A 70,650-nucleotide genomic window follows, 5' to 3' on the forward strand; every position below is an offset into this window, starting at 1 on the left:
TGACTTTTTATAACCCAAAAAAGCTACATATTCTTTAAATAACCATCTCTTGTTCAGATGAAGAACAGGAATGGCCATTTTGCCAAGTCAAAAGCGTAACATCAATATTACTAACTTGTTTTCTGTGCAAATGTAGAACTAGAATTAAAGCAGAAGTAGACATCACAGCTTCAGAAAGTTTAGGTCTTACCTCATATTTGTTCAAACCATTCCCTAAACTCTTAACCCAGGTACATCAGCTAATTAGTGACGTCTGTCGTGTAAAGTGCGAAAGTAGAAAGAATACATGGCAGGACTGTACCTTTCTGAAGCTGGGACGGCCACCTCTTTATTACAGTAATATCAGATTTTCAGATTGTGTGTTGAAAGCAAAATAAGGCATTGTATTAAACCATTCCAAATAATAAACCATTAAAAACATGGATAAGATCTATTGACACCAAATTTATTTACATGACCATGAACATACACTTTCCATCAAAAGTCTATGTGCTTAAAACATGTTCTGTCCTAACTGTTTGTCTTGTAATGTATCCAAAAAATATACTGATGATAAGTCATGTGAGTCAACTGGGCAATCAATTGTGACAAGTCAGCCAACATACAGTAACCATCACGGATCAGCAGACTTTCATTCCAAGCATAGTTGGTGAATCTCATTACGAGTCCAAGAGGACTCAAAAGAGGACAGAGGGCTCAAATGGTTCTTTAGATGCAAGCAAAAACTTTTGATGGGAGTGTACATTAACAAGTGTACAAGCTTATTTAAATTACAACACGCTGGCACAAAAAAAAGTTTACACACCCTTCATATCAAACACTCTGACAACTGTCTGGTGTTCCTGCGACCCACAGCACTAACTATTTTAGGTCTCCTAGGAACCTCTGGATAAGATCAACTCTCACTACTGGATTGAGAATTTGTGACTGCACAAATCACTCATGGGGAGTTTGATAAGGGTTAGTAGACCTAGGAGAGAAGTTAGGAGCAGTTACTTGTAGGTCACAAAGAGCAAGCCAGAGAAACAAAACCAGGCAGGGTTCCCATCTCCAAGACACACACCTATGATTCCCAACGTTAAAACAAAAAAATATATATTACTGTGATAAAAATGGAATGCCTCACACTCAACATTAACACTGACTCATCGGGGCTCAGTGCTTCTTCATGGAGTCCAGGATGCGGAGGATATGCAGAAAGAGGTTGATGATGTCCAGGTAGAGATTAATGGAGGCCAGCACGTGCTCCTCGGGGGAAAGCTGGTGCATCAGGAGGTGGGTGTCGTAGATGATGAAGGCGCAGAAGAGGAGAGCGCCAGCCCCTGCATAAACCAGCTCCACGGTGTCATTGTTGAAGAAGAGCTGCAGTGGAGTTTGGGGATGGAGGTAGATCAATTACATGGACCATAAACGCAGAGAAAGAGAAAGGCATCCAGCGTCACATTCTAGGTTCACACAGGTTTCATAATGTTCTGTGCGCACAGGGTGGCAAATTGAGGCTCTGACGAAGCACAGAGGAATTACTCTGGGAAAAGAACAATGATTTCACACTCAACAACAAAACTCACCTTCATGAAACCAGCAATGATCAGTATCCACAGACAGGCAAACAATCTGGGGGGAAAAAAATACATTTCATGTTAAACGTTTCAAGATTAATGCCAGTGTCACCTAGTCATCAGGAAGTTTAGGTCAGAGTCTGTCAAATGACTTATAAGAGTAACCATATTCAGAATGTAAATTGAATTCACATTTAAATGTATTGAATCTACAAAGAGATAAGACATGAGAATTCAAACTAGAACAATGCTACCATACCCTGCTCCCATTTTGCTGAAGTCCCTCTTAGACTGGTAAGTGTAGGCAGTTAGCCCGATGAACACAGCCGAGGTGAGGATAAATGCTTGCAGGACGGTGGAGTACTCATAGAAGGTTACTAGAAGTGGACACAAGAGTATGACTTTTAAAAATATACTGCACTTTTGTATACTATTATTTCAAACTGACAAGTAGCACAAACACTAATAACTGATCACGATAAATCAGATTTCTTACCAGCAGTTGCAACAGAGACAGCCTCCAACAAAGTCTGTAATCATTTCAAATAAATATCACAAATACACATAATTGGAAACAACTGAACTATTGATGTATGGAATTGAAGGTATGCTATAGTGATCAAAGCTGATTGCTGTTTAAAGATATCAACCAAAGATATAACTAAAGCTCCCTAGTGCTAGTAGGCTAATAATAACTCTGTACACATGTTATATTTTTAAATCCCCTCCATATGAATCCTTATTTACAGTGGTAAACATCACTTACAAAACCAGCAAGTAAGTAGAGATTGACAGGATGCTGGTGTCGGTAAATGAACAAGGCAAAGATGAGAACCAGAGAGGCCAGCGAGGACACCAAGACAACAGCTGGGCTACGGGGCAGAAGCAGAAATCAGAGAAAAGATTAGCCCGTTTTTATTTTACAGTATTCTGGTGCGTTTCTGCACACTGTTTTCTTCGTGTGTTATGTCCTGATGTTGTAGAATTCTGAGGTATCCGGACTGTATTCTGATGTGTTCCTATTTACTCTTGTGTGTAAAATATGTAATGGGCAGAGGTGCGCTCCATTGTACACAACCTGGTTTTGACCAAGAGCTTAACCCTATGTGGATCCCTGTTCAGGGAGGCCTAGGCCTGTGTCACAAACAACTAGGATTTACCATCAAGGGTCATAATGCCATGCTGGCTGGAGACATCTCTGAGGGCTCAGCCAGAACATGAGCCGAGTGAGATATCGCCTTGTTTTTGGGCCAGGGTCACAGTGTTTTCATTTATGGTCACGCCCGGTTTTGTGCAATGGTTGGTACCTGCCACGTTGTCAGATTTGCGTTTTTATGGTTTTAGTGTAAAAGGCTTTGTCCCAGGATTTTGACTTCGAGACGGATCGAGGAAGCAACTCAAGGAGCATCTTCTGTCAGAACGCTCAGCTAAATAACAATCAGACGGTTAGGCTCTGTGCAGTTTTCCTGTTCGAGCCTGTGTTTTGTTATTCACTGTTTTATCAATAGATTTATTGAGGACACATATGCAGTTATGGGGCATTCCTCTTGGTGTGCTACACAAGGGCCCAAATTGACAGCTAGATACAGATTTACTAGTTAACAGGTCAGAGTGTCACAAGCACATGGTCTGCAGTCATAACAGATGTACAAGACTGGCCTTGCTACATCAGATTTATGGTCGTGCCTGGTTTTGTAGGCTACAATTGAGGACCTCTGCTATATGGCAGCTTTACAGGGCAATTCCACGCAAAACTGTCACATCCATAACACCAACACAATGCCATAGTATTTAGTTGGCGTTATGGATGTGACAGTTTTGCGTGGAATTGCCCTACACCTTCTTGTTTAGTTCACCCAGGCTAACTTCAATACAGACATTGATACGAAAACACAACACAACATTTCCTTAGGTAACCAAAGACTCAAACAGTGTCAATGACACAGTGAGGTTTTAAAATCATAGAAGGATACCTTGCATGAAGAAATATTTTGATGGGTTCACAGAACATGAAGAGAGCGGACATTGCTGTGGTGAGGATGATCTGCAGTGATAAAATGGTATACACCTTCCGCAGAAAGTCTGAAAGTAAAATAAAAAACAAGTTTCATGGTCAAATCCAACTTTGACATAAAAAGATTCCTGACCAATACAATGTATTTTCAACTGAACTTTGAACAAGTATCTTTTGAGACAACTAAACATAATTCCACAACAAGATATGTTTAGGTTAAAATTCTAGCCTATTTCTACAATATAGATATGCTCTATCTTGTTAGTAGTTCAAGGATCTTCGATAGGCTACTAATAATTTGTTATTTGTGTTTATGTGCGTGTCCATTTGACAGAGCAACACAATTCAAACTAAAGGTATCATAGGCTTGATATAGATGTACACAATGCTGAAAGGAGATTCTTTTTTTTTTTTTTTTTTTTTAATCATGCGCTCAGTTTTGTTTTTAGTCTGGGCCTTTACATTTTTTGGTCAGGAAAAACAGGCTTGGCTACATTGCACCTGTGACGTTGTTGTTATTAGTCATGAACATTTCAATTTACCACATTTGTATCATTCTTTTAATCCGTATCATTATGAAACTTGAGCTGTAGGATGGGCTAAACATCGCGAAAACCCCTTATGTGCGTTGTTTTGACGTCGTCTTCTGGCCTTGTCATTAGGCTATCTTTACACCACGTCTGGCTATATCTAACACGATCTCACATTTCCAATAACCTTGACTCATACTCACCCATTCGGATTTGGACGCTTGCCGTGGCAACATTGGTCCCATAATTGAAATCATCCTCGATTGAGGACCTAGGATATTTCTCTGTACTCATTTTTGAAATTGATAGATTCCCTGCGCCGTTGATCTTTGAGCTGGCTATCTTCCTCTACTTCCGCTTTACTCTTACCACGTGATAAATACACGTACTGTAAACGGTCAGCGCGTGTTTTTACATTTGCTGCCGCTAGGGTGCGTCTAGATTTCTAGGCTATGTTTTTTCCTCGAAACATGATAATGGCTTAAGCAATTTCTCAATGCACCCATGCGTTTTAATTTGGACATTTCACTGCATCAAGAACACCTGTATGATCCACAACAGCTGTCAATACGTTATTTTCTCTCTTTAAATTGGAGGGGGCTAAGAAGGTTGAGATCACATAGAGCTGGATTAAGTGTGATCTAGATAGCAAATGCAAATTTGGGCCATAAAAGGCGAGCCATTTGCACACGTAGGCGTATACATTTGGCACATGACTAACACATGACTATGATGTGTATGTGTCCTGAGGTTGTAATATTTTTAGTTTTTTTGTTTTACAGAAAAATATAACGTATGCACAGCATAACAGAATTATGGTTGCAGAATTTTCTGTAAAAAGAAAAGAACAGACAAGGGATATACATTAGCCTACTTGAAAACAAGACGGCATTTGTCATGGCAAATTACTGGTCGGAGCAACCTTGCAAACAAAATAAACAACCGGTAGGTGGCGGCCTTCTACTGTAACAAACACCCGACCAATCAGTAGAGACGGTCACTGCTGAGACTAGTGTGATGGACAATAAACTCAACACTTTCATGAGATGTGAAAACACAACACAGCCTGAAGTATAACAATTACTTTTTATTTGTAATACCATATATAATGCAATTGCATATCTTTGGCAAAAATAAACTTTATAAACATTTTATGAACAAAGGTTAGCATACAAAAACCAAAGGGTCAGGTAGGTCAATCAGACATGGCAGACAGGCAAAATTATAGTGGTTTGGCAGCTCTTAGTTAGTAGAACATTACATAATAATAATTAATAACAAAATAATAATAACAATATGCTTGGATCTTCTTTTGTGATGAGATTAAATACCCGTGTCTTCTTTGAGAAAGGCTACAAAGGTGCTACAACTGCACAATACCTGCATAACCCACAGATGTGTGATACTTGCCTTCATTCTGGTGACAACATAAGCAGACGTGCAAGAGACAGAAGCAGACGTGCAAGAGAACTTAGTAATAATCTTTCATCATCATGTCTGCCAACCACTTCTCGGACTGGTCTCAGTCTGGTCAGACTGGTCTTTCTGTGTCAGCTGCCACTACACCATTGTGATCACAGGCGTATGCAGTTTTTAATATAGCCTTCCTCAAAGGATTTCAGGCAAATTCAATAACTTATCACTATTTTCCTGTGTGACTGAGTGAGGGGGGTGGTGAACGCTGCTCCGCGTCGACGCAGGCTGGGTGGAGGACCGGTGTGCCGTGCAGACAGAGCTGGCTCTATATTGCTTAAAACCCATCCGGCTGGTCTGGAGCTCAGCACACACACATGACGGGGTTCGGGGGTTGGGGGGGTGAGAGGACTCGGCACGGCCGCGAGGCCCACAGTCCAGAAGCTGCTACCAGAAGATCGAGACCGTTCCATTCACAGTTCCATTATGGCACCTCCCTTGTTCCTCGCCCGGCACATTCCACGTTCCTCGCACGACACAGAGCCCGATGCTGACCCGTCCTCATTATCAGTCTCTCCCAATAGCAGCTCTGGACACATGCTCCACAGGGCTTCATCACTAGTCACAGCAAAAAGTCATACCTGGCAGTATATGGGGGGCAGCATTCTGAGGGGGCTGCTGCGCTCTACTTCAAGGACTGGCATTGGCTTTCCTGTGTAATCCAGAAGGGGTTGCCTGCTCCCTGGACCAACAGAGAACCCAGAGGTTTTCACCAGCCACTGATCCAGGAGGCTCGAAGCAGAATCTGGCACGTCTGACAGCATCTACACTTCATGGCTATACCACAAGCTTTTTCTTAACCAAAACAGCTATCTCGAGGGGGAGAAGGGTTACAGAAAGCACAGGTCCTTTGTTGGTTGGTTGGTTGATGCCACACTTTCTGTTTCACATTGTTTCTAGATTCCTCCCATACATCAGAACAAAGTGTCCTGCTTCTGCTGGATCCAGCAGTGTCATTTCACGCACACAAACCGGTGATCAGGCCGCAACCTGGAGGTCCAGCACTCTTCTGACTGTAAGAGGTATTACTAAAGAATGGAGAGAGGAGACGGCAGCACCAAATGCAACGAATGCAGACAACATACATTCATTCTCACAAAGTAGACACACACACACACACACAAGCGCTCACGCACGCACACACACACGCATACGCGCATACACACACGCACACACACAAACACAAACACACGCACACACAAACACACACACACACGTGCACGCACGCGCACGCACACGCACGCACACGCACAGACACACACCCTGTGGCCTCAGTCTGTTGGTCACAGCAGACTGCTGACTGACGTTATGGAAGCAGAGATGGCTGGTGAGCACGGAGGGGACTGCCCATTTGAGTCAGTCTCTGGGTCTGATGGCAGACGTGTCGGACCTGGTCTTCACACTCGGCTCTCCTTTCAGTCCTCCTGGGTTGTGCTCCATTCAGGCCTTGTCTGAGCTGAATGCTTGATTGATTCTGCTGAACAATGACACAGGAAGAAGAGTGCCTCCCCTCAACAGTTACTTCCTCTCTCTTTCAGCACTCTCTAGGAGTCCTGCCAATCCCGGGGCGCCCAGCCAATCAGGAAGTCACATGTTCATGACATCACCAAGACAAAGGTACAAAAATAAAAGAACTACAGGTATGTCTGAATCAATGAATTATTGCATCTGAACCAGTCTTAATAATTAAAAGTCAATGGCACTTTCACTGTTCTTCATGATCATATGTCACGATTAAGAAGGACCACAAAACTCCTGAAAGATTGATTGAAATCCATGCGCTCGTGTTGGTTTTCTCAAGATGGAAGCATGCAACTGTCCTTTGAGGGATTTTTTTTTCTCTCACAAATCCAGTTAAGAAAATGTCACGTGATATTAACTCTCGACTCGCTTTTTTTCCCCCTCCCATTTCGCTTTGTGACAAAACAAACCAAAGTCATCATATGGCTTCCAACTCCTGTGAGAGTCCGTATTGCCATGTGTGGTGAATGAGATGGCAGATTAAAGGCAGGGAAGGCTTCACTGGAACCTAAGGGGAAGGGGTGGAGACTTAGGGGTCGAGTCACAGAGAGAGGGAAGCTGCAAGGAGCAGGGCAAAGGTCAAAGGCCGGCTGGGGTGGGGTGGGGGGGTTGTCACTTCCGGCTGATTTTCCGGCTCTTGCGGCTGCGCTGTTGCGCGGGGCCCTGGGGGCCAGGCCGCACGCCGGCCAGGTGTAGCAGGGAGCCGGCCGCCTCCTTCAGCTCCTCGTCCAGCTCGGCGGGCCGTGGACGCACACGCTTGATGCCCGCACCGGGGCCCAGGGTCGGGGCCCGCCGAGCGGCCGCGTCGTCCAGGGAGACGGGGGGCGGGGGACTGCTGCTGTAGTTGTGGTCCTGCTGGGGGTCCCGGCTCACAAGAACCACCTCCCCCCGCCGAGACAGGTCAATGGGACCCTCCTGGTCATCTGTGATAAAGGAGAGGGAGGACAGGAGGAGGGACAGCAAGAGGGACAGCGAAGAGAGAGAGAGAGAAAGAAAGAAAGAAAGAAAGAAAGAAAGAAAGAAAGAAAGAAAGAAAGAAAGAAAGAAAGAAAGAAAGAAAGAAAGAAAGAAAGAAAGAAAGAGAGAGAGAGAGAGAAATATGTAGACAAATGGGACATTTCTATTATTAAGGGATATGATGGCGATCATTACTCAAACACACATTAGGGTACAAAGCTAGACCTAATGGCAAAGAGTGAGAATACAGGAAGCTAAAATATGGTGGGAAAATATCCAACAAAGATGGCCACAAAGGCAAGAGAAAATAAGAGACAGACATATAGGTGGGAGATGATAATGATGATGGCTCTTACATGGATCCGAGTGCTGCTCAGAGGCAGACTTTAACAGCATCATGGCCGTGGCTGCATCAAAATCAGACTCTGCAACAGGAGAGAAAGGTTTGACAGCCACTGATGTTGGCAACAGACTGCTTCCTGTGTGTGTGTGTGTGTGTGTGTGTGTGTGTGTGTGTGTGTGTGAACATGTGTGTATGTGTGTGTATATGTGTGTGTGTGTGTGTGTGTGTGTGTGTGTGTGTGTGTGTGTGTGTGTGTGTGTATATATATATATGTGTGTGTGTGTGTGTGTGTGTGTGTGTGTGTGTGTGTGTGTGTGTGTGTGTGTGTGCCACACAAGAGATTCACTCTGTCTCTGCCTCACTCTCACCAGTTGTCAAGGTTACAGAGACCCAGAGTAGAGACAGCTCAACTCAGTAAGATGTTTAAAGGCGATGGAGGCTCGGGTGTGTGATATATCTGACTGAGTGTGAACAGCTAGTGGTGGTGTGTTGAAGAGCGAGAGTGAACGATCTGGTACAGCTATCAGTGTACAACAAAAAGGGTCAAAACAATTATAGAGGTTTCTGTGGAACTCAATAATTGTGCAAGTGTGAGTGTGCATGTGTGTGTGTGTGCGTGCGTGTATGTGTGTGTGCGTTTGTGTGTGTGTGTGTGCGCGTGTGTAATAACATATTTGAGTGTGTGTGCCAGGAAATGCCAGTGGCATGGGATGCGTATGGCTGAGTGACATGTGACATATAGAATGTGGCTGATGGTGTTGGAGCGGAGATGACTGGCAGCTCTGTGGGGGATGGCATGTGTCCACGCTGGGGGGGGCAGGGGTGAGGGGGTCGTCGGAATTTTACCTCTCAGAGCGCTGCCCTGTTCCAGCAGCAGCAGGTGGCGCGGTGGAGAGGAGGCACTGTGGACAGAGAGCACGCATAGCTTACAGGACTGCACGCCGCACCAGAGTCAACATTCCAACAGTCAACAAGATCTGCAGATCCGTTTGAACAGCCATGCTATGAGGGCAGGGTCTGCACCTACAGATAGCACCAGCAGACGGCGTCTTTCTGGGCTAAATTTCCTCAATGGATTAGCTAAAGCATGTTCAGTCATCACCGGTAATTGTTGGAGATGTGTGTACAGGGCTTTTAAGATCTTTGTTCACATCCTGTTTTGTGTGTTAGTTTTTGTGTCTGCATGTGTGTGAGTGTGTGTGTGTGTGTGTGTGTGTGTGTGTGTGTCTCACCTGGGTGGGGAGGCTGGGGGGGTGTAGAAGGCGTGTGTATTTGGAAAGTGCTGCTTCCTAAGGGCCTGTGCCAGGGTTGGCCGGAACTCAGGGTCCACACACCACAGAGAGCCTTTCCCATTGGTCTAGAGAGGGAGGGGAGGAAACGCCACTATGAGCCAGATTATATGACATCAACTAAGAGACGGCTGAGCGAGTGCTGTGATTGGACCCTGTCTGGTGGAATGCAGGCAATGTGATTAAGGGCCATCGGTGTACTGGAGGGTTTACGTGTTGACCAGCTTTTAGACCGTAGAAAAACCACCCAGAAAACTGCAGAGCAATGATGTGAGGTCTACCTGATCCAGAATTATGATGGACTACCATAACAAACCATGCACAGAGATGAATGGAGTGGTGGCCCATTTGTCCTGTGTCCCATGGTCATATTGACTCGCACTTTGCTCCTTTCTCTTCCACTTGAGAGCGAGAGATCCATGCTGTTCACGTATGTGTGTGTGTACATATGTGTGTGTGTGTGTGTGTGTGTGTGTGTGTGTGTGAGGCGTGGTCATGCGGGGGGGATATGACCTTGACTCACTTCAGCAGCCACACTCATAAACAGGAAAGAGGAAACATCACCATGGCAACAGACACCAGGCTGCGCCATACGAAAGCCGCAGATTCTCTCTCTCTCTCTTTCTCTGTCTCACACTCACACACACACACACACACACACACACACACAGCCTCTGACATGTCAACATGCATCTCTCCAATGTGCCTTGCCACCTACGATGCTGCCCACATTACCAAGAACAAACCAGGGATAGCTCAACACAGTACCCCATATAGATATAGGATATCTGTTTCACCCTTAACATCAAAAACCCACGCAAACACCTCCCCTAAAATGTGTAGCAATAAGCCCTGCTGGTTACCATTGAGTAATTCACACTTCACAACCTTATAGTGCACAGAAGGAATACATTTCATTAGTCGTTCATTAGCCTACCCAAAAATAATTTCATAATCCATGTTAGACCAATCATTCTAAAAGACAGCCACCAAAAATTATACACTCTACAACCTCCCCTAAACCAGTTTCATTGAAATGTTCTCAGTAAATCATAAAAACCTATAAATACTATACATGTATATGTGTAGTATTTTAATTATTTCTTTTTTCTCTTTCTAATCGTGGCTTCATCGTGTACAGCTATACTGACCATCATGTCCAGTGATATAGGCTGCTCAGTTTGCCTGCTGTGTCCCTGCCAGCCTGAAGGGAGGGGGCATCCATCCTCCAACCCTGATATGAGAGATTTATTGACCAGCACATGTGCTGCTCAGCATCTTTCTGAATGAATATGGCTGGGGAGGGGCTGAAGCATCTCAAAGAGACGGCACAGAGAATGTGTAGATTTCACACAAAGAAAACCCCTCATTCTAGATCCTTCTAACCTGAAACAAAGCACGTGGAAGTCTTTGTTCTGAAACTGTGCTGAATGAGCAGCGCACTGTTGAGCAACGAGTTTGAGCCGTGGGACTTGAAAAAAATCAGTTGAAAGGACATGCATTACCATGAACGATTAATGTGGGTGAGTAGTGTGTGGCATGTTGAGAGTGTGTGTGTGTGTGTGTGTGTGTGTGTGTGTGTACACAGGTTGACGTGTGAGAGCTGCTTGTTCTTCCACTCTCCCTCGCTCACCTTGCCCAGGCTGCGCTCCACCTTGCGGAAGCACTTGTTGAGGGACAGGTTGTGGCGCACCGAGTTCTTCCAGCCGGTGGGCGCGCTGGCGAAGTAGGGGAAGTGCTGCAGGATCCAGCTGTAGATCTCCTTCACCGGGAGCGACTTGCTGGGCGAGTGCTCGATGGCCATGAAGATGAGCAGCGAGAAGGAGAAGGGCGGCTTGGACTTGAGGGGGTCTCTCTCCGTGGCCGGGCCCCCCGAGGTGGACGAGACGGACGACGCGGACGAGGAGGAGAGGGCGCGTTCGTCCGCCGAGCCCTCGATGTCCTCGGGGCCGCCCAGGCTGAAGTTCTGCAGGAGGTTCTCGTGCAGCCAGTTGAGGTTGGTCAGCTCCTCGTCTTCGGTGGCCTCGCCTTCCGCCACCGCGCCGCTGCCTGCCGCTCCGCCGCGGCCCAGCCGGTCCAGGCTGGTGGCCAGTGGGCTGGAGGCGCTCTCGGCCTCGGGGAGCGTGCCGGCGCCGCACGCCCCGCCCTGCAACCCTGGTGACCCTGCTTTCTTATCCGGAGACATGCCGACAACCGGGCCCATCAACCCCGGAGGGTCTGAGGAGAGACAAGACAGGAACAGAGAACGGAAAGAAAAATGAAAAAAAAAAAAAAAAAAAAATTTTAGTGATAAACAAACAGCAGATTTTCACTTATCCCTTATGGGACTTCCCACAGCAGCCAAACCTCACAATGTCACATGCAAGTAATCATTTCCAACAACCTGGCCTACACAACCACCATACTAATACTTAACAACAACAACAAAGAGAGTTTTTCACAGGGGTTGTCAAGTGGGTACCTTCCATTATCAGTTTACACTATACTAGCGCAAAATGTAGCCTACATTTTCCACCACAGTTAAACTACTGCCATCGTACACCTTTATGGAAAAGGGAAACTAAATGTGCTTTCAGTCAGCAGGTAAAAGGCTACCTTTATAAGCACTACTAGACAGGTCTTGAATGTGTTTCCCTCTAACCATTCATTTAGCTAATGACAGCCCACTGGCAGGCAACAGCCTCCCTCCACATTAGCTCTCGGCCTCCTCCCCACACCTCTCTCCTCTGAGGGCTCACAAGATGAAGGGCCTTTCTGAAGCTCTCAGCAGTTAGTGAAGGGCCTCTTGGGTGTCCAGTCAAGTGCCTGAGACGGCTCTAATCTTGCTCTCTGTGTGGAGCCAGCTCGCACCACGGCCGGTCGGATGCCAGAGGAGTAGACAGCCTGTAAGCAGCATGCAGGCTACTCACATTCAGCACACTGTGAACATACAATCACCATCCACACACTACCCACACACAGTGACCTGATATGAAGTCATATACGACTACTATTGCCACCTTGACATGAAGCTTTCATAAATACCCATACAAATAGACGTGGGAGTAAGGATCACCAGTGTGCTTAGGTTCAATCCGCTACACTCAATATCAAAGACTGGTGAGAGATGGCCAAACAATGTTGCCAAGGGCCATTAAGTGCCTTCAACTCCCCTGATAGACAGCCCTGGACTGTGTGTCTAAGGGCAGAGAGAGGTCTGTCTCTGGGCTGAGTGAGGTAGAGAGAGGTCTGTCTCTGGGCTGAGTGAGGTATAGAGAGAGGTCTGTCTCTGTGTTGAGATGATGAGGTCTCACTGAAACCACCACGGAAGCCCAGCGGCCCCCTCTAATGGAGCAGTGGCAGCAGAATCCTGCTGAATATCAATAAATAAATAATCTCTATAGAGTGCAGCAGGGCTGTCACTCCAACTAGCCATATATGGGCTAAAATCTGCCACTGCCCTGGCAACCATACAATAAATAAATAATCACCTTAAGTGCTCCTCTGAATCTCTTCCTCTCTCTCTTCCTCTCCCCTGACCATCCCTCTCTTCAGGTTTCTCAGGAAAGTGCAGCGACAGAGGAGAGCATCTTCCTCTTTCAGACTTCCTGTTCTCATGGGGATTGCATTGAAATCCAATCCCTCAGTATTCAATTTTTACACAGCAAGAACACAGAAGCAAAACACCACACTACTGTGGTACAAAATATAAATGGCATCTTTCTTTGGAACGTCAAAAAAACCTCACTGGATGAAATAGTTTGTTTCTGGAACATCTTAAAGTAATAAAGCTGTACAGTATGTGATTTCAATCCTAAGAACTACTGAAAATGGTTGTACAGCCAGAAACATGTTTGTACAGCCAGAGTAAAGAAAAGCGTGGCCTCTTCCACGAGGCGATAAACCTGCTGGTGCTTTTACAGTCCCCCAAAGACACCAAAACAAAAAGACTCCTAACAATGGCAAGGGCCTCATTAACCTCCATTAGCAAGCCAAAGCAGAGCGCCTCTACTGCCCGATCATTAGCATGCTGCTATCTCTCTGTTCACACATACCCCTCCACACGCACGCACACACACACACACACACACACACACACACACACACACACACACACACACACACACACACACACAGTGCTTACAGCCTTTAGCCACTTCAAACACACAAACAAAAGCCCATTAAACTATTGTCTGCGGGTGGGGCACCTTTACAGTACAAACACAAACCCACACGCAGTCAATACCTAAAATGGTCTTTTTGTATTAAACATGACTGTGCAAGTATCCACCCATTTTTGGGTCAATGTGTAATAATACAATCATTTATTCTGACCTTGATATGATGATTAGCTCAATATAAAAGACCTGTGTACTGGTTTGTGTGTATCAATGTTTTGGTATTTACATTGAGTCTACTAAGCACATACCGGTATGTGCAACTTAACATCATTTGTACAGAATCCCCAGATGCCTGCCGTTTAACAATGTGAGGGGGAATTTATAGCAAGGAGCATTTTCTAAAAATAGATTCTCTTTCCACAACATATCCCCCTCATCACCAGTGAGCAGAATTTTCCTCCTTTTGCTCGAGTTTTCCCTGCATGGGAACAGCCTGCGTCTTTAACACGGCCAGGGTGCCAGACCCAGCCTGCGAGACATGAGGTGGTGAAGACCCCTGACATTAACTACAAATGAAGCATGCCAAAGCTTTTCAGATATGCTGCTTCTGATAGCAAATTACACATGAATGTTCTCAATATACTTTTTCCAACCTACATTGGAAGCAAACTTATCAGGAAGCACACTTATGTTACTATATCCAGCAATAAAAAAAAAAGGTAATATATTTGGCATATAGGTTATGTTACAATTCAAGGACAAAGAGCACACTGTCTCCTTCAAACAGTCCTGTTTCCTATTACGGAACAGCACTTTGCAAGTGTTTCTGCTGAAAGTCTGATCTGAAAATCAAATTATTTTAAATGTCCCAATATTGCAAAAGACAGAGATAATATGACAAGATGACAATAACAAGATTTTTAGAGATGTAGGCCAAGCCTATAATCCTTCAAAAAATAAAAAAAAACATATCTTCAGAGTGACTCTATGAACCTGAACAATATCCTTGTAATTTGCTATATGCGTGTCCAACCTGCTAAAGGAGACTTGCTGTATATGACAATACCTCTACACATTTGATCTGATTGATGTCTCACTGAAGACCATCTATTCCTTTCTCATTTTTCTGTAACTCTTGTGCTAAGGCTGCTCTGACCAGACAACAAATCCATAGATTTCCTCATCCAGCTTCCTCACCCAGTCTTTTTTTAATCCTGGAATGTTGTCTATCTCCTTCTGTGCAATTTCCCTCAGTAGACTGTCTAGAGTCTATTCAATTAGGTTGGGACACCAAACTCCAACCGTCAAGGCAGGGTAAAAAGGAGAGACGGAATTACTATTGAACACTTTTTTAATTTTCCACCATCATCATTTTTATAATCACGTACCACCACCATTGTACATCACTGACCTGTTGTGGTCAGTCTGGCTAACACTTCATGGTAACAAAGAATCTCTTGTTGGTTCCCTTGTGTGTGGGTATGTGGTCACGTTTAAACACCCAAGCTTCTTAAATCTGCTCATGAAAAGCTTGTGAGAGCTGGGATCTCAAAGCCTACAACCACAGAATCTACTGCCATTTCAAACCACTACTCAGTACAAAACGTACACACATTTAACCAAAAGAACCAATACAAATTCTGGGACAAAACTAATTCTCTGATTTACTGCTTGATATGTAGCACACAGGTTCCCCAACTACATGGCTTCCTGGTAGCGTAGCAGTGAGGAGCATGGATGCTAGTCACTCCCATGTATTTCCTGCCATTGTTGTGCTTTCCGCCTCGAGTTGTCCCCAACTGGTTTCAGAAAAACACTGATTTTACCCTCCTGCTTGTGAGTTGCCAGTATTGGGAACAGCAGTCAGATTAATGTAGTGCAATGTCACTGGAGGAGAGAACAACCAACTGTTTCACAGTGAGAATGGAAAGAGATAACCGAGAGGAGAACAAAACAGAGGCATCGTGGCCAAAAGAGGGAGGACTGGGGACTGAAATCCAGGCCATTTGCTGCTCAAATTCACAGTTGCCACTGTCATTACATTACCAGTCTCTCGTGTCCCCACGTCACTATGGCAACCCCCTATGTTGCAGCCTCCTGGGGCCACTAGCTATGCCACTGGGGGCCCCCAAACAGGAGGCCCGACAGCAGAAAAGGCATATGCAGCTGGAGCTATTGTGAGAGGTTTTGGGGTGCGGGGGTGGGGCCATGTAGAACATAAAAGAGTCGAAATGTAGAACATTTGCCAAATTAATGTGAGACTGTATTGACTCCTGTGCCAATTTCAATTAATCAAATTCTATGCAACACTCCAGTCCGACCTGGGACATCAAAATTCAGAGGGCAGTGAAGAGGTTGTCAATGGCAGATTAATATCAGGATATCAGGGTCCCAAGAAGCCCAATAATTTGTTTATTACAAGAAGTGCTGCACGACACTTTGTCAGTCTTTCAGTAGCAACTATCTTCATATGCACGTGTGCGCGCGGTACACACACACAGACACACAGACACATAGACACACGATCATATCTGCCACAGTGAGGGTTGTAATGAGACTAATTAATTTCCCTGCCAAGTGTCAGGAGAGCACTGAGCAGGGGATTGTTCGCCCTGTCCTACAGAAGACCTCAAGAGAGGCTGGAAATAAATACACACAGCTGGCTCAGGGTTAAACTATGCTAAACTGGCACTCAATAAGAGTAGCTCAGACATAGTGAAAGATCAAAATAACTAGGCTAAAATCTTTTATGGTTCCAATACTGCATTATAAACACTTTTTAAGGCAGGTGTCATAGTTGTCAGTAATTCATACAAAACAAGCTGGTAACTTCAATTACGAAGTGGTGATTATGGATTTGAATTACAATTTGGAAAATACCCCTTATTCAGAGTAGCCTATAAGGAACAAAAAGTGAGGGCAAATTAGAGCTCTGACCACGAAGTGACATGTCGGCCGTGCCCTCGTCGTGAGTGGTAAACAGTCAGAGGCATGAAACCAGAACTAAATGACATGATCATGTGACAGTCAGAGCAGAACGACGGAAACAAGTCACCTACTCGTCCCTTTCCATCGGCCATCGCTCATCTACGCGGTGCCTTTGACCACGTGTCAATGTCACTCACACAAATAAGCTGCCAGCTCTGCCGGAAATACACATGAAGGCTCACTTCTAACTCTCCATTTTGACCACCCTATACTGTTAAGAATGAATCGCTTTACTGAAAAAAAAAACTGTGATTGAAACAGTGGTGGCAGAATATGAAATCAATGGGGAAAAGAAAACAAAACAGCAGCCCCCACCCTCCGTTCTCTTGTTACATAGTTGCCCTAGATTCTCGCCAGTCTCCATTCGAAACAAAATGGATATCTTTCTAACCTTCACTTTTAACCTTTACGGATACATTGTTGAAAAGCGCTGTCGAGTTTACAGTGAGACTCTGACCGACCATGGGAAAAAGAAGTTCCTCAAACTAAATCGACATATAGGCTGACAAATCAAGTAGAAGTCTACCTATTTTTGTTGAATAACGCAACCTGAAGTTCATGTTATCTTATGTCAATAAACATTGTACATAAGTAGTCAGGAGGAATACATTTTCATAAATGTGTATTGACGAGCAACATTAGCCTATACATTGAGGCTAACAAACTGGCTAATGCCTTGCTAACCGAGGTCTCTCTCTCTAAACAACCACTGTCAAAGCTAGTTGCTTCACTTGTAAAAAGAACCCGCGTATTTTGTCCAATCTTATTCAAAACAATATAGGCTGCGTAATAAATTAGAACGTCAAGCTGTGAGCTCGCGGCTAACACGGAGACCACCACTTTGCGTCTCGTGTCAGGCAGAAAACACAACGTGTGCTTCCACAAGCACATCGAAGTTCAGTCACATGGTGGAAAATGCGATTAAATATGTAATGGCAAATAATAACCTATTATTTAATGTCTAAAGAAACGAAACATTATACAGCTTTAAGGGTATACACTTGTCAACATAAGTCCTTAGGTAATATACCAGCGCATGTTTTGTTGATCTTAAAATAGTTTCAAGGCTTTCAAAATGCAAATCCAACATGGCTAGTAGTGTTAAAAATATCAGAATAAAATTGGATAGTTTCTTACTTACATTCATGCATTCCAAGACTCTGTCCGCGAGGAGAGATGATAAAGAATCTGTGTGTTCATGCAATTGCTTTTCGTTTGCAGCCGACTGTGTCAAAAGCTTTGCAGCTGCTTCCTCCATCCACGCAGCGCAGAGATCACGCTGCACGGTAACGCTACGATACCCCCCTGCCGTCGCCAAGGTAACAAGGCCACTTCAGCCAATCACACCCCCTCCTCTCCGATATCCCCTGACAACTGCCGCAGCGCAGTAGCACTTTTTTAGCAGAGCTAAGCAGTTGCGCCGTGCGCGCAGTTCTGTGCAGTCTTTACTGGCGTCAGAGGCGTTGATGCAGCTTGGAGTATTACATTCTGTTAAAACTCATATTCTCTCATAATTTTAGATTCTCTAAATTTAGCTGTAGTAGCCTAAGTGACGTCAAAGTCGTTTGTATCCAAATAAGTTTGGCGGACAGAATTTTCAAGGAAGTGATGGGTTAAGCAGCATCAAAACCAGGTCAAACATAGTGCGTCATTTTGAGGAGGGAGTCCTGGAGGCAGACTCTGAAATGGAATTGCATGACGTGACGTAGGTCTGCTACACAATGAAGCAAGCGCCCTCACTTACATAAGTGTGTTGTGTTCCATAGCATCGCAGGGATTCCACAGATTAAGCTGGCTTTATATAGCTGGCCTGGCCATTATGGTCTGTTACTGATACTGATGTTTTTAATTTAGTATTTTAATGTATTCTTGACGCAATCAAATATGGGGTCAACTTCTTAGTCAATTGGAATGGCAATGATAGGTAGTAGTAGTGCAGTCATAATGTCTGAAATGCCTAATGCCTAAAATACATCACTACCAAATTCAGCCCAATTACATAACATCAAAATTTGACAACAGCCAGACAGAGGGGGTTAAAGACAGCAGTGGGGGTGAAGGGGAATTCAACAAACATATGCCAGTGTTGAGAAGATACCTAAACACACATGTATGCTGGTTTAGAATCAAACACACCGAAATCAAAGAAAAGGGAACAACATGTTTAATATGCTATATATTGTACAGAAGGTGCTTAAGTGTAAAAACATGCCTTAATATGGTTAATCAATCACAGGGTGGATGATTTTGTAGTGGTGAAACATTAGAATAAATCCCACTTCAGTTCTCTCCTCATTTTGTCAGGTAACCAACATGACCTCCCATCTCAGATCTAGTTGGAAGTGCCTCTGGCAGCTCCATGGAGAGTTTTGACCCAATCACTGTCCTTTGGGCAAAATATGGCCTGGCCGTAACTCAGGGACCATAGGAGAGGTCCACTGTGGTCTGAACTACTGGTATTCAACAGTACTTTGCCGCAGCTTCAGAGCAAAACCCTTCAGCTTCAAAATGTCCCAGAGAATATGATCAGTTAAGGGACATTTATGTTGTTCTAACATCTCTCCCATCATTCAGTTGGTTTAAAGGATCTTCTCATATTTTCAGTATTTGAATGGGAGAGGCCAAAGGGTGTGAGGTTTAATGTCCGAACCATCGTGCTAACTCGTGCTCTGTGGCTGAGATAAGCACCTCAAGGCCATGGAGTGTGTGCAAACAAGGCCTCAGGCCATGCTGTTGGGCTGTACAGCCTCCACTTCTGTGTAACCACCTCTCCACTTTAAGTGTGTATGTGTGTGAATTAAAGATACTTAACCTTATGTATGGTTGTTTCAGGGATTGTTTCACCATGCCACAGGACATCCTATGTCACCTTAGGTCTCACTGACTGATGCCTTTGGGTAGATGCCCTTAGATGAGGTCGTCTCGGATTCTTTGTCACATAATATGGGTTTCAGCATCAGCACAAGCAGCATCAGGCATTTAACTTAGTCACCGAAGAAACACACTCAGAACAAATATTTTGTGTTTTGGATTGTAAATATTGTGCACTTTAGAACACTGATTTAAGTTGTTGATCACAGAAAGACCTCACTGGGCCAAATGACCTGTGAAACTACAAATAATACATTCAGAATGTGTGTAATTGTCCAGTTATCTGCCATTCCTGCTGGCATGCCCATAGAGATAGCTGTGTCTAAAGGCCACTTGTTGGGCTTGTTTGCCTAGCGGACTCCCGTATTTACTAGTTTTTCTGTAAAGCCCCGGTTTTATGAACAATGTCAATACCAGCACAGTGGTGTTATCGCTATAGCAATAAAGAGCTGGCGAAGTGGCAGTTAAAATCTCCAGGAAACACACGTAATTGGCTCAGCCTAAGGCTCATTTCTCCTGTTTACCGACAGAACATATAGTGCTTATTCGCTACTTCATACAACTCTGCAGAACCAGATAGATTCAGAATCGATCAGAACAACAAATACAGGAGCATTGGCCAAGATCCACAAAACAGCTGGCAAAGGGTAGCAGGGTAAACCATCCAATAGAGGTGCTGCAAGTAAATAAATCCTCCAATTTGAAAAGATGCGTAGTAACTGTTAATAATTACCAGTCCAGTGCATATAGACCCTTTCAACAATAAAAACAAAAACAATGCTTGAACGTTCTATTTGGGCCCCAATCTACTTCCTCTGCATTAAGATAACATATGGAATGTTAAAAAGGAAGTCTTGTGGGGCCAACTATGATGCTGATAATGGAACTCTCTTGAAAGGGTCTATACATATATATACCAATAAAGCACAACCAACACCGATCTAATAAAGTTTATTTCCTTAAAATGACCAGTTTTTCTAGGAAATTAAACCCCTTTCAATTAATTCTAGCATCTACATAATGGTTATTGAATACTTCACAATATATTAAGTCTAGATGTTATGGTACATGCATACAGTCCAGGCTGCATGAGGATCCACAGTCACAACAGTACACACAGATGAGCGGGGGGGGGATCCTTGTCTTAGATCACTAAACTCAATCTCCAGCATAGCATCTTTGTGGACACCCTCGAAACACATCCCATTCAACACAAAACACACGGAAACAGAACGGAAATCGGACAGGTCTTCAGACCTAGTGAAACGCAGATGTGTCATGTAAGGATTTGCAGTATGATGTGGACGCACTATTGTGAAAATGTTGATAATTGAACATAAAATAACATAAATGTCAGCTAATGCGACAAGTAGCAACTCTGTCAGCTACAAGGTCCTTTCCTTTCCCACCACATTTTGACAGAGAAAATTTCTCATCTCATTTGGCTTTTTCCATCTCTGAGGTAAATCATGTTGGATTCAACATTCCAAAGTTCCAAGTCCTCCAAAGAAAGACACTACATTGAATAACTGCCCATTTTAATTTGACATGACCACAATGTGAGAGGAAGTTGGGAAAAACATACAAGAGTAACATGGGTAGCGTAAATAAAAATCATCCACACACGCACACACACTTTCACTGTCCATTTCAAACACACTGCCAGGTCTTCTACATCACAAACCAAACACAGCCTACCGTTTCCAAACACTACAAAGCTGGAGGACATACTTTAGTGTTCAGTTTCCAATTTTTTTTTTCTTTTTGCAGTAATCCTCTTTCACAGAAAGAACTTAACTGCTGGGACAAGAGTATGATGACAGCAAGCCTATGGTGTGCCAACAACGACAACAAAAAAAAAATATTAATAACAATATGAATAATTATAATATATAATAAAATAAAAGACATTCAAATACAGTAAGATTTTTTTTTTGCTGGAAAATACAAAACTACATGAGAAAGCATTAAATCATATTTGTTGATCAGAATACCATATTAAAAAGGCAGAAGTGCTAATCACGTTGTTTATTTTTTATTATTACATTTTTTTCTTTAAACATACATAAACACCAGCGCCTCTGTTGCCTAAGAAACAGATGCTACGGTGGCCATGTCCCCATGGCTTCGCATCCGGTCCAGGTAGCCCCCTGTTCTACCAGGGGGGGGGGAAGATCTGGCATCTTTAGCCTCTGCCATGGGCTCTGTACAAAACTGCAGCTCTGCCTCCTCCAGTCGATTCTTCACACACTGGAGAGGTCAGGAGGGTGTGGTGGTGGGGTGGGGAGCAGTGACAGTCTCTTCTTATGCCCCAACCCCAATGGACACCTGGAATCACATCCTCCTCCTCCTCCACTATCCCCCTCCAGGCCTGAGTCCACGTCCTGCTGTCCCTCCCCTTAGCGGCTCTTCCCCACCTTTAGTTTGTTCCAAAGGCCACTTTATGGAGCTGAGCTGAAAGGTCAGGCAAATCTCTGGACGTCCAATGCGCCTTGCAGTGAGCACTGGTGTGGTCTCTTCCACCAGCGCTGGGACATCGAGGGCACAGCTTCCCCCGTATTCTGGCTCCTTCCTACAGCTCTCGTTAGGGTCCCCCAGCCCCACCCCCCGCCCCCCCACCCTCCCGTGTGACAGTCATTACAGAGTCCTTCTGGGTGCAGGGCAGCAGAAGCTCATGTCCAGAGGGCAGCCGGGTGTCGGCCAGGCCGAGGAGGGACCAACAGGGGAATGGGGGGGGGGGGACAGGGCTCAGTTGTGCTGTAACGTGTTTGACTCAATAGGGGGCGCGGAGTCGTACAGAGTGTCTGTGTCGTGCGTGGGCTCTCCCGCCAGCGTGCACGGATTGGACAGCGTTCCCGCACCGCAGTCACAGAAAAACCTGGAACGTTTTTGGATTACAGACAGAATTAGGCTGGGTCTACAGGGATTAGGCAGGAAGATAAGACAGTACGCACTGCAAACTGACACGGGAGCTGCTGTGGAGCTGCGCACTCCCATATTGTCCTGCTTTTGTCACTTCAACTGACAAACTATGGAAATAGCCGGCAAAATCTAGAACATCTTGCTCCACCTACCAGCTGCACAGAGTAACAGCTACACCCTGCCACTGCAGTACACTACATTGCTTCCATTGGTATGGGGGGGGACAGATGGAGACTCACCTATCGTGCCGTATAAACTCTACGTCGTGTCCTTGGTGACACTTCTTAATGCAGTTCACACAGATAGCATTTCTGTCCGTCGTATTACAAGTGTGACACCTGAGAGGAAATGAAAAAGGCACAAAAGCATACAATCCTGTTTAACACTGCCGTCTTCCAAACACATGATTGCGTTTCGATCCAGATGACTGCTTCAGTGCTCACCTGTAGAAGTCGTGCATGGGGTAGCTGGTGTAACTGGAGATCTTGTACAGGCACTGGCCTCGGCTCACTGCCTTCTCTATAGCATCCTGATTGTTCATTATTTTATTATCTGCAGGGAGGACAAGATGTGGATGCATGACTCCTTTGGGTGGGAAAATGGGCACTTTTAAAAAATCCTGTTTGAACGTGTGCAAGTGGATATGAACTTTTACAGTAAAAGTAAAAATGTCTAAAAACGCATGGGTACAGGTGTTCTGACCGATGTAATGTGTGCAATGTGCTTTAAATTGGTAAGTTCTCAAACCTTAGGACAAAAGGTTAGCTTCTGAACAAAAGAGCACTCAGCACTACAAAGTAATTAGAAAAGATCTCTTGCTGTCAGCCCTGCTTGCCTGACCACTGGCGTTCCACCTAGTAGACCATTTCACTTGTGTTGAATACTTTAACTTTACTAGAGCAGCCTAACTCTATCATGACATTAATTCACAAGTTTAATCATGCATGAAGCAAAGCTGAAAATGAAATCTGAGTTTGAATTTTCACATTTACAAGTGACAACCCCAGGATGAAAACACAAGTCAGGTGAGATGTTCTGCTCATACCTTTCATGGTGACATTGACACCGGATGCAAGAAACAGACCGCCAAAGCGGTTGTTGAAGATCTGATTACCCTCCAAGGTGGCGGTAGCATGGTTTGTTATTTCGATGCCTTGCAAGGAAGCAAAAAGCCAAATTGCACAAATTAGATGGCATGATTTTAAAAGTGAGTGCACACTAAAACTAAACCCTGGTCTAAACCACTTTACAAGTAAACAAGCAAGACGCGCGGTCAGTGTGATAAATGCTGCTCAGTTGAGCTAATGCTGGTGCTCTCCACCGTCACCCTGGAAACACGCCAGCAGGAAGACCACTGACCTGCAGCAAAGCCGTCGAAGATGCGGTTCTTGCGCAGGACAGGGTGGCTGTTGGTGCTGATCAGAACGCCAGCCTGTGCGTTCCGGAAGATGTCATTCTCCTCCAGCAAGCCTGTCAACGCCAGAGGATGAGCTCATTAGAGAAAGCATACATTCAAACAATGCATCCGGCCATTCAAACAACACGCATGCACAAAAGCAGTCTCTTTCACACACACTCACTCACAGATACACACACACACACACACACACAGAGTACATTTATACACACCAAACACAGCTGCACACAACTCTGCATGCGCATCTTACCCCTTCCACCATTGAAAATGCAGATCCCGCCGTCTCGGCCATCATGGATCTTGTTTCTGCGCAGTGTAGGATTGCTATCCGTCTTGATCCAGACCCCAGCCATAGCGTTGTCAAAGATCTCATTGTCCTCGATGAATCCCAGGCCTACAGAGGAGCACAATGAGGACTGTTGTTTGAGAGGCATTGTCCTCAAATGTCAAATGGAGATCAGCACAAATATTGTTACAGCAACATTGAATAAAAAAAGGAAACAGAACAGCGCACACAGGATGTAAGTTTTAATACTAGCAGGTTAAAAAACACTGTACTGGATATACTGTAGATGAACAACTTAAGTTCAAATTGCTGTGGCTTCCAAGCCGGTATCAGGGGAGCTAGCATGACTTTTGGAAACCAGCAACATGGTAGGTCCAAACTGCATGATGTCCATCATGATTCATTCACATTGATATTTGCAGATTGATTAGTCAACATATTGCACACACTGACATTAGGTACATGTAATGGCTATCATCTAGCACTCATGTAAAACCAGTGATTATATATGGTGGTCTGGGTGTAAAATCTGTTCACTTACCAGAATTGTAGACAAGGATGCCACCGTTCTGCCCACCCCAGATCTTGTTGCGCCTAATTTTAGGGTTACTGCCAGTCCTGCACACAAAGAGGTTCACTCCATTAGCCACCTCTATTTCACACAGAACACAGAGTGGGTTTGGCCACAGGGTTTCAGAAAGTACCTGATCTGCACTCCAGAGTACATGTGGTTATAGATGTCATTATCCTCCAGCACTCCATGGCCATTGTCATAGAAGTACACACCGACCTAAAGAAAAATATCAACTCATTACCAAATGACAAGAATAAAGGGCTGTTCACACCAACAACGCTGACTATAACGATAACGGCAAACATGTATCGTTCTTGCTAATATAAATGACGATGTCCACACATAAGCTATAAAGATAACGACATGAACGATATCGGGGATCACTTTCAGAGCGAATTTGATAACGATAAAAAGCTGGCAGCCAATCAGAATCCATCAAATTTTAGTAATCGCATTCATCGATGAGGAGATACTTTCTTTACCGTTGGTCAGTGTGGATGCTTTTATTGTTATAGTTAGCTTTATAGTTATCGTTCCTGCTGTGAACGGCTCTTAATGCATTCCAGCATGCTTCACCTCAAGGCTCATGAAACACGTATGTAGGGATGTAACGATTACCGGTATAATGGTAAACCGCGATAAAAATGTTGACGATAATAATTACCGTTTTCATTTCAAACATCATGATTATCACTGTTGATTACCGCGGTGTGGAAACCGTGTGTTTAATCCTTCCCAGCTTCATCCGAGCCTGCTTTTGACATACAGTAGGCCTGGTACAATGGAACAAAACTGGTACCCTACTGATTCTGTTGTCTAATTAATGGGTTTAACTACGATTCGGATTAGGCTACACCTGATTTTAAAAGGCGGAACTTTTTCACCGCAAAATGTGCAATGTATCATGTAGCCACTCTGCGTCTTTTTATGTTCGCGTTCACATTAAATCCATTCCACTCACGTTATCAGGTGAAAACAGTAGCCTAAAGTTTTATTTTGAACGCTTACTTTGGTCTCACTCATTGCATCCAAATAACAGAAATAGCAAACCAAGTTATGGTAGGGTAAGTTAAGCTATAAGTACATAGCCAATTAAACATGAAGAAAAAAGTGAACGGGCCACTTCTTGAAACTATTTCAGCTTGTGTAGGCCTATCAGTGCTTTCTGAACATATTGAACACACTTTTAGAAATACCGTGATAATACCGAAAACCGTGATCATTTTGGTCACTATAACCGTGAGGTTAAATTTTCATACCGTTACATCCCTACACGTATGTGAATAAAACAACCAAGAGGACAAAAACAACCAACGCGAAGTTACACCATCATGAGTAAATGACAAAGTGAGAAGCAGATGCTTGCAACGTCGATCCCTAACAGTCCTACATTTTGAAATCCAATCACTGGGACACAAGGTTGTGTGTGGACAGAGAATGGGAGGTGTGGACAGAGAGATGGGAGGGGTTTACCTGTTTGCCGCTGTGTATCCTATTCCTGCGGAGGACTGGCGTGCTCCCCGTGGTCACCCACACTCCGGCAAGCGTGTTACTGTACACCTCGTTCTCCTCAATCACGCCCTGGCCCTTCTCATGCTAAAACCACACACACGCACATGCAGGTTTAGCTCCTCTGACCATTACACTTTTCTATTGTGTACATGTCCATGTTGTGATATGTTTACTACACTTCAGTGTGTAGATGGGTTTAACTATAGACACACTCACCACGTATATGCCTCCATGTTGGCCGTCGTGGATTTTGTTGTGCCTGACGATGGGGCAGCTATTGGTTCGGATCTGGATGCCTGCTAGTGCATTGCCATAGATGTCATTCATCTCGATGAGGCCTCTCCCATCACCAAATATGTACACGCCTCCTTGGTTCCCGTTGTAGATGGAATTCCCCCTGCATCGAGAATGACACGACTTCTTTGAGATGCATCAAAAGCAGTTTCAGCATCAAAGCGCCATTGGCCTTGCAAAAGAATATCAATTAATGGCCCCATGGACCTTACAGCCAAAACAGGAAGAAAATCAAGGACAAATTAAAAGGCAGGAAGGATAACTGGTCAGCCGAAGGCATCTAGAAGTGTGTGCCCTGACCTGATGGTGGGGTCGCTGTTGGACGTTATCCAAACGCCAGCAAAGTTGTTGGCATAGATCTTGTTCTCGATGAACTGGCCCCGGCCCTTCTCGTGCACGTAAATGCCGCCCGTCTGGCCGTGGTGGATCTCACAGCGCACCACGGTGGGATTAGCGTAGGCCTTCACTTCAAAGCCAGCAATACGATTCCTGTGGATGTTGCAGCTCTCAAAGTAGCCCTGCAGAGGGAGACAAAGACACACAACTCCAATCTGGGTCTGAGCTACTGGTCTTCCTCATCCTGTAACTAGGTAACTCAGTGAGGAGTAGGAAGAGAGGGCAGATAACCCTGTTCTGCCTGCTATGGCCACTCCACTCCATCATCCACATATCACTCACAGGAAAATAAGTAACCTTTCAGTATACAAGTAGCATAAAGCTCAAAGCTTTTTAAAACACATGGAGCCGTGCTCTTACAGAAAACAATGAAAAGATTAGGACCATTGTAAGACTTTAGGTTTTAGGTGTTTAACAATTGATCCCTCGGAGATGCAACAACAGATAAGACATAATGTTACATCCACATGGAGGACTTAGAACTCAACTCACCATGCCATGGTCAAATGTGAAGACGCCTACATCCCGACCATGATGAATGTGATTCCGCCTGATGATTGGGTTCCCATGGTTTTTCACCCAGATACCAGCAAGGGCATTGTTGGAGATCTCATTGTCTTCATATATGCCCTACAAGAATAGGACACAAAATGGAGAAAGACAAACTCATAACACTGAACGCCACTTACAAGTTTTTGCTGGATTACTGACAAATAACAATGTCCAAATATTTGTTTTGAGAGTAGGCATCCACCAATCAAAAATGTAATAACTAAATAATACATTAAGTTATGATTAAGGTATTTAATGTCATAAATTTGGTCTCCAAAAATATTTTGACTTTTTTTCCTCACTGCACACAACCTACTTGGAACACAATCTTGACCACTACGCAGAGGTTTATCTAAGCCATAAATCGCTACTCTCTGGTGTCTAGGAGCAGATTACACTCAGATTACAAGAGAAGTTGGAAGTGCTGAGATGCCACAGCACTAAAGGAGGCTGGCAGCATTCACTGAGAAGCCTGAGGGGATTAGGTCAGCCCATTAGGAGAGCTGGCTCGAGAACCATCAACTCCAAAAAGACACCACCAAATGTCACGGTCATTATTTCTGGGGAATGTTACAACAGTCTGATGTTGGAATTAACAGTACCAAGACAGCACACAGAGACCATCACAGAGTGTCATATCAAAATGTCTGGCAAATGTCGAATGCCAACAGCCTAGACACAAGGATCTTCAATGCAACTTCACTATTCTACTGTTAAGGTAACAGAGGTTCATATGGTACATTCTGGGGTGAAAGGTCAAGGAGGAGTTGTTCCTTGAGGAAGTGTTCATGTGTGTTAGACCTGGACAGCAATGAGTACTCACCTGTGCATGGTCTGTGATGTATAGGCCTACGTTCTCACAGTCACTGATGTTGCAATGTTTAATGGTGGGGCATGCCCCCTGGCCACTGACACATACCGCTGAGCCAACTGGGGGGGTTGAAGAGAGAGAGGAAGAGACAGGAAGAGAGAGAGGAAGAGAGAGAGAGAGGAAGAGAGAGACAAAAACATTTGTCAATGTGCATAATGTTCCCCACCATAGTCACCCATCGTTGGTGTACAATTGTTACAAGAGAGACATAAATGAGGGCAGCATGAGGTCATCTAAACATTTTGTTAGCCTACCTGTACAGGTGCTGCGAATGATACAGTGGTCAATGTTGGGACTGCAGTTGACCGTGATCTCCAGGCAGTGGTGGGCGTTATGGTGCTGGGCTGACTTATCGTCTGGATTAAACTATAAATGAGAAGAGGACAGGAATCAAATCCGGCATTCACTTTATATGCTGATGGGGTCATTTCAAACGGATTCCTATACGGGGGAGAACACTGATATATTGGTAGGAAAGGCATATACAGTTTTTGCTGCATTCAGCTCACACACTACGTACCTTGATGGTCATGTAGCCAACATAAGCATCTTCTGACCCCTCCATGAACACAAAGGTGGAATCCCTGGTGTTCTCGATCACTACTTTATCAGCTACTTTACCTGGAGCTAAAGAGAAACAAACACACATTTAAAAATCTAACAGCTTATCCTACCTGCATGTGAGCGTCTGACTGTGGCATAGCATTGAGCGCTCTCTGAATACATTAAACATGCAGTTCTATTGGGTCATATTTCTCGTTCAAAATATCAGAACGAGAGTGATAGAAAGAAAATAGAAACGGGGCATCCGACAAAAGTTCTGCTCAAAGCGTCACGGCATATCGCACTGCACTGTGTGCCACGCAGCATCCAGTTCAGGCATTCCAACTGAAAACAAAGCAATCAAGTGGTCACTGGTCACTAACGCTCGCTTGCATCTGATGCAGTTCGGACACGCTACAGTAGCACAGGGTACAGTGTTGTTTGAAATATTTTCTTTTGGTTAAAAAAGGCAGAAATGTCATGAACCTCACGTCACTGGGTATTCAAACTATGCAGCTCAGTGTGTCTTGGCCTCGTATGCGGGCCGGCTGCAGGCAAGCTGGCATTTCCCCAGCATTGTTAAGAAAGGTGTAACCCAGAGGAAGTGTTTGTTATTCTAAGTATTATGACAGTATTAACACACTGGACACCACGGAAATAGAGATTTGTATAGAGATTTGTATTCACTCATTGTATTAACTGGCACTTTTACATTTACAAACAGATCTACATACAGCAATTGCTCTGCTGTCAATGTCATGCCATTACAATAACAAAACAGTATGTACAGACCAGCAAAGGCAGAGAGATTTATTTCACCAATGACATTTCCCTTTTGACTTTTAAATACCTTTGACTTTTAAAAAGGAACGGCCCTGGACTCGATAAGCGAACAGAGGGAATAATCCAGCACACTGACTGATAAACGTAATAGCCTAAATGCGCACCTGCTCCGATCATGGTTATGGGGGACTCTATGTAGATCCACTCATCTGTGTAGATGCCCGAGTGCACGAAGATGAGGCCGTCAAAGTGCGCCTCCTGGACTCCACCCAGCGCATCCTCAATGGTGTCATAATACTGCAAGCAAAGGGGATCCGGTTAGTCTTAGTCCAGCGCTTTGCTATGATACACATCACCTACATATCATTTTATATTCTTTATTCAGGACTCAATTGAGCTTGTTCATTGCATCTCTAAAATGGAATTGTCCATGCAAAATTGAAAATATCTCAGTGTCATCCAATGGGAGTTTGAACAGTTATAAGTTATCTGATCTGGATGGCAAAGTGCATAAATCATGCCATAGCTCTCTTAACCATATCAGACCATTTGTGAATGCAGGCAAGCAAAGCTGTACAATTTAGGAATATAAAATATGAGGCTGCTTACCAACATATTTTCTCTCCCTTTGTACCTGGCGGGATTGCTGTAGAAGTGCTCCGCAAAGCCCGGCTTCACATGTGCACCCTTGTACTGAAAGCAAAACAAAACACAAGCAGAATGTTCACCATGAAGTTGGCATCTGCACCATCAGCAGAGCCAGAGAAACAAGCTTCGTATTTACATCAGGATCCCTCCGCAGAGCTTGGAGTCTGCGAGGTTTTTTTCCCCCCGTTAGTAATCACAAACATATGAGTGAGGCAGGGCAGGGGAGAGTCTCTACACTGAGTCAGGCGAGCGTACCAGCTGCTGAAAGCTCTCCTTCCAGGGGTTGGGCTGCTCGTATTCTTCAGGGTTGATTTGGTAAAACTTCCCTGGCTCCGGATGCATCATGGGACGCGTGTACTCAAACACCTCCATGTAAAGCCTCTTCCTACAAGACATGAAGGAGCAGAGCAGACTTTAGCACTGAAGCGGTCTGCCTATCACCCAGTCTCTCATCTCAGCAATGGGACCTCACACCAGTCCAGTTGGTCAAGGTTTCCCTTGAGGACTGAGAGAAGAGGACTCACCAAAGGATGGGGTCATTGGCAAGCTCGCTGAACCGTTTGCACACACATGCCGCCTGGCACAGGTCCTGTTCCAGCAGGTAGGAGAATATCTTCAGGACCACCTCATCTGGCAGCTTCTCCTGGAGGTACTGTTCTGCTGGGGCCGCTAGAAAAGAATAGCAGTGGTCATGCTCCAGGTGGCAAATGTATATCCACACCTCAAAAAGCACAGCATGTACATCAGACCTGAGCCTACATATATACACCAACGATGACTGTAGTTGTGTACATTTTCTGGTAGGTGCAGTATCTAGTGAATATCCAAGTGTCTGAGTGGCTCAAAGTAGCCAACATTATTATGGAAACAGACCTGGTGCGACTGACTCACCAGGTAGGTCCTGGGACTTCCCAGACACACGAGCTCGCTTCGCTCTGTGGCCGAACGTTTCTGTCGTGGATGTGGAGGCACCCTAGACAGACACATAAGAGGGTTAAAGGGCCTGTGGTGGGCTTCATGCTGGAGAAAGAGAATAACAGGCCGCAGCAGCATCTTCCTACCTCCATACTGCTCTTCGTGGGACACGCTGATCTCTTGGGCAATAAGGACTTTCTGCGGAGTTGATACGGACTGTTCTGAGCTCCTGGACCGGATTCTTCTGCGACCATATCTGCAGGCACGTCCTCATCTGCACAGAGAAAGAGACCAAATGCTTTATTAGCCCGTGTATTCGTAGCCTTAACGAGAAATGCTGCCTTGGACAGAGACAGTGAGTTAATCCAAAATTCTGCATCAAAAAAGGAGTAAATCATTTTGAATGAATACAATTTCAGGTCTGCCTTTTAGCTGAATGGACAAAACAATGTTTATGGACTAATCCCTGGGTCACACCCAAAAATAAATAACTCCCACTTCAAGCAGGTGGGGGTCTTGGATAAACAGGCACAAATGGATTAGCAGCTACAGTGATGGGTACAGTAAAAATAGCTCAAGCCATCGGGCTGAGGGCACACATTCATACACACTGACCGGCTGTCTAAAGACACCCACAGAACATTAATAGTCCCGGTCCTCCCAAAGACGTGTAGCTTGGGCAGATTTCCCTTAAGCCCCATGTTGATCAAATACTAGTTTGACAAGATTAACACGGATGAGATCAGTTAGAACTTTCTGATAGTTTGCTCACTGTTTTCCTCACACGTATCCAGCCAAGTCTACAAAGATTTTTTTGTATATATGGTCACCTGAAGGCTCTTTGTTTTATATGCATATGGAAAAGAAATTGTGAAAATGTTTATGAATGTTCAAACGCATGTATTTTGAACGTAACTGCACTGTTACCATTACATAAAGAGGCAAAGAGGCTTAGAAAGCACTATACTTGCTCAGGAGCTGTTGAACTAGTAATCCTACCTCTCTGAGTGGATACTGTTTGAAGACCCTCAGATTATTATGCTCAGCTAGCATCCTCTGTAGCCTTGGCACATGGACTGCTCAACAGAAGCAGGCCCTACCACCTGACCACCACCTCCCTACCTACCTGTGATTACCTGTTGTACTGATCACCTGTAGGCTACTGTCTGTCCTTCTCTACTGCATATTGGCACCTGGAGACAACAGTTAGAGGTGACACGTGAGACATTCCACACTGCCGCTGCATTTTCAACTACATAAAAAAATTCATCACAAAACATCCATCTTGGTTCTGTCTGATGCACCACTCAAAGGTGATGTAATCATGTAATGTTATGGGCATTGAACTCCCTTGGTCAAAATGCCTGAATGTTGAGGAGTTAATGTGTTCTGGCATTGATATTTTGTTCTTTTCATCAATCTAGGTGCCATTCCACATAGTTATGTAAAAATGAGCAAAGAGGATTTGAGTCTGTGTCAGCTTTTAGAAGAGTTTATATATCACTTGGATTTTATTCAGATAGGCTATACAAGGCCCTTCAAATAAGGCATCAGACCCACAAGAGCAGTAGTTCTCCCCAAACCTTTCCCTCAACAAAGATTATGTTTATGCAGGAGAGAAAACAGCACCCCAAACACTCTCAAACAGTTTAACATGAAGTGGTGTGAAATGACAAGGCACTGGTGCCCACACTGCTTCTAACAAAAACAAAGGAGGTCTACAGACAACACTAGTTAGTTACAGTGATTCATGGATTATATCTATAATGTAAAATCTCACGTGATTATAAATGTGAAGAGGATATTTGTGGCCACTTTGCCTAATTATTAGATTCTCCTTTGTTTGAGGCCAAGAGCCCAATGACAAAAATAATCTAAACTTGTAAACTGAGGAACCTGCACACTGTTAGCTGACCGAAATATGTGTAGATTTGATGTTAGCAACAGAAAAGTGGTTGATCAGAAGGTGCCTCCATGAGCAATGTTGACATTTAATGTTAACGTTAATCATTATTGGATCGATGAGTAATGTTAAAAAGGGTAAGCATTCTTAATGTACCTAGCTATGATACAGATTTGCAATTGCAACCATGACATTTGCAACTGATACATTATTTTATCTGCTGGCGACTGCTGTGCCCAACGATCCCTAACAATTGAGATGTGAAGACAAAGGTTTCTGATTGATCAACGCAAATGCACATCCGCAACAGAGGAAAACCTTGGCTTAACGTTAGCGTAGAATAGATTCATATTAGAACAAGGAAACCATAAAGCAAAGGCAGCTGAGTAAAAACTAGCATTTGCGTAGTGTTTCTGCTGCCTACATACTTAGGCAGTGCAAAACCGTTTCCAAGCCCCACTATTCCATGTTGGGTAAGCCGGGCATTCCCTGCTTATGGTAGCAAAGTATGTTCCTACCGTGGTTTAGGCAGATGGATACACAACTGCGTAGCCAGATCTGTTAGCAGCTAGTCCTACAGTAGCTGGCCCGTTAGCAATTGTGTGTAGACCCAAAGGCTAGCAAGCTAGCTGTTTTAGATATCTTACAAACTTACAGACTGGCCTTACATGCCTCTAAACTGCAAGGAACTACAAGGTTGTGACAAACGTGTTAATAACAACAGCTACAAGAAAATCACATTCTAGACTAACCACTGTCTAATCAAAAGGCTGAGGCAAGCAAACGTTGATTAAATAGTAGCTTGCGTTAACACCATCATATCTAATGTTACGTTCAGGCTAGGTAGTTAGCAAGCTAAACTACACCCCAAAAATGGCAGTCCCGTTAGCTAACGTTAGATAGCTATTAGCTTCTACGCAACGCAAACTAGTAGTCTGTGTACACAACAAAAAGGCACAACAGCTCTATAACAACAAATGTATAGCAACCCACGACCATGTTATTAATTGTGTACGTTACACATTTCATCTGAATGTTAGTAAACTGCCTCAGCTGTACATAAACTGACTCCACCGAACATTAGCATAGCTGTGATTGTGGTCAGTCAAGCCAAACAAAGCGCGGCCTGGCAAGAAGGCTACGAAACGAGATCTTTGGGGTTCCCTACCTCCTTTACAGGGGAAAGAAAAAAAATTAGAAAATTACCCGATATTATTGTATAACGAAGTAGTAGTATGTATATATGCATCTGTTTGTAATGACACGTCGTACCTCTTTCACCGTTGTTCCGTTCCGGCTGCACCGGGCGCGGCCTCGATACTCGCCTGGGTCTTCTGTTGGTTGCCCTGACGGAGTTCATTTGGTGAGTTGGTAATTTAAAAAATAGAATGTTTTGCTCCAACGTTCGTTCCTGCTTTTTGGACCCCTAGATCCAAATCCGTTGTCTTTTTTTGAGAATCATAAAGACTATTGCGATAGTGATCAGATCTTTTTCGGGGTGTTATTTGTGTTTTTCGGACAGCTCCCCCCTTTGCTCCTCTGGACGGGCTCCGTCTCTCTCTTTAGCAGGAGGAGCCATTAACTCACACGGGGACAGAAAGGAGAAAAAAATCACAAGGGAGCCGTATCCACCAATGGAATAGTATGATCCTGTCTCCCCTTACAGCTCCAAGTTGGAATGCTTTCTTCAAGTACTGAAGGCTGACGTACATTTGAGTAGACTACCCTTTCCTTTAGTGCTGTTGACTCGAAAAAGTTTAAGACTAATGTAACATTCAGCTAATAAAAGCAACACTGCTTAACCGCAGATCATAATTTAACAGGTAAAACGGACGAAGCAATTGAGTGGTACAATCTGAGGGGCAATTTATTCTTCATAGTTGGATAACATTAACACTGCCCTCCAGGGAGTAGCCTAGTGGGTGGGCATGCTACTTTTGTGGCACTCAGGGAAGACAAGCTGTGTTGGTGGTCCTTGTAGTTGTACAAGACTATTATGTGCAATTTACGATCATGACTTTGCAAGTATCTTATCCTTTTACGGATAGCCTACCATTTTATTTCCTCACCAAAATGAGCATTTATTCAAGTTGTGTTATGGTGCCCTCTCACAGATGTTTTTACTGCTCCTCCCACCAATCTTATGCATATGATCTGATTGGCTGAAGGCAGCAGGGGGAAACTTCTGAAGTTTATTTTCAGGCTGCAGCGTTCTGCGAAATACAGGGAAGCCTGCCCTATGATTCTCTTCATTCTTCAAAATGAAACCGTATGTCTTTCCATCATAAAATCGGGAATACACAGAAAACAAATTATTAACGAGGTAGGCTATTGGTCTATTATGGTCTAAAAATCACAGGAATGTTGTAAAAGGTTGTGACCCAGAAATTATAGGACCTTCAATGATCACAACCTGGGTGCAAAAGCTAGACAATTTTATCATTTTTTGATATTTATTTAACTTAATACACTGTAGGCCTAAATGAATTGCACAAACCCTTCAGCAGGTGAGTTTTGAACAGTTTAACAGAATATTCTGTTAGCAATAATGTAAGGTTCTAAAATTCCATGTTGAATTCAATGAACCCAGATATTCCATAGAACAGAACGTTCAACTTCCAACATTCTACTGACTTAAGGGCACGCAATCATACTAGAATGGTTGAATTATAGTGTTGAAATCTGTACAATATCTCCGCGATAGTTTATGCTAGAAACACCTATCAAAAGAGTGGAAAATAAGCTTTCCGATGATACCTTGATTTTGCATGTAATCAGAATTTAATGCTAAATATCGTCTACCAATTCCGAAGATGAGGTAAAAATATTATAATTCTAAACGTTCTTGTAATCAGCCACATTCTTTCCTACTTATTTGACATTAATTGTCAAAAAAACAAACAATGAAAATATGTTTTATCAGATGAACTCAGTCTATTTGAACTAGTTTCACTTACCACATAGCAATTATGGCCCATCACACATAAACATTTCACTCAGTGACAGTAGCCTATCCAATTTCTAGTTTCACTAGCCTAACTGAAAAAAGGGGTCACTGTTGAGATCTGTTAGCCTAATTGGTGTTTGTAGTTATGGTTTTAGTATATATTTAGTTTTCATATTTATTTTAACTTAATACACTGTCTATTAATTGCACAAGTCATTTTCTGTTTTACAAAGTAACAAGTTCACACAAGCAATTTTCTGTTTAAGAGATGGCTCTTCCATTTTGTCAAGGACGCAGTATGTGGGGGAGATATGAGGGATTAGTACAGTCTCTCTCGTTCATAAAGTAGCATAAATTGGAATATAGGTGCATGAGGAGTACGCCTACATTAGAACATGCAAGCGTGCATGAGCGCACACCACCTATTCTAAAACATAGGCTACAGCACACATAAATACACTACATCAATTAGGCTATATTATTTCCAACCATGGCCTATCCGCAGATAGTAATATAGTATTTCAATGCATGGCCAACACATATGAAAGGTGGCAGTTTGGGCTTCAAAGATCAAACTGTCAAAGCAGACAAACAAATCCTCCTATGTAGGCCTATCAAAACTTGTGGTGTTGTTAGCTAACTGTTTCCTGTTACAGTTTTTCTCAGTCGCTTTGGTGCATTTCTGAAATCATCATTATCGAATTACAATTAAGTATAAGTAAGTATATATACTCTTTTGATCCCATGAGGGAAATTTGGTTCATGTTCATGGTCAGACATGCTAGAGAAGGCCAGGGATCCCAAGGTAGCTTGCGGCGGAATTGTTGTACAGGCAGGAAGTGGAAAGCCCAGCCCGCAGTGGAGCAGGCCGAGTCCCAGCTTCGGCACAGGATGCTGGTGGGCCATGTGGCGTCAGGAAGGGCTCAGCAACCCACCAACGTGCCCCAACCTGATCAGCAACAGGGGGAGATCCAGACACCAGTTGGTCCAGCAGGAGATGAGGGAAAGTATGAGGAGGAGGAATGGGCCACCAGAGCAGTAGGGATGAGACCGCAAGGAGCTTGGACGCATTGGAACCAGGCAATGGACTGTACACTATCTTGGTCCAACTTATGGTGAGCCGAACCTCAGCACATCAAGTTCCTCGTCCAGTCAATTTATGGGTAAAGTTGAGACGCCGCTTGCTTCTTGTGTTCTGGGGCTGGGACCCTGGAGCACATTCTCAGCTGGTGCCCAAAAGCCCTGAGAGATGCCCGCTATCAGTGGTGTCGCAACCAGGTGCTGGAGAGAAGCCCAGACCACAGCAAAGGGCTTCGTCAGGTCTCCTAGCAACTGCCCATGACTGGCAGCTGAGGGTTGACCTGGAGAAGCAGCTCAGGTTCCCAGAGGCCATCACAATGACCACACTGAGGCCAGACATGATCCTCCTGTCAATGTCCACAACACAAATGGTAATTACGGAGCTTACTTTCCCCTGGGATGACTGGATGGAGGAGGTGACGGAGAGGAAGCGAGGCAGGTACACTGATCTAGCAGACGAGTGCCGCAGACAAGGGTGGAGGACATGGTGCCTGCCCATTGAAGTTGGCTGCAGAGGATTTGCGGGGCGAACCCTCAGCAGGGCATACCATCTCCTAGACATCACAGGTGCCTACAAGTGGCAAGGCATACCATCTCCTAGACATCATAGGTGCCTACAAGTGGCAGGGCATACCATCTCCTAGACATCATAGGTGCCTACAAGTGGCAAGGCATACCATCTCCTAGACATCATAGGTGCCTACAAGTGGCAGGGCATACCATCTCCTGGCATCATAGGTGCCTACAAGTGGAAGGCCAGTCGCAGCACTGAGGCAGCAGAAAAGTCCTCAAGATGGCTGTGGCTAAAGAGGAGTGAACTGTGGAGGGGTGCTGCTTAGACACAAGATGGCTGTGGCTAAAGAGGAGTGAACTGTGGAGAGGTGCTGCTCAGACACAAGTCGGGGTCTGATCAGCCCCGGCTGGGTCGCCCGGATGAGGGTGTATGATGTTTAGAGACCTGAAACACCCGATGAATCCTGGAAACATTACTGAAGATGTCCGAGTGCATCGCAATATGTATTTAGGAGATAGACATCATTACAGTTTAAAGAAAACAAACTTTTACAGCATCGTGAAAAAGAATACTAATTGCAGTCGTAAGAATGTGTACATTTATTTACAGCAAAGGTAGGCCCACATACATACATACATACAAGTGGGAATTATTGTCAGGAATCCCTGATCAATGTAATTGGTTAGGCTGGACTAATAATTTCAAACTTAAAGCTGTGTCTACGCCCGTCAGCATGCTAGTATTGGAAAGGTTTCCCAATCCTGAGTGTCCAGACTTTATTCACAAAGTGAATGTTTACAAATAATGCAAACATAATTTGCATATGTAAACATATGATTTCTGAAAACTTGCCATACAAAAAATATTTGTCTTTACACGGGTAAACAACTGGACAAGTTTCATGGCGATATCTATTAGTTACAATTTTACCCTATTCACCTGTGGTGATTGCCTTTTGATCAGTTCAATTCAATTTTGTGCTTTATGTGGAAATTTGCAAATTCTTTGTTGGGCTCTTAGGCTAAAATCATTCAGTAGGTCCTAAAGAAGCTTCATGTAAAATATGATGCTTTTATCCACAAGACTAATAGACCAAGTTAAGTTTGATGTATATAAAACACAGCAATAGTAGTAGAACGTTCTATAAAATTATCAACAACAGTTTAAGTATTTTGTACAACTCTTTGTTTTAGTACTTGCATAACCAAAGCATCATTTGAAAGCTCATGATTCAAAACGGTCATGAACCAGCCTTGTAGAGGAGGCAGGGCCATTTTGTCAGCAGCCACGGCAAGAATCAAAGGAGGTCTCTTAAGTTTGATAGCATCCTTGGATCACCATCCACATCCACCATTACACATTGCCTCCATGCCAACAAACTGGAGGGTTACCAAAAAGGGGTCTTCCCTATTTTATTTGTATTGATTTATTTTTTTAATCACAAGCAAAAGTGTTTGGAGCAAAGAACTTAGGAAGAAAAGAAGAATCCTAACTCCACCGTAATCCTCTCTGCTCGGGGTTTGCTAGACGCTACGGGAACTTTAACTAGGACAGGGTGGTATCGTCACACAAAACAAAATGCATCTCTGACTCCAAATGTTCAAAGTGAGTTTGGCATAGAAATAAAGAGAAGGCTCCCATGCATACCATACATTAAATGTGGCAGTGGAGTTGAGACTGTGGGGCTGTTCCTCCATCAAAGGCCTTGGAAGTGTAGTTCTTCATGTGACATGGATTCTCAGCAGTACCAGCTGATTTTAAATCAAAACCAAGCTGACCAACCTCTGCCAAGAAGTTTGGTCATGGTTTGATCTTCCAACAGGACAATCCAAACTACAGGAAAATCCACTCAAAAATGGTGAAATGAACACAAAAATCAAGCTTTTGGCATGGCCATCCTGACCAAAATCCCAAATGGAAACCTGTGGGTTCAGTTCAGGGTGACTACAAAACCCAGGACTCTGCAGGAGTAGGAGAGTGACACTGCGAAACTCATGTCATGAAATATCACACAAACCAATCTTAGATTGTGCAGAAAATATTTTTACTCGGCGAAAAAAAGTACATACACAAACATGGAAAAGACAATTAATAAGACATTTCTAAAACAGCTCACTAATGTTTTATCTAATGTAGATTATAGGTTGAATGTAACTGCTGTACAGGTGGGAGCAAACATGTGACGGCAGGAGCACCTGACCCTTAGGTGGTGACCAGCTTGCTGCCAGAAGCCCGATTCACGATCTCGTTGACAAAGCTGTTATTGTGAGCTGTGAGCTCAGCCTTGAGTTCAGAGAGTCGTTGCTTGACAGCCTCCTCAGTCAAGCCCTTCAGGGGCAAGGCCTTTACCTGCGCCAGGAAACCCTCGATCAGACGCTCCCCCTCCTGAAAATAGGATGGCTAGTGGTCATTCATAACATCTAAAATGGTTTTCAAACAAACCTGTTTTTAACTGATCGCTTTTTTTTTTAAACTAGATGTACTGCATAGTGGAAAATAATTACAACACCCACATGGTACTGTGCTTTGCAATATGTTGATGTTTACCTTATTATCCCAGTGTGTGCGTGCTTGTGTGTGTGTGCATGCATATAGAGGTTGTGCAGAGGTTGTGGGCATACGTGTATATGTATGCACGTTTGTTTGTGTCTGTACACACGTGTGTGCAATGCTTCACTAATATAAGGCAAGTCTGCAACAGACATAGTATAATTTGGTGACCAAATATTGGCCAAATATTTGTCTATATCCACATTGTACAATTCTACACAATTCTACCATATTGTGCATGTGTGTGTCTACACAAACTTGTGTACATTGCCAAAAAAGGCTACAACATGAAAAACATTTCGGGCCATTCAAAAGGAACGGTCCTCTGCACCACTAGTGTCTGCAGTTCTCACCTGCTTCTGAAGGCAGCGTCTCTTGGCCTCAGGTCCCTCAGTGTCACCTTCCCGTTCAGTCTCCCGAGGGGCGAGGTCCTGGAATTCCTCCAGCTCCAGGGCTTTCTCCCGCGCGCTGGCGATCACATGTGGAGGGAAGTTGGCCAGTTCCGCCACATGGATCCCAAAGCTCTGATCGCACACGCCTAACAAAAATCAGCAAGAGACGGTCAAGGAGAGCTTTTGATCTGGCAAAGGTCTGATTCTCAGTTTCGTTAAATGCTGTCTGATATCAAGACGACTACCCCTCACCCTTCTTGACCCTGTAGAGCATGGTGAGTGTGTCGTGGGAGGTCAGGGCAGTGACATGCAGGTTGTGGACGGTAGGCAGCTGTTGGGCCAGTGCGGTCAGCTCGTGGAAGTGCGTAGCAAACAGGCAGAAGGAGCGCAGCTCAGTGGCGATGAACTCAGAGATGGCCCAGGCCAGGCCAAATCCATCATAGGTGGAAGTGCCCCGGCCCAGCTCATCAATGATGATGAGGGAGTCTTCTGTGGCTGAGCTGAGGGAACAAACAATGGCAAAAATGTTGTGATGCATTGTGCGTCATGCATAACATCTATAACTAAACTGTTTAAACTAAGGTACTAGGTGACATCAATGTATACACCCAAAAATACAAACGTACACACCTTTGGTATGGATTTAGGGTGTGTTCAGACTAGTGTTATTTTTGCAGCATTTACAATATAATCCTATGGAGTAAACCGTGTTTTCAAAAAAGTCCTTTTTTAAAAAAAAAAGGCTGTTCCCTGCAGCTCAGGGTGTCTTTTTAAAATTAAGAAAAGTCCAACTTCTCAGAAAAAAAAACAGCATCACACAATTTTTGACAGCTGACCAGTTACAAGCGGAGTAATGAGACGTTTGTATCCAGCACAACGGTAGATGGAAGCAGTGAAGAAACTTATACATGGATTTCTATGCAACATCATGAAAACATGCGTGCGCAACTAAGAGGCAGAAAACACCATAGAACAGCATAGAGCAGTGCTCTCCATGAAAAGAATAAAATTAGTTTTTCTGCTGAAAACTGCACCAATTCGATATCACGATAGTTAGAGAATGTTCAATATGTTCAATATCCCTAACGGAATGCATGTCTTCGCCAAAAATGACAAAATACGATGTTATATTAATAATGCAAATGAACGGCAAACTCTGAAATATAGCCTGAAATGAGATGTTATCATCATTTGAGACAAAAGGGATATACAAAAAAATTCCGATTGTAGCTTACAGCAGCTGACTATTTAGGTTAAGTTTATAACGTTGTGGACGGCGTCTTCTGCCCCACGGCTGCGCGCGCATCTAGTTTTGTTGGTAAATGGGAAACCTGTGTATGATGATCGACTTTGGGTACAATGAGCTATGACATGAGAGTTGACCTGAATCTCCATATTCATTTATGGAGCTAAACTGGATGCGTCCCAAATTTTCTGGTCAGCGTGTCTATTTCAGTCGTTTGAAAAACTAGCATGTTAGCCATCATTCTTATTAACGTGATTAGCACACGTTGTTATGGCAGTAGAAACTCCCTCAACTGCTTTTTGCTGCGAAGGCTTTGCAGTGATAAACAAACATGTTGCATTTGTGCAATTTCAGCAATACACAGTATGAAAAACAGCACCCTAAGTAGTACAGTGAATGGAGTCAGAAAAATCAAGTATCTCACTAAGTGCACTAAACAAACACAAGTGTTATTACTACTGATTAGTATGAGGCAGAGAGGCTGAGGAACAGGTGAATAATTGCCTACCGGAGTATGGCTGCCGTTTCCAGCATTTCAGCCATGAAGGTGGACACACCCTTGATCTGACTGTCTCCAGCACCCACACGTGCCAACACGCTGTCCACTACGCTCACCTCCGCCTCCTCGCACGGCACAAAGCAGCCGATCTGCGCCATCAGCACAATCACTCCCACCTGGCGGATGTAGGTAGACTTGCCCCCCATGTTAGGACCTGTCAGTCAACAATAAAAATCACAACTTTAAAAAACTTTATCCACTTTCTTACAGTGGATAAAGTGGATACTTTGTTAAGTCATTGACAACCGATGCATCCATGTTGTACTTCATCTACAGTATCTTTATGCCTTTAATAGTGCCACCAGCTACAATATCAAAAGCAATGTTCAGTATTTAATACAGAATAGAAATGTTTTTACTAGTCTCCAAAGTATTTGGATCAGATGAATGTGAAAACTGATCTGGAAGAATGTTTGTTGTTATTGTAAAGAGTAATAAGTGAGATTATCTTATACTGGAATCAAGTGGAGCTGGGAACCCTGAAACTATAGATCGAGATCAGATCGACTTATTTGCACATCTATGTTGTTCCTGAAGTGACTGGCTGTACCTGTGATGATGTGGAAGGTCTCCTGGGCGCGAGTAAAGGACACATCATTGGGGATGAAAGCCACATCATCCTGTGCCTCCACACAGGGATGGCGGGAGCCCTTGAGGAACAGGCGGCCTGAGCCCTTGTCCAGTATGCGTGGCCGCACGTATGGCACCGGGGCAGCGTTGGACACCAGCGCAAAACTCACCACTGCGTCCAGCTGGGCAGTCACCTCGTTCAGTGTGTGCAGCGGGTCCATGTAGCCTGCGGGACAGTTATCAGATTCAGAATCCTTGACTTAGTTCACCAGAACAATCTAAAAACACCAAAACACAGAGGCAGCCCTGGCATGGTCACTACCAGTGTAAATGAATGGCACCCGTGTTGTTCGTCATGTGTAGGGACTTGCCTGAGGCAATGCTGAGGATCTCCTTCACGATGGCATTCTGGGCCTCTTCATACTCCTCTCTGCTCTTCGTGTACTCTTCATTTAGTGAGCTCAGTTTGCTGCAGAGCAAACACATCACACCTCAGTTTGCATCGGTCACTTGCTTGGTCATTTGTGGTAATCAGATGGCACAGCAGGGACAAATATTTCAGACTCAAGCTCAAATCCTTTTGCTCACAGAACATGATTCGGTCCCACTCACTTCCTATTACTGATCAAATGTATGGTGTATGCAACAGAGTTTCCACTAGAAAAAAAATGAGGTTTCGTTTTCCGGACATTTTGATGATATACCGGTCAAATATCCTATTATCCCTAATTAGTCAAATTGAGGAAAACTGGAGACAGGCCATGTAGCTTAAAGAATGACATAATCAGGCTGTATAGAATGCAACATGTTCATTAGCCTAACTTAAACATGCCTAACAAGATCTAGCCAGTATCTTTTCATGGACAGCAAGAGTCCGCTTCGTTCGTTGTTTTAAAAAGGCTACGTTGTTTGTTGCTGCTACCCACGTTATCTCCAGTGGTGACTGTTTAACTTACACAGATGCGCACACACAAGAATGAGCGCTCACACCACTACCCCCTAATGCTATGTCTCTTTATTTGATAACACCACTACCCCCTAATGCTATGCCTCTTTATTTGATAACAATAAATTAAGAAATGTTTCCTATTCTGGGAAATGTTTAGTTTCTTTTTCTTTCGGCCGCGGTTCAATGATACCGTTTAATTGTGCCAGAAAATATCCGCGGACCAGTAATCGCCTCGTCAAGGAGGCCCTAACCCTGCAGATCATAGACAGAGAACGCATAGGCCTACTGTATGCTTTGGGTAAAGAACACTTTGCATGTCCAGTGTACACGGAGAATGACAGTGTCTTGGAGCGGCCGCACCCCCCGCAACTCCACTTCCAATGTCACTGATTCCGACAGATACGCCCGACACTTCTGTCTATCTGGTGGTGGTGGAATTGATTGTTTAATAGATTACTTTTCAAACGGTAGAGTCTGTTCATTTAAAAACATAGCCAGAGGACGTATAATATAGGCTTACATATTAAGGCTTATTCTCAAATTCAGATTGCGTTAGGGGACGGGATTATTAGCAAATTTCAATCTGACAATTTTGTCGGACATTTCATTTTTTTTCTGGCCAATGTCCGGTAATTACCGGACAACGGAAACCCTGGTATGCAAGTGTTTATACAGGTACTGACCAGAGACAGTGGACCTACAGTAATGTATCCTCCTCTTCATTTCCCAGTATAGCATATGCATGTGCACACAGTTAGTTTGATTTATACAGTTTCTGTGTTTTGCCCCATGTAAAATTGTCAGTTGAGTGTGGACAAGTGCTTATGAGAGGTGAATTAGAAGAATTATTTGAGGCTACATCATGGAAAACTCTCCTTCTCAAGACACAAACATAAAACATTTACAAGCATGTATTACATTTTCATGACCGCACATACATCATGTTCTTTGTACTTTTTCAATATCTACAGTATGGGTTATGGCTAATATATGAGGGGGGGCATCGGACCTGTTAGTGAAGCGCACGCCATTCTTCTGTACGTCCAGTGTGGTGAACTTCTTGTTGTTCCTCAGACTCTTTTCTTCCTTACAGGTCACTCTGAAAAAGTAGCCAATCTGGGCATTGGACTCCAACTTCATAGTCTTTCCTCCATCCAGGCCTGTAACAGAAATTACAATGGCTACAAAGGGAGAAGACCCCACAGGTTGAGACGGGCTTTAGGGGGTTAGTTAAAATGTTTGTTTCTTATTGGCTGGTCTCAATCATGCAATTAATTTCAAAATCTATGTCAGTAAGCGTTTTCATTATTCTGTCTGATGCATGAGAGAGTAAGTAAAGGTCAGTGACACATACCCAGTTCCCTGGCAGCACTGGTCAGCGCTGACTGCATGCCCTTCTCCAGCCTGTCCATGTTCTCCCTGAGCTCGCTCAGTGTCGGGTCAAATGAGGGCTTCACCAGGAACTCATGGTGCTCAATCTGCACAGGGCGTCAATGAGATGGTGAGGACTTTCTGTCCAACAATCTAGCTAGCAAGCCGTCCCTCCACAGTTGCATTAACAAGCGCAGGTTCAGGAAGAGCGAGTCACCACAAATGCTGACAAGTTACAAACTGAAGCCTATTGTGCCGATCCCAGTAGAACTGTAACTAAGTAAATCAGATCAAGCTGAACACTTTCATGGCCTAATAACTCCAGTATGCAATTCCACTGCTAACCTGATTCATGTCCAGCGTGGTTTCAATCATCTCCTGGAACTTGGAGAAATCGGAGATGAGGTCATTGAGTGGAGTGATAAAAACAGCATTCAACAGCACCTCGTGTTTCCCTAAAAGCATGAGCAGAGAGATGGAAGGGATAAGAGGCCAAAGACATTCATCTCCATTTTCTCACTCACATATTCTCCCTTCTCCCTCATGCACCCAGGGAGAGAGATAAAGAGGAGACTACGCTGTCATTGCGTTTTAATGGGCAAGCTGTCTAAAAGGGCGTGGGTCCTGCTCACCACTGTAGCGTTGCAGGGCCAGGACCAGCGCAGGGAGCTGACCCACGGCCTGGTAGGCGCGGTAGCAGTCCTGCAGGGTGGCACTGTGCCTCTGGAACTTCTTGGCCAGGCGGTTGAGGTCAGGGAAGCGCCGGAGCAAGTCCTCCTGACAGCTCTGCCTCAGTTCAGAGTCCTCCACAAAGCTTTCCACAAGATTCAGCCTGACACACACACACACAAGTTAACAGACTTGCATATATAAAGTCTCCAGTTCAATGCAGGATGGATATCAGACTTCAATACACAGAATATCTTCTGCTTTGAACAGATCAAGGCAAACAAAGCGTGGCTCTGCTCACCTCTCCTCGATCTTATTCTTGTCAATCAGAGGCTGCTTGATCCATTGGTTAACAAGGCGTTGGCCCTGTGGGGTCCTGCACCTGTTCAGAAGGCCTGACAGGGAGTGGGAGCCCACAGTCGTGTCCGACCCCTAAAGCATTTTAAACACAGTAGTAGACGTTAAAGAGACACATCCCATCATGTCCTCGGGGAGAGCGAGTCACTAGATAAATCAGCACAGCGATGTAGCCCATGTCAAAGTCTTATTCTTACAGGGAAAAGGTTGAGCGCGTTCACAGCAGCGTTGTCCAGACGCATGTACTGGTTTAGGTCAAAAGTCGTGATCTGGAAGGAGTTGAAGTTTGCTTCGTCAGACAGAAGCTCTAGGAACTTGATGACTGCTGCCAGGGAGGACATGGCAATCTGCAGAGCACACACACACACACACACCTGATTTCAGGGAGGAACTCGGCTGCATGTATGACAGAGTGTGCAACAGTGTTGTGTTGTGTGCCGTCATTAATAATGTTGAGCTCACACCTGTTTCTCCATCTCAGGCAGGGCAGCACTGGAGACAGTCTCACCCTTGCGAGCTCTCAACAGTCTGTCCAAATCCTGGACAATGTCCTTTGTGGTAAACTCGGACTTCTTTCTATCCGACAATAGGATTCCTCCTCGCTGGACAACCTTTATAAAACCAAAGGGGGTGCAGATACAATCAAGCAGCCATGTACAAACGAACATCAGAATTATACCCCACTGCTCTCCAACTCCAACACATAAACATTACTGAGCATTTTACACAAGCACACCTGATTCAATATTGAGTCTCATTCGTAAACAAATGAAAAAGCTATCCCATTAAATCAGACATTAGGCATAGCTTTGTCCAGAGTAGATATCCCATGATGGGAGTGATGTGTTGACTATGAATCTGCCATCATAGTAGTGTACTGATACTGACCTGTCGGAGCTTGCCTGTGTCTCCCCCTGCGTCCCCGATTGGCAACACACACTCCTTTGGTCCCATCTGCACCAGCAAGGCCTCCAAGTTGGAGAACTGGTCGTTGTCGGGAAACTCACAAACACCAACTTTCCTGAGGGTGGAGTCGACATAACCCACGCCGACCACACGATGCCCATCAGGCCCAGAGCCCACACGCACCCCGACCACTCCTGCCACACCTTCCCCTGGAGCCCCACCACCACCAAACAGGATCTCTTCAAACTGGGACAGATTTCCAGGTGATGCCTGTTCAAGCGATGTCATGATCAAACATAATGCACTTGACGAGCACAATGAAATAATGACTGTCCAAATGACTTACTACCAATCAAGAACATTCATTGTGGGGATGATTACATCTAGACAGCATGTTTTAACAAGCAGCTGCGCAGTAAAAGCAAAGTCCTTCTCTGTTGATATGATAATAAGAACAGAAATCATGGCGCGGTGCAAGTAAGACCTATTCCGAGTCACGAATGACTTACCTTGTATTCCACTTGCCAATCATGCTCTTTGGTACTCTTGCCGCCAGCCTTGTTCTTGTACACTTCGACGCGGTACTGGCGAACGAGGAGCAGATCTCTCACAAAAGACTCGAAGTTCATTTTACTGAGGACCACGCTCTCAAGTTTCTTGCTCCCTGCACAGACAACACAAGTTGCGTTAAAACAGACCATGCAGGGCCTGTTTGCAGCTAAAGCTAAGCAGGTCAAGATAGCTGGCCATGTCGAATGCTGTCGGTAAATGAAATGTTCATTTGCCAGACCACATCCAGAACGAAGGCACATAAGGTATTCATCAGATGTATTTTTCAGATTTGCAACGAGCTAAGTAGGTAATTAACTAACCAACAGAGTACAACCAACAGAGAACACTTTGAATTAAGGCAAGATTAGCAGTCTCCAGTTAGCAAGTTACAGACGTTACCTGATCCGAGATTTTTGACGACTTGATTAGTCTTGAAAACCTCTTTTGCTGCATAGATGGCATCTTTTCCATGCACAGTGTAGTAATCGTTGCGATCAAAAACCCTAAATGTAGTGTCTGGTTTTTCCGGCATAGAGAAAAAAAAGTTTAAGAAACCAGATTCGGACGCACTGTCCATAGACAGGTTCTGCTTTGGTTGCACCGCCATGCTGGAATCTCCCGCCAGACTGTGCACGCAGTGGCCAATTGAGAAACGAGGTCCCGCCTTCTGAGTCACAGGGGTTTTCTGTTTCCTCTTGTGAACAGAACTTTGTCAATTTTACGGATAACAACATGGGAAATTATTCGTGTTGCTTATATTCATTGCTCAAGCAATGCAATTATTAAATTAATTATTCAAACCTAAATTTGTCTGCGTCACTGTCACCTCTGCAGGGCACTTGGATGCAAAAACATCCAAAACGCTAATGTAGTTTGTAGTTGATGTCAACACTCGCCTTTACCTGGAGATGGCAGCACTGCTCCTCTCTGAGTCGCACAGCCTACAACGTCTTTGCCTTCGCATCAGTTAAAATAGTTTGTTTGTGTTGATAACTCATCGACTCATCTTACTTTGGCACTTCATTTCCTGGAGACTTAGTTGGCTCATAATGCATCCACTGGGGCTGTGGAGACCCATTCATTTTTACAAGTTGCTGGTGTAGGGCATTGGTGTAAATTACTTTATTATATTTCCATCATCCTCCCTTTACCCCCCTACACAGGGCACAAATATCCATCACCATGGAAAGACCATGTTCATATTTCTCAATTCATTCCATTGATGCTGGACTCAGAGGTAAATTGTAAGGGGAGAAGCCTCCTGTGGCACAGTAACTCACATTTCAGAGCTGAACAGAAGCTAATGATCTGGAGATATTGAATTTGTGTGTTAAGGCCTAAAGTAGGCCTAGCTAATTCCCACGTACAACATTGCTATCATCAGTAGTGGTCATGCAGAACATGAAAAAATAACATGAGAACATAAAAATGGATTGCTTTCTTGCTCATATAATAATGATATCTCTCATGTTTTTGGTTGTGACTTTTCACCATGGCTTTTTGCTCTTAGCTGTTTCATTACAGCTATACTGAAGCAGGTAAAGTCTCAACATGATAGTGACATTGTTCCACCTTGTTGCCACTAGGTATGTGTATCAGGGGTCCCTTTTGCTATCCAGCTCCTCCAGAGCTCGATCCGTTGGCCAAATATAGACAGGAAATACTTCCTGCTCTCCAAACAAATGGCGTCATTTCACTCTGTGGGGACTTCACTCCTTATGGAATTCACAGATCAGCAGAGTGTGTCGTTGTAAACAAACCTATCTGTCTGTGGAGTAGATGATGCCTCATCATGGAAAATACAGCTATATGAGTGTGGTAATATTCTGCTAAATGAATACATGTAAATATAAATTACATTTTAACTTCATATGGATATTATAAAAACCAAAGAAACTAATTAGAGAAGGAATATTCATATGTGAATGTAATTCAGACTAGTATGGGATCAGAAGTAGGCAGATTTTTCAACTGGCTGTGATGCTGCTGTTTGACCACTGGATGGCAGGCATGGACTTGTGCCGCAACTTGGTAATGGAACTGTCTTTGCAAGGTCTCCCTGCTCACAGGAAAACTTACATTCAACAGACTCAGGCTGAAATGCTTTACCTTATCATTAGAGAGTACTTTTACAGAGAAGGAGATATTTAAGTCAGTATAAACACTCTGGCAGTAACAGCAGTCTGAGACCACACTGTCTCATTTTTGAATGAAATCAGATCAGTGGCAGAATAAACCTCCTTTGCTTCAAGGCGTTTCAGCCTCTGTGTTGCTCCTCCCACTGCTCTCTCTCTCTCTCTTTCTGTCTCTCACTCTAATTTATCACTTCAGCCCACCTCACTTTTTTTTCTCCATGGTTCTCTTGTTCGCACCATCCTGGTACTCACTGCCTATTCCTCCCTTCCTTGTCATTTCCTCTTATTCTTAATCTTCTTTGTAGTATTATTGCTTATAGACAGTGGATAATGAATGTAGCGTTAGGGCTCTGTGTGGCTGTTAGAGTGAACGCTTAAGTGTGGGTTTGGAGAGATGTGAGTGGGCAGCTGCTGATGGTTATATTTAGGCTCACTCTTAGCATTTCCCATACTCACAATGTGTTCATATTTGTCTGTGTGTGTGTGTGTGTGTACTCACATGTTCACATGAATGTTTGCATGTTTGTGTACCAAGGGCCTGTTTGTCTCATTATCTTTTTATGGGTGTCTTATCTATCTATGACAGACGTGCCTATTTGTGTTCTTTGCTGTAGTCACTTTCTGCATGTAGATTGGTGTGAGGTAGGTGGGTGTCGACAGCTTGTTGCAAGGGGCTGGATTATGCCTTGTGCAGCGCTGTTCACAGAAATCCTTTGCAAACAAAACGTCACACACCTGCCACACTCAGCACACTGGTTCAACTGGTCCAATCACTGACCAACTCATTATTTTGCTGATCAAACACACACACACACATGTATACACTCTTAGACACACAAGATGTATATATGCAATGCATATATATTGACTATGTTGACTTTGTTGACTATTTCCACTGGCATACTTCTATACTGTAGAAATACCACCAACACATTTCTACAGCTGCAGCCTTAACTGAAGATGGGGTTATTAGCCCATGAAACTCTAAAGCAGCCTGCCTATGTGAAAATCAGGAGCATATCGTGAGCAACGGAGTATATCAACATATCATGAACATCACATGATGTTCAAGTTGCACCAACAAAGTGCAGCTTCTGTTGTCATGATAAAGAAATCTGAAGTCAAGAGGGTACAAAGTCCATGAATGCATCCCATTTTCAAACTGAAACTAATTCTGTGTGCCACACTCACAGAGATTTCATTAAAACCACAAAATATGACCTCAGAGAATGTTATCTCAGCACTCTGTGAACAAAGCATTATCTCAGAAACAGATGAACTTTGGCAGACGAGAGACACAGGCCAACTGCTATAAAACAAGAACATGACAAAGAGAAGGATTTCCATTAACCAGAAATGGTTGTGTTCTAGCCCTCGTCTAAGTGAGTAAATATATTTTACATAAGTCTACATCACATGTACACTAGGTCAGGAAAAGGATACAGACTGCCCAACAGATTACGATGTTAAATTCGCTCTACTGTCAACTTAACGTTTCTATTAGTGCCCAAAGATTATGATGTTTGCTTCACTCTGAAATCTTTACGTCTCTACTTATACTTAGATTACGATGTTAAATGTTTGATTCTCATGAAGAACATTGTGTTATTTGTTGGAATAATTTAGAATACTTGGAACTTGGAATTCTATACTTGGATTAAAATACAGTGATGTGGAAGAGGAGCCATAATGATTTAACTTACAGACCAGGACTAAAAGACCTCTTTACTTGGCTTTTTACTTGGTTTTATGTGAACTGGTTCACATAAAACACCCAGGCCTATAACCTTGAGCAGTTTCTTGTTTTTCTTGTTTAGGGGAGATACATTTCAGATTACAGATCACCTTGTTTAGGGGAGATACTTTTCTGATTACATCACCTCTCATTCTTTCAGTTATTTCACCTGTTATTCATGAGGGTTCAGTGAATGAACATGAAATGTGAATTCCTGAATCCGTAATATGGCTGAGTTAAGGTGGCTAGACATTAACATACCCTAAATTCTCTGCTTGCTGGTGAGTAGGCCTACTTGTCTTCATGACATGAGCCTCCACACAGCATAACCAGCACTTTCTCTCAAGAAGATACATTAACCTTTGGCATGTGACCTTCATTTACAGTGGTCATAAAAGCAGGCTTTTTTCTTAGACAGGTCAACATCAACATACTACAAAATTCCTTAACCCAGCTTTATCACTGGTCTTAAAGGACAGTGCGGCCTGCAAATTCATTTAATCAATGTGTGTGTGGATTGCTGCACAGCTGGTGATATCTGATGGATATCAAGGATGTCAGATAAAAGATTCACCATGCAGGGTAAAACTCAATTACTGCCTAAAATATACACAGTATCATACACACAGATGTATACAGCAACCCCCTGCCCCCAACCTACCCCATAATATGCTTAACATTCAAGGACCCTCCAAAGTGACCAGTTTGTCTGGGACACCAAGTGAGTTTTCTTCACCACTCCATGAGCAAACACAGTCCCCTGGTTGTGGTGGCTGTTATGCATCACAAAGCCCTGCAGACCATTAAGAATGAATGGGTCTGTATCCCTGCTAAACACATTGTTGTTGTGTCAGCACACACCTGTATCACCAGGGCAATTCATAAGGCAAACACTAAACAGGGTTCCAGGAGGGCACGTGAAATACAAAACACCTTTGCTGTAAGTTTCTTCTGCTAGACAGTAACTATAGGGCAAGAAACACCAAGAACTTGTTTGGAATTAAGCTGGATTGTTTGGAAAACTCCTTTAATATATTATATTTCAAAGGGGCTTTGAGTATGCAGGATAAGCAACCAGATGATTGGTCTTGTGGCGAAGCTCAGCATGCTATGCTTGATTGTGGGTAAATAATGCAAGATGCTAGTGATGTAGTACTCGAGTCCGGTCTCGGACTCGAGACCAATTTCTGCTTTTTCGGTCTCGTCTCGGACTCGTTCCTTCAAAGACTCGGTCTTGACTCTGTCTCGGACCACAGTGGGAGGAGAAGGACTCGTAATTTCAGACCGAGTCCTCGAGACCAACGCACTTTTTATGTTCATATAAAAAAACAGACAACACATAACAACAATAATAACTAGACTGCATTTCCGGCGGGAACTGCGAAAGTGTGCTTGCCCTGGTCCGGTCAGCAACGTGAGCGGACAGTGGCATACGCTATGCTGAACCTGGCTTGATCCAGGCATTGTAACAGTGCCTTTCAATGTTGGAGCAGTGGCAATATCTCAAAAGCTCTAGGAGAGGGCTATTCAACTATTGGCTTGCGGGCTGAATGCGATTTGTTGGATTTTACCTTTGGCCTGCCTTCGAATTTAGCTTCTATGACTGAGATCAAATCAATAAAATAAAATGACAGCAGTGATTGAAATGACAGCAGTGAAATGATGCCTCTTGCGCCTCTCAAACTGGGCTATCAGGTAACCTACAGTACAACAGAAATTATGAAATATGACCAAGGCATTAAAAAGCTGCTTGTTTGTCAGGATACTTTTTCACTGATTTATTTAAAAAAAAATATGAGCTATGAGTGTGAATGTTATATATTCCATCCCACAAATTATGTTTTACTGGTTTATTTCACAAATAATCGATATAGATTTGCTCTATAAAGACCTTATGTCTGTTTGGGATTGTTTTGTGAGCCTATTGATGTAGCCTATCTCAGAATAAAGGAATACTTCATATTACTCTAAACCACCGTCTGTAAATCAACTGTATACTACTGTCTACATTGCACTATATTTCTTAACCTGTCTCTGTATGTTTCATCACCTTTCTATACTTTGCCTCACATTGCAACACAGCTCAGATCTTTGGTTGCTATGAAAGCCAGTCGTTCTAAATGGATGGTTGCTATGGCCAAAGGCCAGTTCTATCTCTGCCGTTGTCAAGCGGGCATATCGTAGAATTCTGATTAACCTTATCTTAAAACATCTCTATTTTACTTAGCCCACTTCCATACAGTGGGTCCCATTAAGAAGTGGCCACTTCATTCCGCGCTTACCGTGATACACACAGCAGCATTAAATTAATCTGTCACCATGCGCCTATGCCTCGTTTGCAAAGAAAACATTTTAATTTGATTCACATGAAACGTTACATTTCATGTACATGTTGACCATGAGTAGGCTAGTTTTGGTTGTTGGTGGTGTTATTGCATCCCTTAGTTATGCCTACAATGCAAGTTCCCTCGCGATTGGAAGCTCCTGTAGACAATAGTAGACGCATTTCAAAACATCGCGTTAGGAGTCCTTGCCACTTCTTTTAAGCTGTCACAGACGTAGGTGCTACTTTTAGGGCTAAAGTGCTTCGTGAATTACTGTTAGTAAAAAAAAAAGCAGTCCTAAAGTTACACGCGTGGCGAGTTCACAGTGCAAGTATCTCATATCAAATGACCATGGCATTACACTAAACAACATAAATCCCAATTAGCAACATAGCACTACATCTCCTCCTCCCTATAGCTAGCCACACAAGAAATTAGTGATACTAAATCTCTGCTTAGCATGCTTCTCCGCTTAGCATTCTAATAACAGAAGGGGCACATTTATGTTGACCACTACAACATGACTCATTATGTCTGTAACGTTAACTGTATAAAACACTTACTTTCATAAAAGACGCATACCATCCAGCACATGGAAACCGATATTTTAGGTTCTTGGCCACAAACTCAAAACGTGTCTCTCTGAAGCCCTGTTCTAGAATGCTCTGAAGGCTGTGTTGCTAAGGCAACATCAAATAAACGAAATGATAGTCTTTCAGTATTAAATGTGTACGTGTGATTCCGAATGGATGTGTGTGGTTTGCAATTAGAATAAATAAGAAATAACATTTCCAATAATTTCCCATAATAAATTACATAATATTTGCACCTTCCTTACTTGTGAATCTCACACCGTATTTCAAGTAGGCTACACTAGTGAAATGTAATACAAGCGTTGCCACCTAAGCGTTCAGATAGTTCTAGGCTATTTAACATTAGCATTGACATTGCTTGTTTATTCTTTTCGTCAACTCCATGCTTTTAGGAAAACAATCTTTTTATCATAGTACCCTCTTCAATGGCGATTACCAGCTCGTTTTTTGTAACAGAGATAGCTGTTTATTATCCCTAGGTTTACAGAAATACCTATTCATATTAATACGTAGCCTATGGAGTGCTGCCGACCACTGTTCATTCTGCCCAGAATGCCTTGCATGTCTTTACAACAAAACAACACCTAAATGCCCGTAAACATATGCATTTGCATACTTGTAGCATTTTTAATAATACTCTCCCATCATGATATGTAACAATAATGAAAAATTTAATTTGAATACCGTCAATGTGAAAACAACTCTATTATGTAAGCTATATATAGCTACTGTTCTCCTTTCTAAATCAGTTAAGTAAGTCCATACTATCCCATGGCAGAGCAAGGATATCTTGATTGGGCAATGTTTCCTGGAGACATTGGGTGTCTTCCAAACGGGAGACAGAGACCTACTGCCTCCCTACATGGAAGCTGTCTCACTAGACATGAATTTGGATTAAATGCATAGAATCTTTGGTTAATGATGTGAGTTACAAAGGCCTGAAAAAATTAGCTTTATGGGTGGTTTAGTTTTACCAAATATCAGACCAGACGCTATTAATGGTTACAACAATGGCAAATCAGATAGTTTGTTTTTTTTTTTTTTTTTGACATTTTTTCAGCAGCCATGCATCCGCCATGTTTGTTTACCTTTCACACTGTTTCAGTCCCAGTTCATGAAGTATACAAAATTATTTGGGAATTCTAAGATATCTTAAAAGGCAGCAGAATTTGTTTTTCGGTTTCGACAGTGTTCCCCCAGTTAGATATCTTAAAAGGCAGATATACCCGGAGACATTGTGCACATGGAAGTTTAGAGGGTGAATGATGTGAGTTACCAAAACCCGTGGGTTTTGCCAAATGATGGAAACTTTTGGAATATTTCTTTTTTTTTTTTTTTTTTTTGCCATGCACCCTCACACTGGAGTCCCCAGTTCATATACAAAATTTCGAAAACAGTGTTCCTGAATAAATCCTTCCTGTTTGAGCTTAGCGCCCGATTTCATTTGGCTGAGGACGGGCAAACGCTTTTGAAAATCAAAAATCCTTCCGTCCAAGGATAATGTACGTCAAGTTTAGGTGGCGTTGGGACCAAATTTGTGACCTGTGAAAATTTAGTTTCGCTTTCTGTTCAATCCAATATGGCGGACAAACGGCACGCCCACCTGACGTCATCTTCGCGACCAACTTACACCGTACTGACGGACGTTTTAAAGTTGGAACGGTGTCTCTGTCTCAAAGGGCCCAGGCTAGGGCTGACAAAAAAATTAGGGAGACGGGAAAAATAATAATAAAACTTAAGAAGAACAATAAGTGTGCTGCTTTGCAAGCACACTTAATAAAATGCAATGTTGACCGGCATTATTTGAAAATGACATCCCATGGTGCAATGCAAAGATACTGCCGTCAGAGCCGTTTATTTATCTCTATGGCTCTGCTGCCGGTGAGTGTCTGTAGGTTAGCATAGTCCATATTAAGACTTTAAGACTGCTCCTCTAAACAATTCCCAATCTAGCTTAGTCTGTAGGCCTAACTTAATTATTAACTGGGGTGATATTAAATTATGAATATTAAAACTGACATTTTTTTATGGTCTTGGTCTCGACTCGGTCTTGACTCCTAAAGGACTCGCTCTCGACTCGGACTTGCTTCCTCAAAGACTCGGTCTTGACTCGGACTCGACTGTATTTGAAAACCAACAGACTCGGTCTCGACCCTTCAAAGACTCGGCCTTGACTTGGACTCGGCATAGGTGGTCTCGTCCCCATCACTACAAGATGCTTTGCTGTTGGTGTGCAATTTTAAAATGTATGTGGGCCATTCACCCAGGGATGCTGCTAGAATTGTTGGGGCACGTGAAATAATATAATAATCAATTATCAATAATGATGGTCATTAGTGCTGGGCGGTATACCGGTTCACACCGTATACCGGTGTATATTTTCGCTATGATATTCATTTTTAATATACCGCCATACCGGTGTATTTGATTACACAACGTTTGGAACGCTGCGCCGCGCGACAGTGTTTCAGACAGGACTTTTTTCACAGGCTTTTTTCAGGCTAACAAGACATCCACATCCACATGAAGTTAACGTTAGCCTACCACTAACGTCATGTAAACCACACAATAACAATACATTTCTGATAGGCCTATTTGACAGAGTAACCATATTAACAGAGGTTTTATTTTAAATTGTATCGTTTTCAAAAAAGTATAATTATTGCAAGTTGCACTACTTTTTGTATTGGTTTTATACAAGAAGTTTGTGAAATTTGCACAGTAAAAGTTCTGTATTTTGACTGCAATTGTCTTTGCATTCTGATTAGATTCTTCATTAGAATCATGAGTGGCTCTTTGTAAATAGCATCGTTTTCTGGGGCCATGCAAAACTGCATTACCAATAGTGTGGAGTTATTCTACATCATGACAGTAAAATAGACCATCCTTAGTCAATGTACTGCAGCAATTCCTCTCTCAACCTGTAGAAAATGCTGTGAACATCTGATTATGCATGGTAAAAAAATACCGTCATATACCGTGAAACCGTAAGAATTTTGAAAAATACAGTGATGTACATTTTTGGTCATACCGCCCAGCACTAATGGTCATTATGTTCTAGTGTTAGGCCATTGGGATTGTCCTAACTTTCCCCTGCCTCATGATGAGAAATTGATGAGACAAGCCAACAAAAGTCCAAAACAGAAAATTGTCCACAAGGAACAGACATTGATATTAATATTCCAGCTATGACAAAGACCGATAAATTCAAGACTATAGATTGGCATTAAAAAGTTTAGCAGTAAAGGGCAAAAATAGCTCATTGTGATATAAATATTCATTTAAATTATGATAGCTGCTGTGTGATAACACTAAGGTGACTCAGACATATGTGTGATAAATGTATTTACTTACTTTACATCATCTCAATAGTTCCTCAATAAAACATTCTCATGAATACAAATTGAAACTTCAGATAAGGAAGGTGTTGAGGAAGTCTCACCTGATTCTCACATGAGCACTAATGTAATACACCAACAAACTGTTATACCTTTTGGATAATTCATGACTTATTTTTGATAATAAATTGACTATATTTGGTCAGTCCTCAAGAAATATGTTGCCTTAAGTATACAGATGCTGACACTGAGGAAACAGACATGTTGTCTGCGTGTTAGGAGCAGTGGTTGATGATTCACTGTTTCCTCATTCTTTTATGAGTTCTGGCTTCTGGTACTACAGACCCACCCATGCAGCCAGCTGGAACTAGTGCAGGTTTAGCCTGCTTTCATCTGTCCCTAAACTCAGTGAAAGGCATGTAAATGGTTTTGTAAACTTGCAGACCTCTTAAGAATGTTGATTATGCCACACACATTTGGAGCTGCTTGCATAAATCTTGCAAATGGAGACAGGTGGCTTCAGAGGAAGTAGACCAGAAAGTCCCGTCTGTCAGATGCCAGCTACTGGGTACTGGATGAGCTCCACTGCTCCATTTGGTTACACGTCTTCAGGTTATTACCAACTCATCCCCATATTAAGCCAGCACTGACCTTCGAGAGATGCCAAGGTGTGGCATTATCAGAAAGACAATAATTTTGTATGGGGGGGCTGAGATACAAGGGCTTAAAAAGTAATTATTTCAACCAGGCCTAACGAGAATCCATCTGGACTCAATTGCTCAGGTACTTATGGCCCTGTTTATGTTTGTCATCCTATTAGCAACACATTTCCAGAGCGGACATGGATTAATGCATGGCACAATTCTAACTGAATGAGTCTCAAGTAGCCTGATTGTGAAACTCTTCTGTTGTTGAGTAGGCTAGCAACGAACAAAACACCACTAAGCAACAGGAGGCATGTTTTCACGACACGCAAAACTACTTGGCTCTTTTGTGATGGAAACAATTAAAGGAATTTTACCCAAAGTCATCTGTGGGTGTTTCAGGCAGGAAAACATTATCTGTGGCACCAGCATTGCATTAATTAGGTGTTGGATACATAATTCTCTTTAACACATTAAGCAGCCTGAGATTGTGTGGTGTCTCTGGATGTAGGCCTAGGTCTAGATCCATAACTGCTTACCTCAGCACACAAAACCATCAGAGGCTTTGGTTGGCTGTCCTAACTACAGTCCAGTCCAATGCACAGGCCTGGTAAAAACTTCTCAAAGTCCTGTTTGAAACCTTAAAAAGACCAGCAAAGGCCATGTTTTTTATAGTATTAGGTTAGCATCTATTAAAACAAGGCTACATCCTCCAGAATGATTAAATACTGACCAAAAAGGGCTTCATCATGACATGTCAGTTGAAGCCATCTACCAGTGGACAGATTTCTGCTTGCCTGTGAGTGGTTGAGCGCTACGGTGCATGACAAAAGGAGTGACGCATTGCGGGTACGAACGGACCAATCAGAGGAGACCATACGGCCAAATTGCTAAACATAATCCTACGCTATCAAATAGTCCTTTATGTGTTTAGTAGTTAAATGCAGACATGCTATCAGAATCCAACTTGTTTTCTTACCACAGCGAAACACGACACTTAAAAACAAATATCGTTTTTAAAAATAATCTAATTGTGGCTAAAGCGATTGGTATCCAGATTGAAACAGAGCAGGCGGATTGACACAGGTGTAGGGGAGGTGTTTATGTACAACCGTCAAGGCGGGTCTGAGTTTACCGACGTTCATACATTTGTGTCTGTGGCGGAGTGTGGAGCCCCAAGTAGTTTGAAAATGGTAAGTCCTTAACTAAAATTTGAAGTTGCTGAATGTTTTTTTAGAACACAGTAGATATTTCATATATGGTGAATCAGAGAATGTGTAGTAGGGGCGATGAATGGTTATGTTATAATAAGGCAGTTTTTGAAGTTGGCCCAATTGTTTCTTGAGCCGGGAAATGGCGGGACCCACACAGTTGATTAAAAGTAGGTGCTCCTGAGTCCAAGTACTTGACGGTGCTTGTAATTCTGGATGCATAAACGTTGCACACATAATGGAACATTACTAACGAGTAATCCGCTAATCGCAAGGTTATACTTTATGGATATAACGTTCATGTTAATCTGTCAACGGGCGTGTAACGTTAACGACAAATGCGCTTCCCCATTTAAGCTTGCATGAACTTGCAAGCTAACGTTTGCCACTGCGTGCCTTTTTGGAGTGTTTGAATGAGTGAAGTTAGAGTATTCACTGACTTCTTTACAAATTGGTTAACCTTACATAAACTATATTGTAGGTTGTTAAGGTAATTTACCCTCATTGAGGTGTTGCATAGTTTACGTGTTTAACTTCGACACGCGGAGTTGGGCGACCCGTAACGTTATAGCTATCATAACTAGCTTTGAAACCTTTTTGAAATAACATTTTTTTCCCTTAACATTTAGCTTCTAGACTATCTGCTACTCATTGCGGTAGCACACTAGGATGGTCATTTATACGAACAATACCACCAGTTTGTTTGGGGTGTGTCACAGTAGATTAGTAAACGTTAAAGTTAGTTAATAGTTACGCTTCTTAACTAAGGCCTAAATGTTTTTTAGCACCCTAAAATATTCAAACTAATTTAGCTGCTAACGTTACTAGTTTGCCAGTGTTGTTGATGAAAGCGTGTGCATTGATGGCCAGGATTAGCAGATGTTTGACGTTAACGTCAGTTAGCAACTGCTAATATTAAAATGTGCCAAGGTAACTTATTCTTTTTTTTATCTTTGGCGGACCAAGGTAACTAAAAGTTAGCACGTTTTACTATGCGTTTTACTACGCAAAGGTTAGCGTGAACGCGCTAGGATCGGCTTTGCTGGCTAGTTATTTATAATTGCAGATGTTAACGTAACCGAAAATCCTTCCTAGCTAGCGTAGGTTACGTTTGCTAATGTTAGTCGGGGTTGCTTTGCGAAGACTGAGACGCTAACATGACGTTTACAATATTATTGACTGGCAGTGAAGATGGGCAGCATTAGCAGACATGAGTGCTGCCTAACATTATGCTGTTGTCTCATAATCTTAGCTGTTAAAGCCAGTGTTACAAATTTTAAACGTTACATTTTTAAAGAAGCCTGAACTCACGTTAAATGTTATTCATGCCAGTTAACCTGTAACGTTATGCTTATTAGTGTTCAACTTTATACACGTCTAGCTAACGTTAACACATTTGGTCACAGTTTTCCATGTTAATTGCGTCTAACGTTAATATTAACGTTCGCGACTTTGGACCAGCCCAACTACGTTTAAGCAGCCCTGATTTTACTTCCGTAAATTAACGTTAGCAGTGAAGTTCACCTAAAAATGGTCGGTAGGCCAAAGCACTATGCGGAGGGTTTAGAGTGAACCTTTCTATCTTTAGCTGACGGGAGGTAACCTATCCTTGTCCCGGCCACTGCTAATGTGTAAATCTGCTGCGGGATGCCGCTCAAGAATGCCATGCAATGCCCGTTGAGCACTTTCGCATGATTACTAGTAAGTTACATTGATGGCACGGTCACAACTGGCCCAGAAAGTAAGGATGCATGAAGACTTAGCATAAGTGTGTTTGGAGTATTTATGAAGGCTATTGGTGATCTGTTTCCCCCCCTTTAGGCTGATCAACTGACAGAGGAACAGATCGCTGGTAAGCACTTTCAACCCTTGTGACTTATTATTTTTCTGCCTGTCTTGTCAGATTGGGTTTTGGCCAAGTATTTCCAACTTGCCATATTTATTGGTGTGTGTACTTTAATTCAGCTGTCTTAGCACATACTCAATTTTCTTTGGAGTTTGAGTGCTCAAGTAACCCACATTGTTGAACTGTTAAGATGAGCAGAGCACAGTTCTGCATTTTGTGCAAGGCCTTAAGACCGACCCATCATATCCCTCTACTGGATAGTGCTGGTTTCCAAAGGTCCTAGAACTGCCCTTATGCTACCATGTACCACCTCCCTAGTTCTTCCACCACAGTCCAGTCACCTGAAAGTGTATAACACTCTGCATTTTATTCTGCTTCAAAGGCTCCACTCCAAACCATTATGCTGTGGTGTAAACACTAGGAAATGTTTTGATGGCTACAGGAATATTTTGTACACAGGGCAGCTCAGCTGATTGTGTCACTGACTTTGGAGTGGTAGTGAGTGCTAGACTCATGCTTTCAGTTTAAGTTTGACATCCCAGTGTCAACCTGTATATATGATCTTACTGTGGAAGCTGGCTATGTGTGTGTGAGGGGCTCTCAGCTCTTGTACTTCATTTCTCTCTTCTCTACAGAATTCAAAGAGGCATTCTCGTTATTCGACAAAGATGGCGATGGCACCATCACCACCAAAGAACTGGGCACAGTCATGCGCTCGCTGGGCCAGAACCCAACAGAGGCAGAGCTGCAGGACATGATCAATGAGGTGGATGCTGATGGTAAGCGCGTCTTCCATCACACGTTGCTTTAGTAAGGCCCTGTGACCATGCTGGAGTCTAATGTACTCTCTTGTTCCTCCTTTCTAGGTAACGGAACAATAGACTTCCCTGAATTTCTGACCATGATGGCAAGGAAGATGAAGGACACTGATAGTGAAGAGGAGATCAGAGAAGCCTTCCGTGTATTTGACAAGGTAGCCTTCTTGAGGGATATTAACATTTGTTAATGGTTTCAAGTTTTGTCCACAAATGTACACATGGTTGCCATGTTGGAATATGGAAAATTATTTTTGCAGCCTAGTAAGACAACCAATGTGTTCTCTTGTAGCTTTGGAAAAATCATAGAATATTATGTAACTGACCCAAATATCAGCCCATGATTCTACATGTAATTTATCCAACAGCAGCTTTTATGGAACTAAGGACTACTGTAATGTAATATTAGAATAATAATGTAAATATTATCATTGAGATTGTGTGAAAGTCATAGAACATGTTTGAGATTTTGTATTTTACACATTCAGCTCAATGGGCACTGGAGAGGTATTGATATTGGGGAAATTGTAATATCCTGTTTCAGACTGGGATCTGCAAAGCTGTTAAACTGTTATAAAAGTAATAGTAGTAGTAGTAAAAGTAATTTAGCTGTTTTAAGTGCAGTAATGCTTATGGTTAACTTGTAACTGGTCTTTTTAAATTGTTATGTGTGGTGATGAATGCTGCCCACAATTCAGTATTGATTATATGATCAGAGTATTGAAGTGTCTTAATGGGTACCAATGTATACTCACAAGGTGTTTCTGAAAGGGCTTAAGATCTTAATCACGTCTAAACAACATACTTTATAATGTGGGTCCCTTGCAAAGACAAGTAAATTTTGTTGTATTGTAGGAGGTTGTTTGACTGGTGTAAAGGTGGCTGGTGTTTAAACTGTGTGACTAACCAAGCGTCTGTCCACAGGATGGCAACGGCTACATCAGCGCTGCAGAGCTGCGTCACGTCATGACCAACTTGGGAGAGAAGCTGACAGATGAGGAAGTCGACGAGATGATTAGAGAAGCTGACATTGACGGAGATGGCCAAGTCAACTATGAAGGTAAGGGACCTGGGGGCCATGGTAGCTCCTACTGAAACTGTTTGCTGATGTAATGGTACATAATCACCTGACCTCACTATGTCATTGTGCTTTTTTTTTTTTCTCTACAGAGTTTGTACAGATGATGACAGCGAAATGAAGGCCTTGTACAGAACTTCTTGTAAAAAAATTACTTGCCTTTTCTTTGTTTGTAATATCTGTAAAATGTTTTAATTTGATGTCTCAGCCCCAGCCCATACCCCAGCTGTCCAAAGGCTCTGCATGTTTACTGCTCTAGAGTCCTCCTGTCTCCTCCTGTCGCCCCATCAGTGCTCAGACACTGAAACGGCTCTTCGCTGCACCTGGGCCTGCTGGCACCCCAACTTTTTTGGGGACTCCTGCTTGCCCCTCCCAGATTTGGAATGGTGGTAGGCGGAGGTTACGTCTGATGGAGAGTTGGGTGTCTTGTGACTGTTGGCATGTTTTTCCTTTTTTTTTTTTTTTTTTCCCTCTATCTTTTTTCTCTTTTCTCCCCTCTCTGGAGGAGCCTCTGCATGGGCAATGGACTACGCATATTAATGGAGACAAGTCCTCAGCATTGCAGTGCTGCAATCATACACGAGTTAAATACTACTGGGTTTAACCTTTATGGCCAAGTACTCGTACACTAAACTCTTTGTATTTGTTGGTCTCTCCAGGTTCTTATGATGCTTTTTAATTAGTCACCTTTCTTTTCTTTTTTTATCAGCTTATGGCACAGCCATGCCTCAAAGAATCCATTCCAAGTTGTATATTTGTTTTCCAATAAAATTAACAATTAACCCAAGCAGAGATGTCTTTTCTGTCGTACGGTTTGAACATTATTGATTTTATTGATCTGTATATTGGGAGATAAAAATGGAAATCATGATTAGGGTGCTATTCATTGTAGATGTAGACCAAGGCTTCCTTGTGGAGTTCATTTGAAATTAATATTCTGGGTGACTTTAAATAGTGCAGTGGGCCCCATTGCACTCAATGGGAAAAACTTAGATCTTTTCTGATCTTGGGATTTGCCTAAAAATGGAAATATTGTAAATCAGTGTTTAGACACAAGGGCAGTATCTTGGTACAAACAGTAGTATAGTTACTTTGATGCTACCCCATTCTATAGAAACAAGATGACCTATTATGATCTGAGTTGTGTTACACTTTACTGCTGTGGCTTCGTTATTTCCAATGTGATCCCTGCTAAATGGGGCAATTTTTTGAACAATGTTCCTCATTGTGGTTCTGTCATGTTCATGTCATTGATATTGGGCATACATTTCTTTACTGGAGAACTTCCATCAGTTGGCAAATTGCTATGAGTATCCAATCAGAATATATGGAACTGGTTAATGGTCGCCCAGCAACATTGCTCAAAAAGTTGCCCCATATCCTCATCTTTAGAGGAAAACCTTTACCTGTTGGTGGTAGCCATTAATTTGCCATGGATGTTGTCACCAATATTTTCATTTTCTTGTAGCTTTAATGAAAACTGGTGTGGCATGAACATGGCTTGTTCTTTCTCAGGGGAAAAGGCAATTGTTAGCAGAGCCTCTATGGCTGAGCTGGGACGGAACTGGAGCCTTAGTGGTAATTCATCCTCAGTCAAGCATGCCCTTAAAAGGGTGTGGAGAAGGCAACACAGGCAGCTTGGCCTTTGAACAGTGATGGTATGCTTGGTGCAGAGATGTCTGGGGTGAACGGGAGCTTCTTTCAACCTGGGGAGAGAGATTTCAGAGCGAATGAGACGGTTCTTCTTGAGCTTCAGAGATAAAGTGCCAAGAGAGTTGCACTGAAGCCAAGAGACACTTTGTGCAGGCAAACATGAAAGGGGTTATGAACATGGACAGTGCATGCTCGGAATCACCCTGGCAGCCTTAGCCTTGGTTGACAGGCCTGTGAGTCGTTGGCTCGCGGAAATCATCCTCCATCACGTAACCTAGCAACCATGAATCCCAGTGAGTCCCATGAGTTGAGCTCCCTTCCTTTTCAAGTGTGGGCTTGGAAGGATCCTACTCTGATGAGTAGAGCTCTAGTGGTGTGTGTCGGATCTCCACAGGGAGCAGAACACATTGATATCATTTGGAAGAGCCTAATACACAATCAACAATGGGTTGGAATTAGAAGCTCACCTAACAGGCCCCAAGCAGAAATCATTCTTAGACCCCAGATCTCAAATCTGTCTATTGCAGCTATGGAGTTTTCACACCTTTAGAAATCCTCACACCTTCATCACTTGAAGTTTGAACTTAAAGCTAATTGTTGAAGCAGCACCATTCTTAGTCACCCACACACATGATGTCAACTATTTGAGCACCTTGGGCACTTAACTACTAGGCCAAAGACATTTGACACATTACCGCCAGCCAGGCTAACAATAGTGCTGCTCCTCTTTACTGTCATGCCCTGCCTCTGGTGGATGATAAATCTAAGCACTTGTGCATAAAGCAATGCTAGCTTGCTCAACAGTACCACCTACTTCCCTGAAATGCCCCATCACGTGTTATCTCATGAATTACAGCATCCTCTGCCCTGACTGATATGAAACTTGTATTGAGGCCAACCGCTGATAAACAATCACTGGAGGATATTAGCTCTTGGCATAGTAAACTGTCTGTTTGGGAATGTAACACTGATGTGACCGAAAGTAGACCAACAGGTGCAGGCTATTTCAAGGCTTAAGACCTCCTTCCAGTATGGCAGGCAGACTACCACATGGGCAGCTTTGAGGAGAAGTGGGCTTGAAAACAGCACCCAGAAAAGGAAGGTAAACATTTCCAGGCTGACTGCTGTAATCATCTGCCTGTAGGCTCTGCAGTAGAGGCAGTGCTACTAGGCAACTTTCTGTGCAACTGCTCAGAGTCATGTAAAGTTGACAAAAAAAAACCTGCCACCAGTAATATGATCCAGAGTTTGCTCTTCTTCAGTGGGCTATCACTGTGTGTTAAACATAAATGTTTACTTTAATAAGAGCTGCACTTATTTTACTAGCTCTGATGATTTTGCCTTTGGCCATTACAGGCTTGTGGCTGTTCACCTGCTAACGCATGGTGACTCTGCAGGACACTGGAGGCTTTGCTGGCATGACACTGATCACAACCACGAGCACTATACACTGTGCCAGCCATTCCTTCCTGTATTCACTCACCGCTTGGCCTTCCTACCTGGGCTGTTATTTCAGTAATCCCCCAAACCCTACGCTGGCCCGGCTCCATCAGGCATGCCAGTGTGACCGGCATGGCTGTTATTAAAGGCTGCTGAGGGACATGTGTGCGTGTTTGTATGCATGTGTTTGGGGTCGCAGCTTGCAGCTGCTCCTTTTGTTGTGCCATCATAAATTAATGGCAGCGTGAGCAGAGGGCCATTTGTTGCTACAGGCTTTCAGACAGGTTTTTTTCCCTCTTCTTTTTTTTCTGGGGCGTTGCTTGTTTAAATACCATGGGCAAAGTTTTGTCAAAGTCTTTGAATGTTATGCTTTACTTTCATTAGTGAGATGTGACTTTTAAGTTATACTGATTCCCATGGCCACAGCCAAGTGCAATAGTGATTGTAGGCCAGTAGTGAAAGGCCAACTGGTGTCAGCAGACACCCCTTAAAACAAGAATGCTAACATCTAGCTTTGTTTATAGTTATACTAGAGACTGATTAGTCTACGGTGTAGACTCTACACTAATGTGTGTAGCTGTCGAATTATTTGACAGGCCTTGATAGGGTCATGGGTTAGGAGCATTAGTGGGGTGAACGAGTTAAGCTGATGAGTAGATGGCTTTACCTCAACATTTGCCAAAGCAAACACTGGATTAAGAGTGTCATGGCCACTACTCTAGCGTCAGGGTTTGAATGAAACACATCCCCGGAGTCAAATGACAGGGTCATGCCCCTGTAACCGGACGGATGGCATTCAGTCTGTCCGCAGCTCTCTCCTCCTCCTCTTTTTGGTGATAATGCAGAAGACCTATCGGGGCTGATTTTTTAAACAGAGCCTGAACTCAGTCTGAGAAACAGAAGCTTTCTGTCTTTGGGGCGGATGGCTGGCAGTGGGTGGGCAGGCACGGGACATGCTCGGGTCAGGGGAACAGAATGATCCGCCTTGTTACTTGTTCATTTCCCAGAAAGCGAGCGCAAGAGAGAGAGAGAGAGATAAAGAGAGAGTGAGTAAGAGATAGGGGGAGAGAGAGTGTGAGACGCACAGGCAGGGTGTGCTATTTGTGACAGCTATGGTAAAGGTGGGAAGAGAACGCGTGGGTGTGGGTGTGGGCAGGGATAGCTGAAAATAGAGGAAAGCAATTAAAAACATCGCAAAGTTCATTGCTCTAGGGAAGCACTGGTGAGCTTGTGAAACAAAAGATCTGCTCTGAGCAAGACAGAAGATGGTACACTGACTATAGCGTGGAGCAGAGTAGGGGGGGGGGTCAGGGAAATGACAGATTTGTGATGTGACATAGGAATGTCACCTTTGGGGATTGAAAGCCGTGGGGAGAGCAGTTGTTTCTGGCTCAGTGGCTCCGAGAGCTCTCTCCAGGAGTGAGGATGACAGAGGCTGAGAAGCCAGCCGTAGCTTAAGTGCAGCGTGAGAACGGCAGCAGGAGGCAGCCGTGGTGAACTCCTAACCTGCAGCTAACTGGGTGAACTCTGGGCTCTGGATCTGGGCTGGCTGAACGGAAGGCTTCCCCACCCTAGGGGGTTCCAGTGGGGGCAGAATTCAGATGTGAATGTGACAAGGGAATTATTTTCAATGCCATTGATGCCATCTGTCTGAAATGCTCTCATAGTTTTAATGGTTAGGGTGTCGATGAACCCTTTTTCATAGTGTAAATCTCTCTCTCTCTCTCTCTCTCTCTCTGGTCAGTCCAAAATGCTGTGACAGCCAGGCCAGTGACTCATAAATGCCAGATACCCAAGCAACCAATTTAGCACAACTACTTGACCTTTGCCCTTTTATTGTATGCACGTCAGTACTGTTTTACTGCCACTGTTACACTGATTGTACACATATACGGAAGTCCCAAATCAGTACACCATAAAAACAGTAAGGAACAGCTTACACAATGAAAACACTGTGGTTGTGATTGCAGCCATGGACTATCCCCAATATGTTTGTTGCTATGGACTGACAGTGGGTGGACCAATGTTCTGAGGTCACAACCATTCTTGTGTAAAACAGAGATGCCAAACCCTCACAATGCACAATTTCAAGGCTCCCTCTGTCAGTGTAGACCTCACATGGACATATATTATGGTAATTCTCCCAGTACATCAATTTGTTTGAACAGTAGATTCTTTGAAGTTTATCCACTGGAATCAATTGAGTATTGCTGTAAGCCATGTGGAACCTGCACGAGTCCCAGCATAATCCATACCATTCAAATCAAACAGTAATGGTCTCAGGGGACTCAGATAGCCAGAGCAGTTTAGAGTGTGTGTGTGTGTGTGTGTGTGTGTGTGAGAGAGAGAGAGTGTGTGTGTGTGTGTGTGTGTGAGAGAGAGTGTGTGTGTGTGTGTGTGAGAGAGAGAGAGTGTGTGTGTGTGTGTGTGTGTGTGTGTGTGTGTGTGAGAGTGTAAGTGTGTGTGTGTGTGAAAGAGAGTGTGTGTGTGTGTGTGTGTGAGTGTGTGTGTGTGTGTGTGTGAGAGTGTAAGTGTGTGTGTGTGTGTGTGTGTGTGTGAGAGAGAGAGTGTGTGTGTGTGTGTGTGTGTGAGAGAGAGAGAGAGTGTGTGTGTGTGTGTGTGTGTGTGTGTGTGTGTGAGAGTGTGTGTGTGTGTGTGTGTGTGTGTGTGTGTGAGAGAGAGAGTGTGTGTGTGTGTGTGTGTGAGAGAGAGTGTGTGTGTGTGTGTGTGTGTGTGTGTGTGTGTGTGTGTGTGTGTGTGTGTGTGTGTGTGTGTGTGTGTGTGTGTGTGTGAAGTGAATGTGTTGTTCTGGATTTGTTCCCATTATACAAATAGTAGATGATGTCAACATTTACAATATCAGTAACATAAACTAGGGGCCATTTCAGACGTGACCTTGTGTCCTCCTCACCCAGTTGTTACTTGCTGCTAACCTACTCCATGTCACAAATGCCTTCTCCTCATTGTTCTTTCTCAGCAAAGCTCATTAATTAGCTGACTACCTCAGTGTCAAATGGTTTCACACTAATAATTATACTCAACATGTAATTTGGTAGGTGATAATTTGATTTCTAGTGTTGCCTCCCTGTGGATATCCAATGTCTCTTGTGTCAGTAAAAGTTCATCTCTCAAAGCAGCTAGAGCTGAGTTGATGTAATAATTTGATGGGCACTATTAGAAAGTTAAAAAGTTAACTTGAAATAGCAAATTGTTGTGTATTTTGCCTTTATACTCTAGATTCCCTTATAATATCTTGTCATCATAAGTGTAAGTGGTGATGCCTTGAGGGACTTTTTTCAAATTTGGTGCAAACATTGACTTGAACCGATTAGAATTTGATGGTCAAGGTTAGCGTGACCTCCCATTCATGTGACACAAAATATCAGGAGAACCTCAAGGACATTTCTTCAAATTTAGCATCAACATTCACATGGCCTCAAGGATGATTGGAGAGAGTGTGGTAGTCAAAGGTCACTTTGACCTCAAAAAAAGGTATGTACACTGAAATAAGAACTCGTTCACGGAGGTATATACTGCGGTAATTGATGTTTCCAGATATTCAAGATAAGAACAGTGCAATGTCTATTTCACGCTGAGCCTCTTTTTGTGTGTGTGAGTGGGTGTGTATTGTGAGCATATGCATACATGTGTTCTTGAGACAGAGATATTGTTCTAATCTCCTCTCTATAAAGGCAGAATCGCTGGTAATCTCAGTGATTGAGGGTGGTGTCAGATGAATAAAATAGGGGATTAGACTTCTTCCTAGCACCAGACCTGTTGCCAGGGAGACGGAGAGGCTGAGCTTAGACCTGAGATATTTTAGAGTTTTGCGCATCATGCTCATCTATGACGTCAGCGGACTCTGCAACTCTAAAACAAACAGCGTTTCCTCAGGGCACTGGTGTTTGCTTCCTC

At 43.4% G+C, this 70,650-nt stretch overlaps 5 protein-coding genes across 9 annotated transcripts; 1 reads left to right on the top strand and 4 right to left on the bottom strand.

The window, feature by feature from the left end:
* Positions 1-424: 424 nt before the first annotated feature.
* On the bottom strand, positions 425-4,477 carry tmbim4 (transmembrane BAX inhibitor motif containing 4). The gene is made up of 7 exons (XM_048267299.1): positions 4,307-4,477; positions 3,533-3,641; positions 2,326-2,431; positions 2,056-2,089; positions 1,819-1,936; positions 1,569-1,614; positions 425-1,362 (listed from the first exon to the last, which is right to left on the bottom strand). Exons 1-7 carry the CDS (start codon positions 4,395-4,397, stop codon positions 1,156-1,158), a joined length of 711 nt encoding a protein of 236 aa, XP_048123256.1. The 5' UTR covers positions 4,398-4,477; the 3' UTR covers positions 425-1,155.
* Positions 4,478-5,170: 693 nt separating this feature from the next.
* Positions 5,171-18,342, bottom strand: foxn2b (forkhead box N2b). Of its 2 annotated transcripts, XM_048267293.1 has the most exons (6): positions 17,916-18,340; positions 11,320-11,903; positions 9,630-9,754; positions 9,244-9,299; positions 8,411-8,479; positions 5,171-8,020 (listed from the first exon to the last, which is right to left on the bottom strand). In XM_048267293.1, exons 1-6 carry the CDS (start codon positions 17,923-17,925, stop codon positions 7,710-7,712), a joined length of 1,155 nt encoding a protein of 384 aa, XP_048123250.1. In that variant the 5' UTR covers positions 17,926-18,340; the 3' UTR covers positions 5,171-7,709. The 2 variants fall into 2 exon arrangements, with proteins under 2 accessions (XP_048123250.1, XP_048123251.1); XM_048267294.1 differs by lacking the exon at positions 8,411-8,479 and having other exon boundaries at positions 17,916-18,342.
* A 3,470-nt stretch (positions 18,343-21,812) lies between these two features.
* On the bottom strand, positions 21,813-34,989 carry fbxo11b (F-box protein 11b). 4 transcript variants are annotated; one of them, XM_048268167.1, is made up of 23 exons: positions 34,534-34,639; positions 32,495-32,551; positions 31,505-31,632; positions 31,335-31,416; positions 30,968-31,112; positions 30,699-30,828; positions 30,405-30,488; positions 29,960-30,092; positions 28,990-29,096; positions 28,724-28,835; positions 28,422-28,528; positions 27,539-27,676; positions 26,951-27,168; positions 26,573-26,753; positions 26,318-26,440; positions 24,975-25,060; positions 24,812-24,888; positions 24,235-24,378; positions 23,927-24,037; positions 23,613-23,720; positions 23,011-23,119; positions 22,807-22,905; positions 21,813-22,523 (listed from the first exon to the last, which is right to left on the bottom strand). In XM_048268167.1, exons 3-23 carry the CDS (start codon positions 31,610-31,612, stop codon positions 22,394-22,396), a joined length of 2,532 nt encoding a protein of 843 aa, XP_048124124.1. In that variant the 5' UTR covers positions 31,613-31,632; positions 32,495-32,551; positions 34,534-34,639; the 3' UTR covers positions 21,813-22,393. The 4 variants fall into 4 exon arrangements, with proteins under 4 accessions (XP_048124124.1, XP_048124123.1, XP_048124122.1 ...); XM_048268166.1 differs by having other exon boundaries at positions 32,485-32,551; XM_048268165.1 differs by lacking the exon at positions 32,495-32,551 and having other exon boundaries at positions 30,968-31,100; positions 34,534-34,989.
* Positions 34,990-39,813: 4,824 nt separating this feature from the next.
* On the bottom strand, positions 39,814-48,619 carry msh2 (mutS homolog 2 (E. coli)). Its single transcript, XM_048268062.1, has 16 exons — positions 48,323-48,619; positions 47,881-48,035; positions 47,354-47,641; positions 46,930-47,076; positions 46,663-46,812; positions 46,410-46,540; positions 46,072-46,271; positions 45,785-45,894; positions 45,423-45,546; positions 45,078-45,228; positions 43,491-43,588; positions 43,100-43,345; positions 42,499-42,703; positions 40,997-41,244; positions 40,706-40,890; positions 39,814-40,187 (listed from the first exon to the last, which is right to left on the bottom strand). The coding sequence occupies exons 1-16, from the start codon at positions 48,528-48,530 to the stop codon at positions 40,005-40,007; spliced, it is 2,829 nt and encodes a 942-aa protein (XP_048124019.1). The 5' UTR covers positions 48,531-48,619; the 3' UTR covers positions 39,814-40,004.
* An 11,083-nt stretch (positions 48,620-59,702) lies between these two features.
* Positions 59,703-64,429, top strand: calm2b (calmodulin 2b, (phosphorylase kinase, delta)). Its single transcript, XM_048268059.1, has 6 exons — positions 59,703-59,885; positions 61,725-61,755; positions 62,385-62,528; positions 62,616-62,722; positions 63,489-63,624; positions 63,735-64,429. Exons 1-6 carry the CDS (start codon positions 59,796-59,798, stop codon positions 63,761-63,763), a joined length of 537 nt encoding a protein of 178 aa, XP_048124016.1. The 5' UTR covers positions 59,703-59,795; the 3' UTR covers positions 63,764-64,429.
* The last annotated feature ends 6,221 nt before the right edge of the window (positions 64,430-70,650 follow it).

The sequence above is a fragment of the Alosa alosa genome, chromosome 17, assembly GCF_017589495.1.
Source record: "Alosa alosa isolate M-15738 ecotype Scorff River chromosome 17, AALO_Geno_1.1, whole genome shotgun sequence".
Classification (NCBI taxonomy): Eukaryota; Metazoa; Chordata; class Actinopteri; order Clupeiformes; family Clupeidae; genus Alosa; species Alosa alosa.

Bases quoted from the DNA above. Each gene is read 5' to 3' on its own strand.
- tmbim4 (XM_048267299.1), bottom strand. From the start codon at position 4,397: ATGAGTACAGAGAAATATCCTAGGTCCTCAATCGAGGATGATTTCAAT. The intron at 2,432-3,532 runs GTATCCTTCTAT...TCTGCCCCGTAG, and splicing joins AAAATATTTCTTCATGCAAG to CCCAGCTGTTGTCTTGGTGT. The intron at 1,363-1,568 runs GTGAGTTTTGTT...ACTCCACTGCAG, and splicing joins TCATTGCTGGTTTCATGAAG to CTCTTCTTCAACAATGACAC.
- foxn2b (XM_048267293.1), bottom strand. The intron at 8,480-9,243 runs GTAAAATTCCGA...CTCCTGTTGCAG, and splicing joins ACAGGGCAGCGCTCTGAGAG to AGTCTGATTTTGATGCAGCC. The intron at 8,021-8,410 runs GTAAGAGCCATC...CCTTTATCACAG, and splicing joins TGAGCAGCACTCGGATCCAT to ATGACCAGGAGGGTCCCATT.
- fbxo11b (XM_048268164.1), bottom strand. From the start codon at position 34,621: ATGAACTCCGTCAGGGCAACCAACAGAAGACCCAGGCGAGTATCGAGG. The intron at 31,417-31,504 runs GTAGGAAGATGC...GTGTCTGTCTAG, and splicing joins CCACGAAGAGCAGTATGGAG to GGTGCCTCCACATCCACGAC. The intron at 30,489-30,698 runs GTACGCTCGCCT...TTTTGCTTTCAG, and splicing joins AGGAGAGCTTTCAGCAGCTG to TACAAGGGTGCACATGTGAA.
- msh2 (XM_048268062.1), bottom strand. From the start codon at position 48,530: ATGGCGGTGCAACCAAAGCAGAACCTGTCTATGGACAGTGCGTCCGAA. The intron at 46,813-46,929 runs GTGTGAGCTCAA...TGTGCTCTGCAG, and splicing joins TGCCTGAGATGGAGAAACAG to ATTGCCATGTCCTCCCTGGC. The intron at 46,541-46,662 runs GTAAGAATAAGA...AAAATGCTTTAG, and splicing joins ACGCGCTCAACCTTTTCCCT to GGGTCGGACACGACTGTGGG.
- calm2b (XM_048268059.1), top strand. From the start codon at position 59,796: ATGTACAACCGTCAAGGCGGGTCTGAGTTTACCGACGTTCATACATTT. The intron at 61,756-62,384 runs GTAAGCACTTTC...TCTTCTCTACAG, and splicing joins GACAGAGGAACAGATCGCTG to AATTCAAAGAGGCATTCTCG. The intron at 62,529-62,615 runs GTAAGCGCGTCT...CCTCCTTTCTAG, and splicing joins CAATGAGGTGGATGCTGATG to GTAACGGAACAATAGACTTC.